Source organism: Diabrotica undecimpunctata, chromosome 6 (genome assembly GCF_040954645.1).
Source record: "Diabrotica undecimpunctata isolate CICGRU chromosome 6, icDiaUnde3, whole genome shotgun sequence".
Taxonomy (NCBI): Eukaryota; Metazoa; Arthropoda; class Insecta; order Coleoptera; family Chrysomelidae; genus Diabrotica; species Diabrotica undecimpunctata.
The window spans coordinates 157,661,939-157,722,886 of record NC_092808.1 but is presented as its reverse complement, the minus strand read 5'-3'; the positions used below and the strand labels follow the sequence as shown (position 1 = coordinate 157,722,886).

Genomic DNA, 60,948 nt, shown 5'->3' with positions numbered 1-60,948 from the left:
TGATATGCTCCCTGAGGAACTCTACATATGGTAGAAGTATGTAAAGTTCCTCATGACTCACCCTGTATAATGGTACTTTCCATTTAATAAATCATACCGAAAGTTGTATTTTCGGGACGGCTGCAAAAAAATTAATTTAAACTTCACTTGTGGCTTATTCTCATTAAAATAGTAATTAATATGACTGAGCGATTAAATCTTTAAATAATAATGACGACTATTATTCAACATTATTTTTTACTAATTTCTGTAAATTGTTTGTTGGATTGTTTGTTCAGGATTGGGAATTTTCAGTTCATCGTAAATTATCCCTTTAAATGCCAGTTAATGTTCTAGAAGCGTAAATCTACAATTTTTTACTCACTTGCAAATAGGGGTAGTTTTTTAACCTACCTATTATTTAAAAATAATGCATACATCCGTACATCTGCATCGCAACACCTGTTTACCTTTATTGATACTTTCATTTACAATTATAAAAAATGTACTGTTTAAACTAAAACTAAAATTGTTTTTGTGAAAATAATTTTATTTTAAATAAACACATTCGAATTTTTTGAAAACTTTATTTACAAAACGAACGACTTACAGAAACATTAATATTTTCACGCACATCCTAGGGATAATCCTCAGGATTCAGGTGGTGCAGAATCCCGTCGAGCGTTCCGCTTGTCTCTTTTCCCGATATTGATTGCTTCCTGGATTGTTTGTGGCAGCTTTGTGTTCAATGTTTCTGGAAATAACAATGCCAAAGTTCCAGAGATCGAGCCCATGATCGCGAATAATACTAACGGCAGCATTTCAGAGACTCTCGCCTAAGGACATAAATTAAATAATCAGATTAGAGAATTAACGACAGACTTTACTATTAGGTATGAAGAAAGAAATAAGATATAGAACACAGGAAAAATAGTTTAAAATAGACATAAAAAATTGTGTTTCTTGATAATTTTATTATAAGTTCTTGTGACCAATGTTTTGAGAAACAGTACATACGTTTTAAATAAAAAAAAAACAAAATTTCAGTAGACTACAGTGAGTGTGTGTGTGTGTAGTTTCATTTTATGACTACAGACATAATCTATTAGCCTATTATGTTTTGAGTCATTAATTAATTTTTTTTAAACAATTGTTATAGAGAGAACTTGTAACAACAATAAATCTTATCTTCTATTGACTTACATATAAGTACGTACCTACGTTAATTTTTTTTTAATATATTTTTTTTTTATTTTTATTTTATTTTATTTTTTTTTATTTTTTTTTATTTTTTTTTTATTTTTTTAGTTTTTTGTTACTGGAAGGAAAAGGAAAATATGGTTTTGCTGATTTATTACATACGCCTAGAGGTCTATCAAGGCGATTTGCACAACACAAAATAAGACCACGGATAGAAAGGTTAACAACTGGGTTAAAACAAAGGACTTATATAACTAACTTTTTATGTTTGAAATATATACACTGTTTCCATAATACATTTAGAAATTCAATTTCATTTCACGTATGTGGCGAAAAATTAATTTATATATATGCAAGTTATTGGTTTTTATTAAATCTGATAAATTAAAAGATATTTTAATACGAATTCTTTCCTTATTGATATACTCGTATATTTTTATTATAAATTGGTTTATATATCGTGTATTTAATGAGCAATTTAAAACAAAATGCTCAATTGAGCCTTCTTCGCCACATTCGCAAAATGGAGTTTCAGCTAAATTAATTCTAAATTTATGTAACGGAGACAGAGCATGGTTAAATCTTATTCTACATAGTATTCTAATCATATCTTTGTTAAAATTTGAGTTTTTGAACCACGTTGAGGACTGTATTTTTGGTTTTATATCTTTATAGTATAATCCTTTGTTGGATAAATTGTACATTGTTTGCCATGAATTTATCATTTTTTTCCTTAGATGAGAATTTAGATCTTCAATTACACATTTATATTCTGATTCTTTAGATGGTTCATTATATTTAGCAATTTTGTCTTGTGCGATGACTACTTGATCGTCGGCAAAACTTAAGGTGTATAGGTATTCGTCTCTTACTGGTATGCCCATTCCTTCGCACTTTCTCCTCCATGGTTTGAGTGTCTTTTCCAAGAATATTTTAAACAGAGTAGGGGACGTAACACAGCCTTGTAGAAGTCCTTTTGTCGTCTTAAATGGATTGTAGGCTTTATTTCCACATTTAATAGCTACTTTGTTTTCTTTGTATAGTGCTTTAACTGCTTTTATTAGTGTTTGTCGGATTCCGAGATCATTCATTGCTTCCCATAATTTGACTCTAGGTATTGAGTCATATGCTTTCTTTAGATTAACAAAGGCCAGATGGACCGGTCTACCTTTTGCCATTTTCTTCTCTATCAGTTGTTCTAATGTGTACGTATGATCTAGGCATGATTTTCCTACTGTGAACTTGGTGGGCTGGTCTTTTCCAATTTTTCCTATTATTTCAGTTTCTAGTTTTTCTTTAATAATTTTCCCGTAAAGTCTACCTACCGACGATATTATACTAATTCCTCTATAGTTTTCACATTTTTTCCTGTTTCCTTTCTTATGTATGGATGTGATGTATGCTTGTGTCCATTCCACAGGTATTTCTTCTCCATTTAGTCCTCTTTCGAACATTCTATGTAGCATGCGGAATAACTTTTCCGTTCCGTTTTTAATTAGTTCGTTTGGTATTCCTCCGGACCCTTTTAATATTTATTATTAAGGACTCAATACTTATTGTCCGTCTGTTTTTCTGCCTTTATGTGCTATAACTATAAAGGAAAAATCCTAAAAACTTGATACTTGATACATAGCTTGGTCCAAGGTCGAACTCTATTGAATTTCTTCTTCTTATTCTTATTCTTTATAAGCAATTCTGCTTGTTCATTAGCGAATTAATACATCTATGGAAGGTTGTCAATCCGTCTTTTGCCCCGCCGTGCGATACTTCTGGTGACTTACCTCTTGCTATTTTGACGACACGGGTCTCCCCCTTTCTGCTTATGGGGTCATTCCATTTAAATTTTTTCTATTTATTGTCTATTCGCTTATACACTGTATAATTTCACAGCATATTTTTTCCTAATGTCTTCGCTTTTCTTTCGATCTCTCAGCGTATGTCCTGTAACTTTTCTCAGTACTCTCACTCTCATCTCTGCCGTTTCCAGTAGCCTTTGTGTTGTGGCTGTATCAGGTCTTGTTTCTGAGGCATATGCCATTATTGGTCTTACAGTGACTTTATAAATTCTTGACTTCATCTCAGTGTTAATGTGTCTGTTTCGCCATATAGTGTTATTAATTCATCCTGTTAGTCTATTTGCTTTTTGTACTTGATTTCTCACTTCTTTGTCCAAGACTCCATAGCTGCACAATGTAGCTGCGTATTAGTAATAATGGTATTTTATTTCTATTACTTTTCATCAAAATATTGATTCAATCCTTCATTTACTATACTCCTATGACAGGTCAAATGTTGTTTATATACAGCAAACGATGCACCATATACCTATATACCTAATTCTGTTTCTCTTTCTGCTCTCTCTTACCTATAGCATTACATACGTAATGATTGTGCAGATTGACTCCCATATAAATTTGTAACCGCGTTTAGAAGTATAACTTCTACCGGCTGTCTTACTGGACTGCCACACCCGTTTTTTCTTTAATTTTTTTTTAACCTTTTATTCCAATGTTCAAGTTTGTCTTTACTTCATATAATAGCTAGAGAAAGGTAAACATACTAATAAAAACGTGTACACGCTATACGGCCTTTCCCACACTAAGTACCAATATAATAATAAATATAGCTGATTTCCATTCTTGAATGGATTAGAGAGATTATTCTATCAGGCCGAAATTCAACCTTTTGTTGCTACGTGAATTTAAAGACTGAAGTAACCTAATTTTCCGAAGAGTAACTGTGCCAAACTTATTTAATTATAACTTAGAAAAACCTTTTCTATTCTCCCACAAAAGCCTTTCTCGAATTCATCCCCAAAGTTCAAGTTCAACAAAAGATATCTTAATCGACTGAGGCCGACAAGGTTTTAATTGGTAAAGTGTCAAGTTTCAGTCATCAGATCAGATCCGAGAAGCGACTCGACATTGAAAAAGCCCCGAGGCTCTTCAGGTTGGAGAAAACTTTTTGACGCAACTTCGCATGTATAACAACAGGCCTGAAGTTCGGCTTTCAGTGCTTTTCAAAGGTGTGGAAGATGTTTCTCTTTATATGAATCTGTGAAGTTTCTTATATAGTTGAATTATTATCGTTTTCGAGGTAAGTTTTCGATTACGCGGTCTATTATGTTCAATTATTTAAACATAAGTAAGAAATCATTTTGGTCAGTTGCGTTCATCCTAAAATTAGTAAAAGGTACAAAATTTTTCTAATTTGTGTTTGTTCCTAAGTCCCTTTTTGTACCAAACTAAAGAATCCAAAATATTTGTTTTTACGTAAGATTTTGTAAATTAATTATTAATTAGAAAAAGTAATGAAATAATCATGAGATCCATAGTTTAGATCTTTTTTATATATACCTATAGGGTGAATTTTTGGTGAGATATTGGTCGATAATTTTACTATGGTATAGAATATCCAAAAAAAAGGAATTAAGAAAAAAGTTTTTTGAAAAGAATTATTTTTTTATAGTTATTTTTTCTGCGTCCAAGATCTTAAATCTGATAAGTTAAATGTGATTAATCATGTCATTGCATATAGAAAAAGACTATTTCTCGAAATATACCACCTAAGCAAAAACAAAAAATCAATCAATTATAAAACAGATATTAACATGATATTGTTAAAATGATAATAAACTTTTTGCTAGTTTTGATTCTCCCCGTATATTTAGGCAATACTTCGATTACAAAAACTCAGACACTATCGAACAATTAAACGGTTATTGATACAATTTTGTCAACTACAGAGTGTTGATTTATATAATGTTGTGAACAAAGAACCATAGAGAAATCAGTGTCTTTCGTTAAAATTGCAGATCACTTAGGTAAATAACGCCCACACGTAGCGTCAACTTGTAAAAAACAAATCGTTAACCAACCGCCTTTGTCAGTGAGACGAGTTTCATTGGCCAAACTATACAGACATGTGTCTGAGTTATGGGACAGAGTTCGCTACCTTGCCATACTTTCCATACTTTTGTTGTTGTCTAGTTCCCAGTACGCCATCGCTGATACTTTGGGGCTGCTGTATTTCGAAGAAGACCTCGTTTTCGATAGCTGGTTCTTCCAATTTTCATTATGGTAACATACAATCTATACTATTTGTTCTCAAAATTAAATTGCTGCTATATCAAGTACTGTTTACTGGTATACATATTTTGTACTAATTTATATTGTGCTGAAATACCTTTTTGATATAGTGTCATAATTTGAACTTTTAATACAACATTTTACGTTTATATAAAGATTCATTCTAACGTATTTACTGTATAGTATAAAATGTTTTTTTTATTTTACCATGAACTGATATTTGTAACTATGTACATTCTTTATTATATTTTTTGGTTTGTTTAACTTTATGTATATACAGGGTATTTAGTGACATATGAGCCATAGTTTATCCTAAGATTCCTGATGCTGTGAGTACGCATAGACGACATGATTGAGAGGTCAGGTGGTTTATCTCGGACACAATTTGGTTTTGGTAAAGGGAAAAGCACTACTGAAGTGATCATGAGTGTACTCGAAGCATTGCGCAACACAGGGAATAAACATCGCTGGGCGGCCCTGCTGTTGTTTGATGTTAAGAATGCATTCAATACGCTGTAGTGGAACGAGGTAATGAAGACAATGGATGCAAGAGAATGCCCTGGTTACCTGATGAATGTGGTGGCGGAGTATCTGTCTCAGAGAAGGATTATGGTGGAAAAGGGCACGATCGTGGACGTGACGGCCGGGGTACCCCAGGGATCTATCTTGGGTCCGACGCTATGGAACCTGGCATATGACGGGGTTACAGAGAGGGTACAACCCCCTTCGCATTCGCAGATGACCTCGATGAGGTCATCATTCTGAAGGGGACAGGGAACAGGCAATGTGTTGAATTGAAATGTGCTGGAGCGTGTCTAACACCCAAGAAACAAGTAAAGTACCTAGGAGTGAAATTGCACCAGAATGAAAAATGGGGAAAGCACGTGCTGGAGGTGGTCCGGAAGGCTGCGAATAGTGCGGCTGCGTTGGGGAGGGTGATGCTCAACATTGGGGGACCCAAATCCGAAAGGAGGAAGGTCTTACACGGTGTCGATCGTCCTCTACGCGGTACCAGTCTGGAGCGAGGCGTTAGAGATAACAGCTTATAGGGGGCTCATGACACAAGTGGATAGAACAAGTCTGTTGCGAGTGTATATCCGTGAAGTGATCAAGAAAAAGGAAGAGAAAGAAAGACAGCTGGACCAACGATAAGAGTAAGAGTGAAAGATGCTGAAAGTTGAATCTAGTGAAGTGGGTCACATTGTATGAGTTAGATAGGCGTGAGTCAAACTGTGGGGAAGAAGGAAATGCCCGTCTGGAAATAAAGCCGTACTAGGAGCGAGAAGGGTCTTCTACGCGCTACCTGGAACGAGACAAGGAGCCTCCTGGCTGATAATTGGAGTGTGGATGTGTATGAATGGAGAATGAATGAATAAAGGTAGTGCTTCGAAAGTTATGCCGGCCTTACAGCGGCCATTTCTGTCTTGGATCGCTGAATGACAGAGGAGGGTCTGGTTTAGCAGGTAGTCGTTTGGCATAGACTCGACGACGAAAGGGCATTTAAAAGTACCTCTGGAACTATCGCCGGGAGTACGAAGGACGAATCCTGCACTAAGGTCAGTCAGGCGGCGTCCTGAACTGAGATGTCTTTTGAAGATTCCAGACCATCCCCTCTATAAAGACGAAAAAAAAAGATTCCTGAGATTAAAATAGGTCGATTTAAGCTAAGTTACCTTAATACGAAAGTTGATTATAACCGAAATACAGAAAGTTCAACTTTTATTTATTTATTTTTAAATATTTCCTGACGGGCATGGGATAACAACACGAAATTTGGTAAATGGAGGTTTTTTTGGGACGAAAAACCTAAATTCTTTAATAAAAATTATGTGATGCCCAGAGGGTGCCACATAAGTCTTTCATTGCTCATTTAATACGTTTAATTTTTGTTATCCTTCACTCTACGTAATTTTGAGATCAAAACTTTTATTCTCGTATTAGTTTTACTTAAAAACTCTATACTACATTCATCTCGCTAAACTGAACTGTCTTTGAGTAAACGCATTTTAAATGTAGAGATAGTTCAAACACTCCTGACCACGGCGCAGTAGACGAAATTTGGTTTAGTCCCCATTTCCATGCGAAATTCACTGTACTATGCAGTGTATAATTCCACTTACAATAGAACCTTTCTGGTGTTACGTGAATTTTGACTCCGCCTTCGCGCAGCTCCATGGTCAGGAGTGTTTGCACTATCTTTACGACGCAAAATACAATTTTTGCATGTACATGTGCAATTTAAAGTAGTGAGTTGATCTTAAAAGCAACACTGACTAAAGTTAAAGGGTTAAATGGGTATATGAAGACAAAAAGTTTCCTGTGTGAAAAATATTTTACATTGCATCGAAATGCGAAATTTAAGGCAAGTTTTTCGTATAAAACAAGGCTCTTTAAGACTTTACACTGGTAAGTAATCGTTTTTATAGAGCGCACAAGTAAGAATAAGTAAGTCTAAGTAAGTTTGGTACGTCGTTACTTACCAAAAGAGGAATTTGCGGAGATATCAACGAACCCAATCGTCCCATCATACCACAAATTGATAACATCGAATGCCTGCAGGTCGTAGGAAACATCTCTGTTGTGTAAATGAATATAACAGTGTATGTTACTGTGGAGCTGCATTTTCCTATCAGGTACAGTGTCAACCTTAACCACTGGATATCTACAAATAAGTTTGGAAGTACATGTAAAAACAGAACAAAAACTTTACAATGAAAAAAAAACGCAATAAAACTTACTAGCTTGCTCAAATTAAATGATGAATTAATTAAATACAATAAATGACTTCAATAAAAATATTTCAGCTCGATTAAGATATGTGCCATGTGCCTGATTTAGTCGCGGGTATAGCGTATGCTTGTATGCCTATTTTTTCTAAGGAAAGAACGGAAAGGAAAAGGAGTCACTCATTATGTCGGATTAGGAGATTTTCTATGACATAAATGTAATTAGAATTTAGTAAATCAACTTTTTTACTGAAATAATTTCACATTAATATCACATTTCAACAAGATCATTCACGTTGATTAAGCCCACATTTTACAACTCACGCATAGTGAAATTATCATTTACAATCATATTTTGGAGCGATTTATGCAAAAAAAAAACTGCGATTATATGCTACAAACTTAACTCCAAACTAACCCCTTCCACTTTCTGACCTCAGATAGCCTACAAATTATTTTTCCTTTAGTTTTTGTTATATTTTCTTCCTTTTATAGTGGGTTAAATCCTGTTATTATTTTTTTTTTGGTGTCGTAAATTATCGGCCCTGTCCATAAGCATTTATTTACAAAAACTATTTTATATAAAATATAAAGATAAAATTTAAAACTACACACAAATATTTTAAAAATTGAAGTCCTAATATCTTGTCGCTCTTGGAAATTCACAGGTATTCATTCATATTCAATTACCCATCTGTTACCTAAATACACAAAAGTTTCACCCTCCACATTAAAATCTGTTAAATTTTTAAAACATCAAAGAAATAATTAATATTACTCATTAATATAATTCATATCGAGTCAGCCGACTGATTTCGATCTTAGAGCAGAGACAAAGAAAGAAGACCCTGAGAGCGGTTGAAACAAAAGGGCACATTTTGTTCTTGACTGGGGTTGAATGCATTATTTTAATAACCCATTGTTTCGGCTCCACATTTTGAATTCAAGAGGAAATAAATTTGGATGCTTTGTTCTTTTTTAAAAGACGACGACTATGAAGTGTGTTGGGATGTTAAAGAAGCACTAATTCATCGATTGTGTGGGTTTTTGGAGCGGAACGGGACGTATGGGAGGGGTTTAATGGTAAATATTTAGTAAAACTAAGTTTACTATTACATATTTAAACAAGCTATTCATTTGGCCACACAAGATACGTTTCTTTGTTACACATATTGATTTTTTACCGTAATTTTTTGACAATTAAAAAACACAATCATATGAATATTTATCATGATGCATTTTATCAGTTAACTTTTGTAAAAAACAGAGTGGGCAATTGATTATACAAGCAGTAAATAACAATAACTACTTTTTTTATAAACAAACATTAAGTTGACAAATCTATTCAATGGAATCTTTTGTCGCAACTAAGAAAGAGAAAGGATTGCCACTTTAGGATCTGATGCGGCGTTTCTCCATCAGATCTTTAACCATTTGTCTTTCAGCACTGCAATTGCAATTTAAAAAGGGATTTTTTTTCTACCTGAAAATTAAATCGAAGCACCTGCCACAGTTTGTATGTAGAGTATTTTGCAATAGGTTACATGGGTTCAGGTGTTGTCGATCTAAGGGTAGTCCCTAAGAACCCCAAGAGGTAGAGCATATTTTGCAGAATGATAGTTTGTCTTCTGAGTTTTGCAGTGGTCTTCGTAAGATGTTCTTTTAAGCTTTCAATTTTATTAAGTATCTCACCTTGGTATTTTGGATGCTTCGTGTTGCTGTGGAGTCTATATTCAAAGCAGATTTTTAACTGGTAGTTGGTCAGTATTTTGTTTAAATGTAAGCACCATACTTTTGTCTTGGCAACATTGGGCAACAAACGCCAGCAACAGAAATTTTTTCCGAAAGTAGCCAGATCGTTTGTTAAACTTTGGTTGGTAGTCTCCAATTCTTTCTGGTTCGTACAAGCACCCAGTCGTTTAAATGTCTGAAATTCTTTAATGTGGTTTCGAGTATGTCTACTATATAAGGACTAAAGAGTAGGGGGTCAGCACCAATTCTTCCGAAAGGCCATTATCCAGTTGCACTTGGGTACTGGTCTCATCGTCTGCCATGTCTGCCCGTGTCTACTCAATTGCTTCCCATAGTTCAATTCTATTCCGTGCCTAATATTTCTCTCTTTTAACTATGTCCATATATTTTCGTGAAGACTATGGAAGAACATTAACGTGTGTTTCTTCCAACCATTCTTTAACAATTTTACCACATGCCCCGGGCTATTGACATTATGGAAGATGAAGTTGTTATTGGACAATCTCTGGATCACTCATAGCAACATGTTTTCAAGAATATGTTTGTAATATAATCCTGTTAATTTTTCTTCTATATGAGCATGGACGCCCAGGCCTTCAGCAATTATCCATCCCCATAGGTTGACCGAGAATCCTCCAATATTTCCTAAATATTGGGTATCCCGTCTATCAAACCTATGATTTCTGGGCCTATAAACTCTTATTCGACCATTGCTATATGATTAAAATTCTTTTACATTGAAAAGTGCAAAGTTAGACCAAAAATTGTATTCACGATTTATGAAGTCATTACGAAATGCAACTAATCTTTTCTTTTAATCTCATTCAAAAAAGGTTTTCTGGCAGCTGGACAATTTATCAATTTACTTGCAATGCGAATGCTGCCCGAAAGCGCTGTCTCTCTGCTAGCTTTTCGAGCTGTGGCAAAAGGAACTAGGAACTTCTCTCAGATAATCTACTAACACCTCATACTGTTGCTTTGTGGAGCCTCCTTGAATCCAACAACCGTACTGTAGACTAAAACTGATCCCATATTTAAATCATCAAAGTAGAAATGAGAAGATTTCTAGTGACGAAACTAAAATTTATATATAAAGATTATATACAGATGCATTATACGCGAAATCAAATATTAACTGTCTTTTTCGTTTATTTCGGTTTACTCTTTACGAGTACTAGAAATCAATTCGCCAAGGATTTTTGCTTAGATGAGGAGATATGTTGTAGAATCCAATCTTTAAATTTTCCTTATCTCTCTTACACCTTAAGCATCGTTTGTTTTGCCCTGCAATTTATAGTAAGCAAAGATTAAAGCTAAAATTTCAATTTTGGTTTCGTCAGTGGAAATCTTTGCACTTTCACCTTGATGATTTATTCTCAGATACGGTCCATATTGAAGCCATTTCATTGTTGCTTCTTTTGACGCAAAAGATCTGATTCCACGTTTAGATGGTACCAGTTGCTCTGATGATTCCTGGATAGGATGAAAACGTATGAGCGAATATACAGAGGCACTATCAGAGGAAAATCTTAGCTGTTTTTGTCTTTTAACTGCCTTTTTTTATCCCTTATTTGTTTTGATTATCCATATGCACACAAAGCTCACGTTCAAATCTGCAGCAACATGTCCTAGTGATTAGCTTTCTTCGAGTTTGGCAATTGTTCTTGTTTTTTTGCGTGTGATTTAAATGCATTCTGGTCATATTGGATGCATTTAATAGCTTTATGTTTTGTTTTTCATTAAGCGCGAAATTTTTGACAAGCACTTTGACATTGAGGAAATCCGTAAGACACTGCAATTTTACAGTAGCTATTACAATATAAAAATAAAGGTGTAAACTACTCAGTGTTAGCAGCTGTATATGTATGTCTATACTTAGCAAACACGATTTTTCGCTATCTTAAATATGTCTGATGATGAACAAGAACCTTGAAATCAAGATAATAAGCAGGAATTTTCTAAATTACAAATGAATCATTTTTCTGTATTTTCAAAAAAGCATATAAACGTATAAAGGATATAAACTTTTGGCGATGATTGGCGATGAACAGAAACGACTGGTAAAATAGATGGGGGAAAGGTCAACTAGAGCTGGAGCACCACTCATGATGATGATAAAGAGAACAATCACGTGTAATTTTATATAAGTTCTTACTATAAAACTTACCTTGTGGTATGAAACCAACTGCTAGACATGCAAGTCCAGCCAATATAAAAGTTACCGATGTTAACAATCTTCTTCCAATTTTTTCATTAATCACGTAATATACGATGTATCCTGGAATCTCTACCAGACAGGAAACTATAAAACTCAAGTATATGTCATCTGTCAGGTCTACCGAATTCAAAGTCAACCCGTAGTATATAAAATTGACCGTAACCCAGATGAAACAGCAAATAAGGAAGCGAAGCAACAAAGATTTGTGTTTTATGGCATCGATGAATTTTTCTGAGGATACTTTAGTATTTTCTGAGCATAATTGGGTTTGTACTTCATAGTAGGTATTCAGGAGTTTGGTTAAGTTTGGATCTTCTTTATTTTTTAATCCTTTTACTTTAGAAACTATATTGTGAATTGAGCTTATTTTATTTTTTGACAACAGCCATCTAAAATAGAAAAAAATTTAGGTACCTATTGTTAAAATATAAGTGCACAAAATAACATAATGAGTCATAGCAAAAATTATACTTAAGACCACTCTAATTTGGCATTTTTGGATGGCTTTATACTAAAAACTTAAAATATTGTGTATATTTTTTTTACTTTAAACAATAATTTTTTATAACCTAATTTTTCTAAGATTGTTTGTAAACTAGATCCATCCTAGCTTTTTTTGACATGAAATGCCCACTTCTTTGTTGTGGCTGTACAGCACAGCACTGACTCTTCTTTTCACTAACTGCTCACGTCCTTGTTGTGACTACAGTGCAAAACACTAACTTAGCCTTGTAGAACTTCACACATTACACAATCTCGAACGGTTAAGTCCTTTTAAACCTTCGCATCTAGGATTGGTTAACAAGAGGCTAAGGTACTTCACGGTTGGGGTTCTTATAAAACTTCTTTACAAGAGCAACTTTCTTAATTTCATTGGAATAGTTTCTACTTTGGGTCTCGACAAAAATGGTATAAAATAAAAATAAAATAAAATAGCAAGGAGCACCTACAATATTCCTTGTATTTGATTCTGGAGCGTTTCTAAATTTTTATAATTACTTTTTTTGGTACAGACCCATAATTGTAGACCATAGGTTTACATCGGTTTCAATATTTGTTTGTAAATCAGTTCTTCGTCGTAGATGGAAAGTTAAGAGGATCTACCTATCAGCCAATACATATTTTTGTACTTTATCTTCAAATATTCAGTTAGTTTTTTGTTTCCTCCATTGGATTTTGACGTCCAGATTTAAACTCAGATATTTCGCTGTTGTCTTATTAGGAACAATGCTGTTGTTTAAGATAACTGGGAGATCATTGATTTTCTCGTTAGTAAAGTTAACGTGAACTGAATTCTTTTTAATAAACTTTATACGCAATTTTTTGGACCAGCGTTCTATGCCACTAATTGCAGTTTGTAGGTTAACCGTAGATTCTTCCATAGTTGCTCATATTGGCAGGACTATGTCATTAGCAAATGTGGCTAGGTAAATTCTCTCAGAAATGTGAGATTTATATAAAAATATAGTAATGGTCCCAGAACGCTATCTTGTGGAACCTCTGCGTTTATTGGTTTTAACTCAGAGTACACGTTGTCCATTTTAACTCTAAATGTTCGTTGGTGTAGATATGACTACAATATTTTAACGAGTTACGCAGAAAATATTTGCTTTAGCTTCATTAACAGGCTGTCGTGCCATACTTTGTCGAATTCTTCAACGATATCCAGGAATACTGCTAAACACATTTTGTTCCCTTTAAATGCTTTCTCTATTTCAATTATTATTCAAGGGTCGGTCTGATCAACTGTAAAGTGTTTATTACGAAATCCAAATTGGTGTGTCGGAGCAAAATTTTTTTTTGTTCAATTATATGATTCATTCTTCGTGGTAGCAATTTTTCAAACACTTTTGAGATTATGATACTAATTAGATTGACCTTGGCGCCGTCTCCTTTCGAAGGTTGGCGATCCAAATGGCAATTGTAGTTTTGAAAACTGCTGCGCGAAAGATCTCTGCGGATCAGCGGTCGAACCATCTCCTCAGGTCTTTCATCCACGAGCTCTGGCGTCTTCCTACTGATCTTTTGCCCTGTACTTTTCCTTCCAGTATATTCCAGTCGATTGGCCTGTACGATGTTAATTCAAATTGAGGCATATTGTGTATAGTACACAAAATTTGAGCATTGATACTACCATGTGATCTACTTTTCATCCCTCTTTCTCTGTCTCTCTCTCTCTCTCTCTTTCTCTCTCTCTTCCCTTTCACTATATATTATTCACTCTCTCTCTCGCTCGTTATAGGTTTCTTAATACAGGTCCAACGATTTTGGATACAAATTGCAACTTTTATTGGTTTCAAGGTACAGAAAAATATCCATTCTAAAAACTAGTGAAACAATGAACGAAGGACAGGTAAAAAACAATGACTACAATGCAAAGAGAATCGAAAGAATATACAGAAAGAAAAAATAGAGATGGAAAGCTAAAAAAGAATAAAGAAAAATCAAATAAAATGACTAAAATGGAAAAGGCAAAAGAACAGACATAATAAATAAAAATTCACGTGATGTTTGGTTCCATTATGTTATATTAGGAAACCGAATTTGTACAAGAAATGGGAATATAACATACAAGTAATAAATATTAGTAAAAGAAATATGGAAGATGAAAAGCAAAAATAACAGAAAGTTCAATTATGTATTACTTACACGTGGAAAAAAGTCATGGAGCGAAAGAAGAAGAATAAATAACAGTAAAAGAGTAGGTAGGTAAATAACAGAATATTGGAATTCAAATCTATATAATCGAAAATATTTTACTTTAAAATTAAAAAAATGGAACATTTTGATGGTCTTATCTATTTTCCATATTATGATAAACTTATTCTAATTTTTAAATCGCGAGTATTCCTTGAATACAACAATTAAAATTATATTAGGAAACTACAGAAACCAGACAGGCAGAATTATAAATTTAAATAAATTATTAACTGTTCAAAAAAAATCATTCCACCACAATTTATCATTTTCAACACAATGAATATCATGAAAATAGTTATTATAAGTTATTTTCTGATAACAAAATAATATGAACATATTTTACCGATGGCGCCATCTACACGAAGGAGCATAAAGGTCACTCTTGGATGGTATACAATGTAACTCGCTCTAGATGGCGCTACCAATAACATTTTCGTTATAATATCAAGTACAAAAAAAATTAAAAAAATAAAGAGTATAATAAATTTATGATAGCTTTTAATAAAAACTTTTTACATAAAATCCGTCCCTATAAAATTTATTATTAGATTTTTATATTCAGTTTATTTTCATTGACTTTCTTTGCATTTTGCAATCTTTATAATGTTTAGTTTACAATCGGAAACAACAACTGTTTTACACGGTTTTCAATAGTCCGAACTCATCTTAAGAAATTTCGGTAGATAGTATTAATTAATGTCTGGATTAAGTGCTGGGCAATCTCGTCTAGGACTGTGATTCTAAGCAGTGAAAACGTTCTCTCAGTAGAACTGTAGTTAGAGTAAAAAGTTCTCACAGAAAAATACAAAAAATGTATACAAAGCATAAGAAATACCCTGAGTAAGTATTTAAAAAAACATAGCTGTTTAATCGACGTGCTCATATACAACTTCCAAATATCGATAGCCTAATGCTGACAGATCGTAACCCACAAAAAATTGAAAATTCATATTTTTATGTCAAAGGCAACCAACCGTGAATCCCTATATGCTGTTAAATTTTCGTAACCTAAATAAAATAGTAAGGTGGCCATTCCCGCGATTTCTAACAAGTCCTAACCCGCTCGCGTTGTTTGTTTACTTCCAACTCATCTTATCTCACAGTGTAGCTTGAATGGCAAAGCGTATTGGTAGTAATTCGTTTGACGTTTTGGGATAAAAACAAGACACAACAGTCAAGAATGTTAGGAAGGGAATATACTGGTTATAGAAGGCTACAAAACATTGTGAAACATGATATTCTACGCCCTGAACGAAAAATGAAGCCAGCCTGTGTCTCGAAGTTTTGCGCTACCGCGCCGACTCGCTTTTGCTAAACAATATCAGAAAACTTAAGAAAAGAAATATTTTTAAAATTTTGGGAAATGTCCTGGGAACAAAAAAGGATTTTCTTTGCTCATACGGTTACATACAAGGAAAAAAAAAGATGGTATGTAGATGGACCTTCCAGGCGAAGTGGTACCTACGAATACTTTCTGACAGTAAAAGGCGATAAATTACAAGACTGCAAATTGATGTTTCTTAACACACTAGGAGTAGGAGAAAAGATGGTACCTACAAAACTGGGTAAGTGCGGAACGAAAAGATGGATTTCTAAAAAGTTGTGACACGATGCAAACAAGGATCAAAGAAAAAAGAGAGTCTACACCAAAAGCAAAACAGGACATTTTGCGAGTACAGAATTTACGAGAATTTCTGAACAGTCTGCCTAAAATATAGAGCCACTATTGCCGCAAGTCTACTGGAAAGTTATACCTGGAACATAATTTCAAATCGAAAACTGAAGTATATAATCTTTATAAAGAACAATGTAAAGACAGGGAGGTATCATTATCAAATTGTAAATTCTCTACAGAATTTGACGGAATGAATTTAGCCTTGTTTAAACCACGCAAGGACCAATGTGATATATGTTTATCTTACAAGATGAAACAGGTTACAGATGAACAATACGCATCCCACATTAGAGCAAAAGACCTAGCATGCGTCGAAAAAGAAACCGATAAAACCAGAGCCATCCATAAAGAAATTTACTGTTTTGTCGTTGATGTGCAGGCAGTCAAATTGTGTCCAGTGTTACAGGCTAGTTCTTTGTACTATAAAACAAAGCTACAAGTACATAACTTTACAGTATATAACTTGGAAAATTATCGCAGCATGAATTTCGTTTGGAATGAGACTGAGGCAGACCTTGATTCATCTGTATTCACTACGTGTTTAATATAACATCTAGAACAATATTTGACCTTTGAAAAGAAAAATATTCTCGGACGGCTGTGGTTATCAGAATAGGAATGTCGTCCTTGTGAATGGTTTATCGGTTTTAGCTTCCAAGTATGAAGTCGAGATTGAGCAAAAATTTCTAGAAAGAGGCCACACTCAGATGGAGTGTGACTCTACCCACAGTCTAATTGAACGAAGACTAAAAAACCGGCAAATATTCCTACCCTCAGACTATATTTCGGTAATATTAGAAGCCAGGAAGAATCCTGCACCTTTGGAAGTATCCTCTCTCACCCACACTTTTTTTCTAAACTACAATGACTCTAAAAACTTTCGCTACAGCTCAATTCGCCCAGTTAAATCAAAATGAGATTTGAAGGTAACAGATCTTAGAGCCTTAAAATACCTACCAAATGAAGATATATTATACAAAGTGGCCCATGATCAAAAATATGAACTCCTTCCTCAGAGAAAGAACACCGTCAATCACGATTTGGTTTACGAACAACTTTATTCAAATAGATTAAAAATAACCACAACAAAATGGAAGGACCTTCAAGATCTAAAGTCCGTATTACATGTAGATGTGCACTACTTCTATGATACGCTGCCTCACGAAGACTTAATCACCAAAGACAATAACAAAAATCAAAAAAAGAAAGCCAAGATTTAAACTTATTATTTAGTTATTTTATTTTAATTATTCCTAAAAATGTTAACTGTAACGTTGTTTAAATGGTATTCGCTTAGTTTGCTACATTTTATTTAAAGTAAACACACATTTGTATCTGTTTTTATTTGAAATTAATAAAAATAAAAAAATAAGGATTATGATTTAAAATGACGTGAACCACACTTTTATGAGAACACCTTGAGTTATAATAACTTACTACATTTTCTAAGAGTTCGATATACTCGTAAGCCGCCATGACGTTGGTTACAATATGTCGTATCCCTTAGTACCCTGATCAAAATTAAACAAATTTATATTTTTACAATAAACTCACTTAGTAGCCATTACATAATTATTTATTTAAGAAAACACTACACAAGCAATCTTTTATAATTATGCTATACAGTTTTTTGTGCCTCGTGTAAAATTTTCTAAAATTGGGTTACGACCTATTAGCATTAGGGTATCGATATGATATATAAAAAATAGAGGGGGAACTTTGAGACAGTAATCAAAAAATAATATACTGAATTATATACTGGAGACCCTTGAATTATAAACGACAAAAGGAAAAATCACAATTTAGACAATCAGAGATGATCATTTATTTTCTTATTATACAAAAAATTATGGTAAAGAAAAGTAAATTTCTTACTTAGGTTAGAATAAACAATAAGGTTTTTTTGTCGTCAGAAGGCTTAATTATTATAAATAAATTTAAGAGTCTATTATATTATTATGATTAGTTTATGCATCTATTTGCCAATAATATAAAATAAAAAGTTTAACACTCAGGTTCCTAGATCGGCGAATTAACAATGCAATACCTACAAACTTCTTACCTTATTGACTCCGGTACGGTCCAGAAAAATACAATACAGATAAATCTAGGAAAATAAAGTACTCGTAACATTGTCCTCCAATATGGAAACAGCCAAGCAATTATCCCCAGATAACATCCTCCAATTGCATATAAGGAACATATTACTATATTTACGAGGTTTCTGTTTCTCGGTGCCACAAACTCCATTGCTAAAATGATTTATATTGTGAGACATGTATTAAGTGTTAAAAAATAAAAAAGAAGAGATCGTGCAATAAATTTATGAAAAACAGTACTTTTTTTACCAGATTAACGCACTCCTACCTTTTCACAAAGAAAAATCCACCTATATGTGATCAGTGTAACGTCCGATTAACAGTCGAACACTTTTTAACAATTTGTAGTAAATATGACCAAGAAAGACAGCGCGCTACAATATCCCAAACGCTCTACCACAGGCTCTAGGTCTAAACTGTTCCTGGGACAATATAGTGAATTATCTCAGATCCATAAACATTTTGTACAATCTGTAGGTATTTAACTTTGTTATTTATATTTTGTTCCGTCGCTAATAACCTTTTGGTGGTTGCGACATCTTTTTTTAATAAAAAAAAGTATTTTTTTGAATAATTACTTATTGTATAATATGTTTCTTAATGGGTAACAGCGGCTAAAGGGTCGAAAAATGCTAGTCGGGTACATGATATGTACATAGTAAATCAAATTCCATGTCAGAAAATCAGATACTATAGTATATAAGTACATACATGATCTAAAATATTAGTTTATACGATCTAATAGTGTTACATGAAGTAGTAGGCTTATTAAATGAAGAGCAAGATCACCGATTTAAATCTCCTCGATTTCTTCATATGAAGTTATTCAAAAATACCATTCCAGCTTCATTTAAAGAACTAACGAAGACTGCATGAATGTAGTGTAGTAACCCCTAAAATGCTCCGAAATGTTCTTCGTTATTTCGTACAACGACTTTATAATTGTATGGACGTTGGTGGAAGATTCAGAATTTTAAAATATTTAATTTTATTTTATTAAGGAAAATTCGAGGAGGATACCATGAGGAGGAGGAGGACACCATGGCGGCCATGCCCAAGTTCGTTTGCCTAACAGAAAAATAGAATGTAAACACTAGGAACGCGTGATCAATTCATTCAAAATTTCTAGAAATGCTGAAGAGGTATCTATTTGTTACAAAATCAATTATACTTTAACTGATTATATAAAAAAGCGTATCAAGAGTAATAAGTAGAAACTCACAAGTAACGACAATCTACACCTCTAAACAAAGAAGCAAATTTGCAGTTTTAACAGATATGGATTCAGTAATCCTTACGAATCACATTTATGTGTGTTGAATTTAATTATATAAATATAATTTTTACTTTTAATAGCTCTATGAATGTGTGGGTATAATAATTATAGTGTTGGTTTATAATTATATTGTTATTTAAATAAACTTAGAACTTTTAAAAATTATTAAGGTGATAGCTGTTTTCTATCAACTTAAGTAAGTAAATTTATTATTATTTTGACTCTTTTATAATCATCATCATCATCAGTGGTGCTACAACTCTAGTTGAGCCTTGACCTTCCCCAGTCTATTTCGCCAGTCGTTTCTGTTCATCGCCAACCGTTGCCAATTTGCCGGGCCGATTTTCCTTGCGTCCTCGTCCACACCGTCCTTCCATCTCAGTCGTGGTCTGCCTCTACTCCTATTTCCCACTGGGACCGATAATAGAGTTCGTCTAGGTGGGTAATTTTCATTTGCTCTTGACACATGTCCAGCCCATCTAAGCCTACCTATTGTTATGAAGGATATTACATCTCTACCATTTACTATTTTTTTATACTTCTCGTACAATTCGAAATTATATCGCCTTCTTCAAATACCATTCTCACAGAATGCGCCCATTATTCTTCTTAGTATCTTCCTTTCGAAGACGAGCAGAAGATTTGCGTCTGTTTTGGAGATGGTCCATGTTTCTGACCCATATGTCAGCACTGGTAGGATGAGTGTTCTATATATTATTAGTTTGGTTTTCTGGCTTAAATTTCTGTTTTTTAGCTGCTTGCTTAGTCCAAAATAACATTTGTTTGCTAGCAGTACCCTCCGTTTTACTTCTTTAGATGTTTCATTATAATAATGTCATTATAATAAAACTCTTTTATAATAATTATCTATTATGATGATAAAAAGGCTGCAAGTGAGAGACCATAATTGAACAGATATATTAAAAAGTTTAATACTCACAATCTGATATTTACTTTCAGTGTTACAGAAGCGATCGGTTTCAAGGCTTACAATATTTGCCTCATTCTCAGGTTCAGCAAATAGTTTGTTTTGTTAAACAATAATATAGATATCGCCAATAAGAAGTTTTCCGCTAATAAAAAAACAGGCTTCAGTTTACTAAAAGGTGGTCCATCTCTCCTCTCCTTACTCTATATAGCTGACCTAACCAAAAATAACTACAGAAATGCAGAAGATCTCTTTAGGACAAACGACTCATCGAAATAGAATTTTAGATCGACAATGTCCCTAGCGCGGTTCAAGTTTTTGCTCAGACACTACCATTTTGATGATAAACGAACACGATTAGCGAGCATGAACAATTTTTTACGGGCCTCATCCGATCTTCTTTTGAATGAACATCATCTGACTATGATAGGCGCTAAGAGAAAAGACAAAAGAAAGCTTCAACTTACTGATCCTAAGAGACCAGAAAAAACAAGCACGTTTGCTTTTAGAGAAAAATGTACGACTGTGTCGCATGTACCCAGAAAAAAAAAACAGAAACGTTATTGCGTTCGAGCCACTCGCTGATGGCCTATGGTCATTTTTTATTCTACTATGAATGTAGCCGATATCAATTCATTTGTAATAACCAAATATAAATCTAATGAGAATGAAATGCCTAGAAGACATTTTCTAAAAGCTCTTGGTATGAAACTAGTAAACGATCATCTGCAACGTCGATTTTTGAATAAACGTATTCCTAGATCAATTAGGTCAAAAATTAAAGCAATATGCCGTATTGAAGAAGACATTGTTCCAGCCCCAATTTGTTAGAAATAGTTTTTTTGTATTGGTTTAATTTGGGTTTTTGTATTAATAGTACTCAAAATGTGAAAAAGATATCTCTATTAACTTTTATTTTCAAAACATAAGTTTAAATACAGGTTATAATATATTTGTGTGCAAATGTTTTTTTGTCTCTTTTAATTATATATTTAAAGATTCGATAAGTTCTTAGAACATTTTTCCGAAAATATTTATTTTTTTTGGACTTTTTCTAGATTTGCGGACTGCTGGTCCGACGATACATTTTGTATACCAATCGTGCTGTCATTCATTAAGAAATGTGGTATATGAGTTTTAAATAAACTGAGTAATACTACTCGCGTGATGATAACGTTATATTAGTTTAACAATTGCTTGAAAAATATACACTGATAAATAAAAAATTGCTTATAATAAGACAACATAGTACATCCAGGAAGTACATAGTGTCATCTAATATATTATATCACCTTGAAACAAAAATTTAAATTTATATTAATAAACAACTGTTTTTATTTACACAAATAAAACCTTTTATCAACTGCTGAGAGTCAATGGCGGAGGGACGTCTACAAACAGGAAGCTACAGTTTTAACAATTTGGTATACCATACAATTTAAAATTTATTATATTCGTCACTGTCTTCCAGAAACTTTCATAGAGTCAGTAAATTCGTACTAAGTGTCTTTTAATGTTGTTGCTACGCTTTGGAAAATGTGCAATAAATAAAATAGTTATACAGAGATGCTATAAAAAAACAAAGAAAACTCGCTTAACACATTGACTGCCATGTGATTTAAATGTATTTTACACTAATTTTGTTCGACAGAAAAAATCAGAAAATTTATTTCACAGAAAAAAAAATTTACACGAAATTTCTCTTATTATTGTCTATTCAAAATTCTGGTTATTTATTGACAAACTGGTATCTTTATGAAAGGTTGTTAATTTATCGATTGCGCGGTCTGCAAATACCTCTTTTATTGTGTGGTAATTTATTTTCTGCTTATAATTATTTTGTTAACTTCAATCTCTTATATTATGTGACTATTAAACTCTTTTTTTTTTTCAGCATCCAATATTTTATTTAATGTTATTCTTCACAATCTACAAAACAGTAATTAGACCAGTGGTCACATATGGACGTAAAACGTGGACCCTCTCAACCACTGATGAAAATCAACTGAGAATATTTGAGCGCAACATACTTGGTAAATGGTTCGTGGAGAATTAAAATGAACCACGAGCTGGATGAACATGAGCAGAGCGCAAATATTGTCAGATTTGTAAAGGCTTAACTGGCTTGGTCACCTAGAAAGAATGCCAGATAATCGAGATGTAACGTAGTCCAAAGATGGAAGCCTCAAGGAAACATAACAAGAGGAAGGCCCCGTAAGGGATGAATAGACGACGTAGATAGGGATCTTAAAACCATGAACATCAAGCAGCGGCGAAGGAAAGTGTCCGACAGGGCAGAATGGAAGAACATTATTAAGCAGGCCAAGACTCACAAAGGGTTGTAGCGCCATTAGAAGAAATTATTCTTCACAATATTTTTATCTACACCATTGTAACTAACCTTTATGTTTTGGCTGTATCGTGTCTTGTTTCTGATACTTACGTCAATATTGGCCTTCTCACTATTTTATAAATACTTTATTTTATATGTGTTAGCATAATGAATGCATGTACAGTCGATTTTGCGTATTATAGCTTTGCAAATAGCCCATACATTTTCAATGAGGTTGAGGTCTGGCAAATTACCAGGCCAATCTTAAACATTCTTCTTCTTTTTAAAAAATTACATCATTTGCTTCGACTTTTGATAGGGAGCAGATTGATGTTAAACAATCGCACCTTTTGGGACTGACATTTTTGGAGTTCTGTGTCCAAACGCTATCCCAACATGAATTTATATTTTTGGCTGTTCATCATGCCGTCGATTGGTATCAAATCCAACCGCCATGTATGAAAAACATCCGCAAAACATTTTTTTGACTGGATGTTTTACAGTTTGGATAACTTTTTTGTGGATGTCAACTATCCACAAAAAGGGCAGCAAGGATCAGTGTGAAAATTACAGAGGAATTGCGGTAAATAGCACAATAAGTAGGATGTATGGGAAACTTATTAACAACAAAATAGAAAATGACTGTAGAGATTACGAAGCAGAGGAACAAGCTAGTTTTAGAGCTGGGCGATCCACAGTAGACCACCTGTACTCTATTACGCAAGTTATTGAAAAAAAAAACAGCCGTCAATAAAGAAGTTCACCTGATGTACGTAGACTTACAAAAAGCATATGACAGTGTACCCCTAAGTAAACTATGGTCAACCCTACAGCAAACCAACATTAAGCATGGTCTTATCAAAGCAGTCCAAAGTCTGTATAATGCAACGACAGCAAAAATTAAAACTGGATCAAGGATATCTGAAGGATTTAAGGTCACGAAAGGACTAAAGCAGGGTTGCTGTATTTCGCCTACCCTTTTCAAAATTTATCTGGAACAAGCACTCAAGCTGTGGAAAAGAAAATGTAATGGCAAGGGAATTCGTCTCAATGACGAGACTACACTGTACACCTAATGTTTCGCTGATGACCAAATACTGATTGCTCAGGATCATGACGACTTGAGTTACATGACTCGGAAGCTAATAGAAGAATATAACAAATGGGGTCTCGAAGTCAACATTAAGAAAACTGAAGCCATGTGTATTGGAGGGACAAAACAGTCCATTATATTAGACGATGGGGTAGAAATTAGAAACTGTGATGAATACAAGTACCTGGGTATGAAGATAACTCAAGATGGAACACTCGATGCTGCTATAAAAGACAGAAACATACAGGGTAGAAAAGCCATATCCATGATGAACGGAATTCTGTGGGACCAAACAATATCTAAAGCGAACAAACAACTCATATACAACACCATACTTAAGAGTGTAATCACATATGGCAGCGAAGTTTGGCAAATAAAACAAAGAACAGAGAAACTGTTACTAGCAACAGAAATGGACTTCTGGAGAAGAGCAGCAGGAAAATCAAGAAGAGATCGGATACCAAATGAGAGAATACGTGAAATGATGGGAGTCAAGCATACAATAGTTGATGATATAAAAACAAAACAGTTAATATGGTATGGCCATGTACAGAGAATGCCAGATGACAGGATTTCAAAACAGATTTTGACGTGGACACCACAAGGGAGAAGGAAAAGAGGAAGGCCGAGAAAAAGCTGGAGAGAGGGAATTGAAAAAGAACTAGAGGAAAGAGAAATCCCTCCAGGCCTATGGCTGAATAGAGAAGAATGGCGGTTAGGAGTCGGAAGGCGTCGGAGAACGCTGTAAACCGATAGTAGTAGTATGTTTTACAGTTTGATCAGTATAAGATGGTATAAGATTTTACTGTCAGACTTCCTGACGAATTTTGACGGCACCCTGAACTGTAAAATAAGTTTTATCTGTAAATAGGACTTTTCTCCAGACGTCCACACGTCTCCACAGTCCAATTAGAGTATTTTTTGGCACACAATAGCTTTTGTTTCTTTCTTTTGCAACTCATAATTTTTGGAGTACTATGTTCGGGGTTAAAATAAATAATATCTTGGTGACTAGGTGTTTTGGGTAAAAATTGTCGATAAAAAGGTTAGAAAGGATTCTCAGGTTCTTCTGGCGGAAAGAAGGATCACTAATAACTGTAATTCTAGCTTGGATTTGCTTCAGCAAATTGATTTTTGTTGAATGACAATGATATGATTAACAGTTAAGAATACGCCCAGAACTATGAGGTTTTCAATGCCAGTCGATTATCAGGGAGTTGTTGTGGGTTCTGATAAACCGGGTATCAAGAAAGGAGACTGAGCATAGATCATCCTTATGTTCGATTGTTAATTGTAGAAAAGGGTCATAACTATTAAATACCTGTAGAATTTCTGTGGAACCATTACTAGGAATAGCAAAGATTAAGTCATATACATACTTTTTTACAAAAGGAATATAGAAGGACAAATCTGCGATCACCATATTCAGTAATTTTTTTTTTCATTTTCTTTATATTATATTATACATATATTATATTATACAGAAATTTTCCAAGAAGGTATTGTGTATGTAAATATTCCAATAATATTATTAATTGATTATACATCGTAAAGACATTTGCCGTTTCACTGTCACGAGCAAATCAATTATTTTTCTTCCCATTTAGTTTTTCTATTTAATGCTAATAAAGTAAAGAGTAATATAAAATATTCATTATTAAACAAAATCAATTACATAATTACGAATTATCAATTTAGTTGTAAGAAATCATGTTGAATTTTATTGTCGTTAATTCAAGCAGAGAATTTCTTGAAGTGTTTTTCCAGCTACCCACCTTAATTTTTTATTTCTGCGATTTACCGCTTTAAAAAAAAAACTTTTTTTCCATCCGTTTGTAAGGAAGGCTATTTGCTTGCCATTGATATTGAAAAGTTGGTATTTACTGAGGACGTTCAGTGTGAACGACATTCACTAAATACACACTTGGATTTTTATTATTAAATTAAGAGAAATCCAAGGCATATCAATTATTCGATACTAAAAAGCCGCATTAAATGCAATATATTACGGTCATTGACAATACAAGTCTTAAAAAGACAAGAATACAACGAGAAATTCTAAAATTTTTTTTTCTTTTTTCAGGTGATGATGGCAAGGTTTTGGATGTTTATGTATTTGTATATTGACTCATACAAATGCATATTTAGATTGGATCTGGTATTAAAATTAAATACATATCATTACTAAAGTATTTTACTTATTTTCTTCTTTTTTTTTCTTCTTTTGAAGCATATTTCTCATCTGCCCATATATTTATTTTGGTATGTTATCCACTGCTCTTTTTTGGTATGCTTCACGTGCTCCATTCTTTGAGCCTTCATAAATAGATCTTAATTTTTCGATCTCCACCTTACTCTGTTAGTCCAATCCTCCTCATTTATTTATTTATTCGTTGAAGCGAAGCTTCTGTACTGAGATGTATTACTTTTTTCTCTACAGTAAAATGCTAAGGCGAGCGTCACGGAACTAGCGCCACAAGTAGCGTCATAGAATAGTGGTTTTTGAAAGAAATTCTTCCTGTCTTCTTCAACTGGCATCTCCGCAGCGGAGGTCGGCAATCATCATAGCTTTTCGGACTTTTGAGACAGCTGCTTTGAAAAGTTCATTTGATGTACATCCGTACCACACTCTCAGGTTACGCAGCCATGACATTCTACGTCTCCCTATGCTTATCTTTCCTCGGATCTTTCCCTGCGTAATCAGTTGGAAAAAGGTGTATTTGTCTCCACGTGTAATATGCCCAACATATTCCAATTTTCTTGTTTCAACTGTATTTAAAATTTCTTTGTCTTTTTTCATCCTTCCCAGAACCTCTTTGTTTGTGACGTGTTCTGTCCACGATATTTTCAGAATTTTATACACCCACAGCTGAAATGATTCCAGTTTTGTCATTGATGTCGCATTCAAGGTCCAAGATTCCATTCCATAAAACAAAGTCGAAAAAACATAGCACCTCGCCAACCTAACTCTTAGTTCCTATTTTAAATTCCTTGTACACAGAACTATTCTGATTTTGTTGAAATTTGCTCTAGCATTTTCTATTCTGATTTTAATCTCCTTAATGTAATCATTTATGGAGTTAATCATTGTTCCCAGAATTGCATATTTGTACACTTATTCGACGTTGGTTCTGTTTATTAGAAGATTCTCGTCATTTCTTTCAGTTTTTGATATTCTCATAAATTTCGTCTTCTTGACGTTCATTGTTAGACCGTACTCTTTTGCATACTTCGGTATTCTGGTCACCAGTCTCTAAAGATCTTCTATATCTTTGGCTAAGATCACAGTGTCGTCCGCATTTCTAATGCTGTTAATGGGAACTCCATTTACCTTTATTCCAGCTGTTTCACCCTCAAGAGCTTTTTTCAGGATCTCTTCGGAGGACGCATTAAAAAGAATTGGCGACAATACGCATCCCTGTCTCACTCCACGTCTAATTTCAATTACTTCTGACAGCTGTTCGTTAACATGTACTTTTGCTCGATGTTTGCAATATAAATTTAATATGATCCTGAGGTCGTTGTAGTCAATCTTCTTTGATTCAGGACATTTATTAATTGTTCATGTCGTACTTTATTGAATGCTTTATTATAGTTAATAAAACATGCTTATGGATCTTGATTAACGTCTAGGCATCTTTGTATCAGTATATTAAGTAAACAAAGAGCTTCACGCGTTCCTAAACATTTGTGAAAACCAAATTTTGTATAATTAACGTCTATATCCAGTTTGTGATATATTCGGTTATGGAAGACTTTTAGTAGTAACTTTAACATACGAGACATCAAGCTAATGGTGCGGTAATCGCTGCATCCTCTTGCGATTTTCTTCTTGGGGAGACAAATAAAAATCGACGTTAACCACTCTTTGGGTAATACGCCTGAACTATAAATTTAATTCAAGAGTGTCACTATAACATCAATGTGCTTCTTATCTGGAATTTTTAACAAGCATGTCAAGTCCAGGGCTTTCCCCATTTTTCATTATTTTTAACACGTGTATAATTTTTTCCTTTGTAATATATAGACCTATTTCTTCTGACGTAAATTCTATGTGCTCCAGATCTCCCCTTTCATCATCGAAGAGTTGTTCGTCGATATATTCTGCCCATCTTTGTACTTTCTCGTCCGTCTGTGTTATAGTAGTTCCATGTTCATCCAGAAGTGCACCAGTGGGATTTTGTTTAATTAGTCCTGCCAGTTCTTTAGCTTTCTTATGTAGGTTAAACAGATCATATTTATTTTGAAGATTTTCGATCTCTTTGCATTTCTTTTCAAAGAATTTTTCTTTGGCCTTTTTTATCATCTTCCTCATCTCGTGGTTGATCTCTCTGTATTTATTGTTATCGTTGTTTTTAAAATGGCTTTGCTGTTTCATTATATTAAGTATCTCGTTATTTATTTATTCTTCTCTTCTCCTTGCGGAAGTCTTTAGTATTTCTTTACAGGGTTCCAGTAGACAATGTTTTAGTCGATCCCAGTACTCGCAATATGATTGGTGTTTGTGTTTAATTTACTGCAGTTCACATGCAGTTCATGTTGGAGGCATTCTTTTACGTTAGGTTCTTGAAGTTTTCTTGTGTATATTGTAGGGATTCTTTGATGTCTTTTAATATATTTAAGGGTAAGTGTAATCTTGGCGATAAGTGGATTAGTATCTGAGGCCACGTCTGATCCAGGATATGCTTTTACGGCTTTAACAGCATTGCGATATTTTTCACTGATCATAATGTAGTAGAAAGAAATTAAAATAAAATAATTATTTGGAAAAAAATAACAAAAATGTCACGTATACAACGTTACACTATGCTCTTCAATTTAATCATAATAAAAGTCACGAGGGTGTTAACAAAAGAAGAGAATACAGAATGGGGATCAAAAGAGTAAAATAGTAACAAATCAGATGTAAATTAAAACGCATTAGAATTGAACAGGAAATGACAGTAAAATAGTTTTGGACTGCAATATCCAGATCTAGGAACCTGGAAATGTAGTAAAAGATCAAGTATAAAAAGTAAATTGAGAGATTTTAATAACAATATTGTTTCGAGATGAGAGGAGATATAGAAACTGTCAGAAACTCGTAGAATTTATGGCAAAACGGGTAAAAGCAGTAATTGCAGCCAGAGGGGGACATATTTCTTACTAAATGATGTAAGTTTACCTTTGTAGTTTTGTCAAAATATATTTTTTTTCCAAATAAACTGTTTTGCATAATTTTTTTTTCTTATTTCAGACAGAGTTCGCTTTGATGAAGCCAATAATATCAAACCCAAACCGTCTATTTTTTGCTTTTAATGGTAATAACAATATGTATGTAATATATATAAAAAATCGCTGTTAGATTTTATATACTAACGGTGAGGACCAGCAAATTATTTAGAAAAATGACACAATTTTACACAAAAAGAATATAAAATGCTTTAAAATAAGAGTTTGTAAGTTGTTGCAACAACAAAGATTATTAGAATACTCCGAAAATATAATTGGTGATTATCAAAATGGATTCAGACCAAATAGAGCCACTACAGATAACATATTCATACTAAGAACGATACAAGAAAAAGCTTATGAATACGACATAGACCTATATAATATGTATATAGACTTTAAAAAAGCTTTTGATAGTGTGAAAAGAGACAAAATGCTGGAAGACCTTTGTAATCTAGGTATACCTAAGAAATACATCAGCCTCATAAAAATGACATTGCAGGGTTCAAAAGCCGCAGTCAGAGTAGATGGAGAACTGACTCCCTTGTTTAACATCAACATGGGAGTAAGACAGGGAGATGCCCTATCAACCATGCTATTCAACCTAGTTCTTGAGGCAGTCATCAGAAAAACCAATATAACCGGCCATATAAACACCAAATCAGTACAAATTACTGCATATGCAGACGATGTAGCCATCATTAGTAGGAATAAGCCACGACTAATGGAAGTGTTCAAACAAATTGATCCTGAAGCAAGAAAAAGAGGTCTCAAAATAAACGAAGCAAAAACGAAGTATATGACAGTCAAAAGAATAACTGACAATGAAAATAATATCACAATAGACAACTATACTATCGAACAAGTGGATGCCTTTACATATCTCGGCACAGAAATCAATCAGAATAACTCCGTAAGTAGCGAAATTAATGCACGTATTTCCAGCGGGAATCGTACATACTATGCTAATAAAAGATCGATGACATCGAAATTATTAGACAAAAGAACCAAAATGACTATCTACAAAACACTGATTAGACCCGTAGTAACCTATGGATGTGAAACTTGGGTCTTCTTCTTTCAGTGCCTATTCGTTCCGAATATTGGCAATCATTCTGGCTATAATTATTTTATTGACTGATGCTTTAAATAGATTCGTTGTTGTTGTGGAGAACCATTTCCTCAGGTTCTTCAACCATGATATTCTCCTTCTCCCAATTCCTCGCTTTCCGAATACTTTACCCTGTAGGATTACCTTTAGTAATCTGTATTTAGTGCTGTTTCTCATTATATGTCCTATATATATGAAACTTGGGTAATGACGAAAAAAGATAAAGCCCAACTCAGGACATTCGAGAGAAAAATACTGAGGAAAGTATATGGCCCGGTACAAGAGGAAGATGGCACATGGAGAATCAGGAGAAACGACGTGGTTAATGAGTTAAATGAAGGTTATGACATTGTAAGATTTGTGAAAAGTCAAAGACTGTCATGGCTGGGACATGTGCAGAGACAAAACGATGCAAAAACAACAAAGAAAATGTTACAATGGAAGCCCATAGGAAGGCCAAAAAAAGGAAGGCCCAGAACGAGATGGTTGGATGACGTGGAAGACGACCTGAAAACAATGAACATAAGACAATGGAGAAGAAAGGCACAAGAGAGATCTGAATGGAAGGACATAGCCAGACAGGCAAAGACTCATCCAGGGTTATGATGCCAAAAGAAGAAGAAGAAGTTGTTGCAACGTTATTTGTAAGTACAATGTCCTATGACCCTTAGAACCCAAGGTAGCCTTTTTCTATTTCTTATTTTTAATAATTAGCGAGAATTTAAGCTTTTAATTAATTTGAATTAAATAGGAAAAACCCATAACAGATTGTAACTATAGTAAAATATTATTTAAAATACACCAAAATACCCGAGATTTTTAATCGTATACTATCGAAAGCCGTAGTAAATTAGTGAAACCCATCTTTTATAAACCACATAATTTAAATAATAATAAAATATAATCAAATCTACCTACTCACATACATTATTCATCAACTAATATAAATACCTGAAAATTATTTCTTAGATTCCATAAAGACCGCTATAAACGCCAACACGTGTTACTAATGTTTTAATTTTTAATTAAAATTATAATTTAAATAAATAAACAACTTACCTAAGATGAAGGGACCGTAATATATGGCGCCTCCGAATACTGAGTCTAGAAATTCAAGAAAGACGTACATTTGGTACGAAATTGAGAATGATTTTATTACTCCTACGATAGTGCTCAGTATAGCGCATATAATTAATATAGTTTTTCTACCATATCTGTAAATGGAATTAAATATTTAAGTAAGTTTCCCTTTGTTAAAATTGGTAAATTTTTGTGATCTGAATTCAGTCGTTCGACTGTCAGAAAAATTTGTATAAATAAATTAATCCACACACAACAAATAAATCACCGCTCCAGGGATATGAGATTCCGGGAGTAATTTTATTCTTAACAGTGTTCTTATGTTTGAACATCGAAGAGTTCATGCCTCGTGGAAACCGTATCTCACAGGCCTTTTAGTTACTTCTGACCCCTCCTTAATCAAAGACATATTCATTGGGGAGACTAATGGCTTTTTATCTTGAATGTCCTGGGAAGTGCTGACTTTTTTTCTGTTGACTTCCCACCAGTCGTTTACTTATTTTTTTCTTAAGATCTTCCAGCAGTCTACTCTTAAAGATATGCTTTTACTTCCACCACTTTCTGGTGTCCTACTTGCTTTCATTTTCCACTCTCCTTCATTTCCGTACCCACTATCCCTGGTCTGTGTTGACTAGCTACATCTTCGTTTTTAAGTGCCGTCTCCCGATCGGAGGTTGGATATCATCATCACTATTTTTACTCTCTCTACTGCTGTTCTGAAGAGTTCTATAGAACTGCATTTAAACCAGTCCCTTAAATTCTTCAACTATGACACTTTCCTTCTTCCTATACTCCTTCCTCCTCTTATCTTTCCCTGTATTATCAGCCTTAGCAGTTCATACCGCTGTCTCCTCATTACGTGTCGCAGATATTGTAACTTTCCTATTTTAATTGTGTTTATTATTTCGCATTCTTTGCCCATTTCTCACAATACTTTCAAAGAGTTTTCTTCTGTGTCCATACTATTCTAAGCATCCTTCTCTAACACATTCCAAAGGACTGTAACTTATTTATGTGTTCTTGCTTTAATATTCAGCTTTCAAGTCCATATTGCAGTATTGAAAACACGTAGCATCTCAGTGCTCTTACTCTCAGTTCTAATATAAGGTCTTTTTTGCAAAGAATTATTTTCATTTTTACAAATGCATTTCTTACTACTTCTATCCTGGCTCTTATTTCGGTTGTTTGATCATTATTGTATAAAATCCAGGTTCCTAGGTATTTCTGTTCATCAACCCTTTCTATCGGTACATTTCCCACATGTATGTTTGTTGGTATATTTGTTTTCTTTGTTATTATCATGTATTTGGCCTTTTTTACATTCATTTTTAGTCCATATTTTTCACAGAAACTCTTTGTTTTGTGTAGCACTAATTGGAGTTTTACAGCAGAGCTTGCCTTAATCACGGTGTCATCTGCATATCTTATGTTATTAATAGATCTTCCGTTAATTATTATTCCTTCACTTTTAGATAGTAATGGTTCTTTGAAAATGGCTTCACTATATACATTAAATAGTAATGGGGTCATATAACATCCCTGCCTAACTACTCTCCTGATTTCAATTTCCGGACTGGGTTCGTTATCTATTACGATTTGTGTTTGTTATTATTCGTAAGTCCCTATGGTCTATGTTTTTTGTCTTTGGAATTTGGACCAATTTTTCATGTCTTACTTTGTCAAATGCTTTTTCAAAATCAACGTAAAAAACATGCACATCAACATTCATATCCATGCATCTTTGAGCTAAGACATTAAAAGCAAATAACGCTTCTCTGGTTCCTAGTCCGTTTCTGAACCCAAACTGACTATCGTCTATTCCTTCTTCCAGTTTTTTATTTATACGACCATGTATTATTTTCAGGAATAATTTGAGAATGTGACTTATTAGTGATATTGTTCTGTATGTACTGCAATATTTAGCATTTGTATTTTTAGGGATAGCACAAAAGGTGGATAGTAACCACTGTTTCAGTATATGTCCTGTTTTGTATACTGAGTTAAATAAGTCTACTATAATGTCTAAGGTTTCATCATTTATGCATTTTAAGGTTTCTATAGGGATTTGGTCTGGACCTACTGCTTTACAATTTTTTTGCTGTTTTTAATGCCATTTTAATTTCCTCTTTTAATATCTTTAAAATCATATCCTCTGCTACTTCTATCTCCATCTGTTCTGTTCTGTGTATTCAACACAAGTTTCCCATTTGCATCTTTCGGTATTCCCAGTTTTCTTGTTCTATTATTGTGAGTTAATTCTTTAATTTTTTTATGTGTGTTAAAACTATTATGTCTTTTCTGGTATTCTTCTCTTTCTGCGCATTGTTCTTATAACCATTGTTCTTTCGCTTTCTTAATTCTTTATTTCATTTGTTTATTCACTTTTTTGTATATAGCTACATACCCACCCTTTCTTACTTTACTGTTGCTAACTTCTTTTAGCTGACTCATTGTACACAGCACAAAACCTATCTGGTTTTTCCTTCCCCCGGTTTACTGAACGACCATGTCACTCACAAGTCAATCACAGTATTTTCTTCAGAATTTCTTATTCCCATCCCGAAACCCTTATGAACTCGTTTATTTCCGTTCTTTTTTCACCAATATGTCTATTTAAATTATCTCCAATAAATCACTTTTCGTCTACAGGAATCTCGAGCATTTTGCTATCAAAGTTCCTCCGATATTCTTCCGTTTCCTGTTCTTAACACCCTACCTGCGGATCGTAGGCACATATAACGTTTCTTCCATTCGTTGTTTTATGTAATAATAATTGTAAATAATACTTTATTTTTGCCGTAACTGTTCAAACTACTGTTTATTAACTTGCATCCATTTCCAAAATCTCTCGACATATTATTTTTCAACGAGTTTTCTACAAACAAAGGACACCAATTCTTCTTCTCTGCATGAAATCGACAAGCTCTCTTCCTTTACCTGTCATGCTTTCGACGTTGAGTGTTACAACTCTCTGTTTAGAGCATCAGTATCAAATGTAAAGAAAGCCGTAATGATAGGCAACCTTCTTAAAGAAGATTGCGCCCAATGAAGAAGCGTTTCAATGGTTTGCTTTGAAGATAAATTATGGAAAACTTTCAAAAAACAATAATACAGACGAAGAAATTGATCTGTGTAATCTCAGTAAAACAAAGACAATTAAAAACATAAAAAACACTGTCTTAATTTCAAAAACAGTTGTAATTTGTTTTAAATACTTACTTATCAGAAATAAAACCAGTGTATGCCAAACAAACTAGTTCGCCAATCATTGATATTGTACCAACCATTGTTAGTTTCCATGTGTTTTCGTCGCAATGCAAATTAAACTAAAAAATACTAAAATGCATCATTAGGAAATGCAACCAAGCCCTTTTAAAATATCAAGCAACAGGACTTATAACGGGCAATCCTCTAAGCCAATTGCTATCAGATATTTTTATGGAGCATCTAGAATCAAAGGTTTCAAAACATCCCATATTCAAACAGTTTTTGTATTGGTAGAGACATGTAGACGATGTACTGGTGTGTTTTACAGGAACTAACAAACAACTTGACCGATTGTTATCATATAGTAATTAACTACATAGTCATACTGAATTCACAATAGAAACAGAACAGAATCAATCCATAAATTTTCTAGATTTAAAAATTATCAGAGCTAAAAACAAAGATGGGTTCTCCGTATTTCATAAACCTAATCATACTGACACAACTATACACAATTCATGATCCCATCCTACACAACATAAATTGGCTGCTTACCATAGTATGTTACATAGATTAATAGAAATTCCCGTGCCAAAAAATAACTTCGAGATAGAACTTAATATCATTAAACAAATAGCAGTAAATAATAAGTACAACGAACACACAATAAATAAAATTTCAAATCAAAAACTACATAAGAAAGCCCTAAAATTAGTGTTTCCACCGCCAGACAAAAAACCCAGTACCTTCTGCTCGGTTACATGTACAGGCAAGATATCAACAAAAATAGCCAAATACATAAAACACTAAGAAATAACACCAACTTTTAGAACAAACAACAACTTAGGCAAATATATAAAGGACAAAAAGAGCCAAAAGAAAAAGCAATTACACAGCGGTATATACAAACTTAAATGTGGCGACTGCCCAAAAACTTACATCGGTCAAACTGGTAGAAATTCTATTAAACGTATAGCAGAACACAAAAGGGATTTCAATAATAGAAAAACAATAGACTCTACGTACGCACTTCACCTTCTAGACTATATTTATTCTTTTAATGCTAAATTTCAAATTCTTCTCATTCAAAATTAAGGCTTTAACCTATCTTTATTAGAATCTATGAAAATTAACAAATTTAAAAACACAGACACGATTCTGAATGACCAACTTGAGACAAACAGTTCTCCCTTCCACAACTTATTCAGTTAAATACTATAAAGTGTAAACACATACCAAAAATAGATCACTTGAGAAAGACAGTCTGGTCTAAATAGCTGTAGTGATAACAATTTAAAATAAATTTTGTAAAAACAAAAGTTTTCAGAGTTTTATCGTTCAATAATTTAATTTTTAAAGACTTTGGTCTAAAAAACATTGTAAATCAAGCGGCAAATACCTAAAATTACTAAAAATTTAGAAATGAATATCAAAACAAGATATTCCTATAATGCTATAGAATGAGATGTAAAACAAGACGAGAAAGAAATTCTTTTTAAAGCCAAAATAAGTTTAAAAATGATAAGATTTTCTCAAAATAGCATTTGGACAAGAATGAAAACCAATAAAGAGCTGTTTGTATTAATGAAGATGACAAAAACCTTAATCTTAAAACAAAAGAAAAATATGCAATTATTAAGGACAATAAGGAAAAGTAATAAGTTTGTTCTAGTTCTGATCTTATATAAGCAGTAGTTAAAGCCTTAAAAACCATCCATGGCCATATTATCTGAGGCCAAAACATCCTAAAGACTCCATGCCTATCATTAGGTATTGCAAATACGCCAGATACCATAGATAGAAACTTCTAAAAGCAATGCTTCGTTACTACTGCCAGCTAGTTAAATAGCTTAATTAGAGCTTTGCACAAGGACAAAGAGGGATCGGTTTTTTGCAATTTCCCACAAACGCTGCACAATTATACCTGGTTAAGGTAGATAATAGCCACAGCTGTCTCAACGCGTAATAGTAGAGATAGCTAAAAAGAATCATAAAAAATATAAACAAAATTCTGAAAAGAACCCCTCTTCAACCCCTTTCTTCTCCGGTCACTTGTCCACAGAATACCTGACCATCAATCATCATCACCACCGCCACTACCAATTTAATTCTATCCTAATACCCAATGAAGTCCAGTTCCGATACACGCTACAAAAACTACGTTCTAAAGAGTCACAACTAATGTACACCAAACAAACAAGCGACCAATCTGATAATTTGATACTTCTTGATAATTTTTTTTATATAAAACAACATAAAAAAATTTACACTAATTACACAAATATTTTTCTTACATCGTGTACCAAGGTAACGTCCTTAGTTTGATAAACAAATTTATCACATCTTAAAGTTTCGTTTCCCGACGTATCCTCTGTCGAGCAAGAATTGTTCCTCGGTGCATAACGGTGACAACTATCTGGAGAAGATCCCTTGTAAGGAACGAAACGCTTCAGCCATTTTGGTTCGTAGATTGTTTCGGTTGGGGATGGCTCGCACTCTTGTATAAGACATCTGGAAAATAAGGTACATGATTGTGTATTTACTTATAATTTTAATGAAATAAAATTTGCTATCTTATAATAACTTATACATCTATTAAATATTCCCGTGAAATGTTATCTGCTAGGGTTTTCGTCAATTTAGTATATTATAGTCCTTCTTTACAATGACTTTATACCTCTTTTGTGTATATTTCCTAGTCAATATATTGTTTCAATATATTCTATGATGTTGTTTTGCACATATCTCCTAATTCTGTCAACCAATTTTTGTCAGTGAAAAATTTGACTTCATAAAAAGATAATCAATAAAATTCTTAGGGTTTTTAAATATTAAAAGACCCATTTTTCTTTTAATCCTTTTCTTATAAAAAGTAGGCATACATGTATCCAGCAAGATAAACCGCTTTTACTGCGACTAAATCAGGCACATTTTTCAAACGAGCTAAAATGTTTTTATTAAAATCACTTAATGTATTTTGTTATTGAATTTGCTGTTATATATGATTATCTTGTATCGTTATATTGATATCAAGTTTAAGATCGATTTTTTTCTTTTGAATTACTACAAAGAAGAACACGTCACAAACAAGGACGTTCTGAGAAGGATGAATAAAGAAATAGAAATTTTAAATATAATTAAAACAAGAAAATTGGAATATGTCGGACATATTACACGTGGAGAGAAATACACCTTGATCCAACTGATTATGCAGGAAAAGGTCCAAGGAAGGAGAAGCATAGGAAGGCGTAGAATGGCATGGCTGCGCAACCTGAGAGAGTGGTACGGATGTACGTCAAATTAACTTTTCAGAGCAGCCATCTCAAAAGTCCGAATAGCTATGATGATTGCCGACCTCCGCCGCGGAGATGGCACTTGAAGAAGAAAGAAGAAAGTAGTATTTCACCACGGAGAAAGCAATGAGATTGGAAATTAAATATAAGATTGTCATAATTTATTTTTTTTCCTTCTTTTTATCTTATCTTCTAGAATTTTACGTTTCTCGAGTAATTAAACTGTAAATTTTTTATAAACAGTTTACATGATTTATAAAATTTCGAATTCGTTTTTTTTTTTTAAATTTAGTTTTGCATTTATATTTTAAATTCGATAGTGTAATGTATATTTTTTGTGCTTACTATCAAAAAGTAGATATTTCGACGAAAAAAATGCTCACAGACGTTTTTAAAAAAGCATATATTTTGAAGTAAGAATTTTCGATTCAAAGTTAGGTTGCTTTGAAAGTTTTTACCAAATGTTGTGAGAAGAATTTGGCTTTTTTTTGTGGAAGTTAAAAATAAAAAATAAAAAACCAAAAAACTCCTTTTTTGAATTTTTCGCAAGCACGGTTCCAGATATATTTGTTTTATTGCCAATTTCGGTCTCTCAGACCCGACGTGTTCAGTTTCGTAAAAAATTTTTTACTGATTTTGTTAGGGGTTCGTCCGTGGATTCGCATGTTTTATTATAAAGATAATAGCTATATGCAACATATATTTTTTTGTGTTGTAGAATGGCGAATTTATATGAAAAAAAAGTAAAATGATTAAAAAAAAACTTTATGAAGAAGTGTTAACCGATCAGCAACAATTTCGGACTCTGAAGATTTTACTGGAAATCCCCAAGGTGACGAGATAAGTGATCATTACTCCGATAGCAAACAAGAGGTAACAAAAGTTGACTTTTCAAATAATTACCTGATCAATCGCATGTTGGTGATAACAAGACGGTACAAAATGGAAAAAGCATTGTCCTAAGAAGAATTTGCAAACTCCCAAAGAAAACTTTTGTAGTGAAGCTTCCGGTAGAAATCGGTATTGCAAAATGTGCATCATCCGCTGTTGAATGTTGGCAGCTATTTTTAAATAGTGATGTTATACAACAAAACAGTAGACAGTATTCTTCTTGCAGTTCCTTCTCCTATCGGAGGTTGGCTATTATTACAGCTATCTTTACCTTATTGGCGGCTGTTTTGAAAAGATGTACTGAGCTGAAACTATACAATTCTCTTAGGGTTTTTAGTCAGGAAATTCTTCGTCTTCCTATGGATCTTATACCCTTGTTTTTATCTTGCATTATGAGTCTTAATTTCTCATATTTCTTACCTCTGGTAATGTGGCCTAAATATTCCAGCTTTCTTGTTTTGATGTTCTTTATGACCTCGCAATCCTTTTGTAGCCTTCTTAATACTTCTGCATTTGTAACTCATTGGGTCCATGGTATTTTTAAGATTCTTTTATAGCACCACATCTCAAATGATTCCAACTTCTTTCCAACTTCTAAGTAGACAGCACAAATATCTATATTCTATGTATTTATTATCGTTATGTAAATAAATCTACAGGGAACATACAGGGAAAATAAGGAATTTTTTGGTTTGCTGTACGTGACTGTATTATAACATGGACAGCATCAATTTTTGAATTTTGCTCTTCCGGTGACACAGGAATAACAATTTTTTCTGCAACAATGGCTCTAAGAAGATTTCGACTCTTATTGCTCTCTTTGCAATTTGATGATATACAAACAAGACAGGAGCCTAAACTTGAGGACCAACTAGCTCTAGTTAGGGAAATATTCCAAAGGTGATGAAATATTGCTGGCATTTTGTGAAATTTGTAGCTTTAGGATGTATAGTCCCAGCAAGTCTGCACGTTTTGAAACAAAGGTTTTATCTTTAGCTGATCCCGGTTCCATTTCTGTGGTTAATACTCCTTCAGAAGTAGCTAATAGACTTTGCAAGCCACTGTTCATGTCTAGGTGAAATAAAATGATAAACAATTGGATTATATCATCTGTTGAGATTGCTCTAACAATTTATTGAAAAATTATCGAGTGACAGTTGTTGGGACATTGCGGAAAAACAAGGGACAAACACCAAAAAATTTTTTTATAAAGAGGCTTGAAAAATCTAGCATGTCGAGCAAAATCGAGATGATATATAAAATTACTTAAAAAAAATACAAATAAGTACCTCACGAAGGATATTTTTAACCCTTAAGTACCATGGCGGGGTCAAAATTGACCCCCCGCGTTTTTAATGCCAAGTTTCGCTACCGAAACATAGATTGAGCATTGCGCGCTTTCTGCTAATCTTCGACCGGTAGGTGATTTATCGATCTACGAAAATTCCGTTAGTTTATCTGTTACTACTGCAGAGTTAGGCACGCATAGGGTCAATTTTGACCCGCTTATGGTATAAGTGTTTCTAGTGCAATTAACGGGTAATTTGAAATGGCGGGGTGTAGTCGCAATAAACGTCCTCTGACACAGAAAGAACTTGAAGAGGAGGGACAAAAAATTATGGACAATGGACTAGATAGCGACAGTGAGTTTTTAGACCAGGCTAGTGAACACAGTGATCACGAAACAGACAGTGAAGAGGAATGGGACGATGATGACGAAAAAAATTGGCAAATTATTAATTCCGAAACTGGTAGTGAATATTCGGGTGAAGAAAGTGATATAGCTGACTCAAGGGATGTGTTTTATGGCAAAAATAGGTACAAGTGGTCTAAAACTTCTCCCACCTTTTCTCGTACACGTAAGCATAATTTAATTAGTCATTTACCTGGTGTTATTGGAAAAGCTCGAGCTAGTATGCCAGAGAAACCAGTTGATGCTTGAGAATGTATTATTAGCCACGATATATTGCAAGAAATTCTTGAGAAAACCAATGAACGAATAACTAATATGGCTTCTAAATATAATTTATACAATTTATCGTGTCAATATACCAATCATCTTGACATAATTGAATTAAAGGCCTTCTTAGGCTTATTATATTAAGCTGCGGTATTTAAATCCAATAATTAAGATTTAAGGTCTTTATTTGCTACGAATGGTACTGGCCCTGATATATTTCGAGCAACCATGTCACTAAACCTATTTTTTGCTTGGAAGCCTTTGTTTTGACGACCCAGCTACTAGAAAAGAACATATTGCGCACTGAGATAAACTGGCAGCTATATCCAATATTTTTAATATATTTATAATTAATTGCCGGTCCAATTATAGCTGTCGTGAATATCTCACAATAGATGAAATGGTTATTGCATTTAGAGGAAGGTGCCAATTAAGGATGTATCTCAAAAATAAGCCAGATACATACGGTCTGAAAATGCAGTGTTTAGTAGACTCTAAGACACATTATTTGCTAAATGGTTTTATATATACTGAAAAAGATACAAGCAGAGCAAATCCAAAAAAGTTATCCATCCCCACTCTAGATGTTTTGACACTTATTCCACCAATTTCTGGTACAAATAGAAACATAACAGCAGATAATTGGTTTTCGTCCATTGAGCTCATAAAAGAACTGAGAAGCCATAAAATTTCATATGTTGGAACTCTGAAAAGAAATAAAAGAGATGTTTCTGCTGAATTTCAACCCCAAAAAAACAGGCCACCTAATTCTGCCTTATTTGGTTTTACAGGAAGCGAGAGCCTTGTATCTTTTGTTCCTAAGAAAAATCGTGCAGTGTTGTTAGTGTTAACTATGCATGGCAACTCGTAGATGGCCTCAAGTAATATGGTTTCGCATTTTGGACATTGCAGGATTAAATGCTAACGTAATTTTTAATGGAGTTCAGCAAAATCAAATAATGAAAAGAAGATTGTTTCTAACCACTTTAGGTCAAGAACTTAATAAGGCCCATTTAACTCGTAGAGCTCAGCACACTTGTTTACCGAGAGAAATTCGTAGTGCCATTTTTAAAGTTTCCGGACTTCAGGAACCAATGCCTGCCGCAAATCCAGAGCCACAACGACGAAAAAAGAGGGGAAGGTGTAAAATATGTCCATATTCCAAAAACCAAAAGAAAGAAAGCTCATCGTGCGATAAATGTCGAGATTTTATTTGCAAAAATTAAGGTAAAATCATGCTTGTCATTTTTGAGATACGAAATCTAAATCGATTTTTTTTATTTTAGTTAGGAGCTATGATACCTAGATTTCACCATTGGATATAAAAAACTGCACATTGTTATTATGTTTCTTATATTTCGAGAAAGTGCATAGCTATGTTAATTTGACTGAATACAAAAGTTTTTTTTAAATAAAGTTATATATATTATTATAAACCAAATTCGTTTATTTGTATATAAATGTAAAAGTAGCTGTAAACAAAATAATTTAAAATAAAACAAGTTAAAAAAAGAATATTTTTTGATACAAAAAACATTGGGGGGTCAAATTTGACCCTGCCATGGTACAAATGTTACTATTTTTGGCCATGGTAGTTAAGGGTTAATACAACTTGCCAACTAACTTCTAATGGAATATAAGAAAAAAAAGTACATTAATAATATTTGCCAAGAGAAATATGTCAGTTCGCAGTTAGAATAAGTGGCACTGAACTTGTAGAGAGCGTGGAAGTTGTTGAAAATAAACGTGGACGTTGTGCGTTCTGTAAAGATCGGATGATGCGTTTTTCGTGCCTTTTTTTCTAAACAATTTATATGCATGAAGAATATAGTACCTATGTGTCAAGTCAAATTAAAATTTGTTTAGAAAACAGTTTGTTTCTTATAGTCTATTAATTTTAAGATAAAATGTTTCAGGATGTTCTCTTTAGGTAAAGTTTATTTTGGTAGGTTTAAGTGAATGCTGTTATCTAAATGTTGAAAATAAAGACTGATTCCGAAAAATTATACATAATTTATCTGAGTCTCTCAGACACAAGGCGCCCATTCGTGTAAGTTAGTGTTACGCGTCTTCTGCTGGGTTAATTTTTCTTATATTGTCTTTCTTTTTCAATGGATTCCATCCTGTTAATAATTTTTTTTTACTTTTTATCGTTTTCGAAAGCTTCTTCCCTAGTCTAATAATAATTATTAAAAAAAATCTTACCTGTATTTGATATCCCTTGCAAGAAAAACATACGTAAAAACACAACCACTATAAGCCGCCAAAAATCCCAGCGATAAAAACATAAAAATTACATATCTACTACACATAGAAGCATCTTTAAAAATAAGATCCACCGGATCTTCCTCCTCTTTCATTTTAATTTAAATATAAGTACTATCACGACATGAACATACAGCTACGTCGAGTGCTCGAAATATCTGCAAGGGCTATTGCTGTCAGCGGATTCAAATCAAACACTGTACGAAAATAATTTTTTTATTGGCGGATAAGATTAAAGATGATTTTGCGGTCACTAAACCAGTCCCGTGTAATTTGCGGGTGATACTCACTGGCGTAGAACTGGGGTATAAAAAAAAGTTTATACGATAGTTAGTTCCGAGGATAAAAGTTGCATCTGTCATGTAAACAACGTGTAATAACATTAAAGTTAATAGCACCAATAAAACGTTTCTAGAATATATTGTTAGCAGAAGAAACTGTATGAAAAGAATACTTTAAGTACTGATGACAGCTTGACAATACAGTAAACAACTCGTTATCAACAAAGTCTGTTTGGAATAATTAAAAGTGATAAATATTTTTCTGTAATTGGAACTACGATAATGATTTTTATTTAAATAAAGTATTGTGTGAAACTGATAAAACAAACGATAAAATCAGAAAAGTACTTTAACGATAATAAAATTTCTATATTAACTTATTTTTAGTCAGTAGTCCTTTTGACCACGTTGGATGTGTTTCCGTCAAGTAATATTTATTTTGGCAGTATATTTTTTCCTTACAATTCTTTATTTTAACTGGTGACACCTCATTCTTCTAGAAGTAAGCACAGCATGTTCCCAATTAGATCAAATCTTTAATATTATGTGGTTTAATTTTTAGTTCATATCAAAAAAAAAACACCATGGTTTAGAGAAGAAGTGAAGACGAAATGTAAAAAGAAGAAAGCCTTTTGACACTACAGAACGCAACAAACACAATAGGCATAAAACCACTATAAACGAATTAGAAATGAAATAACCTACGAAAACAGATGAAACAACTACGGAACACAAAAAGAAATATGGAGAATGATCAAAGGACAAAGAAAAGAGATAAACAAACTAATAAAAACGAAACACATTCAGAAGTAAACATGGGTAGACTACATTCAATCCCTATTTGCTAAAGGTTACGATAAAGTACCACTAACCCCAGAGGTGACTGTAAATGAAGAAATGAATAGTGAACAGGAAGAGATCAAGGAAGCATTAGTGAAATTAAAAAATAGAAAATCGCCAGGAGAGGACAAAATACCGAACGAACTCATAAAGTATGGAGGACCAGATCTGACCAAACAACTATTAAAACTAATCCAAAAAATAATAGAACAAAACAGAATTCCTCAAGAATGGAGATCAAGCATTCTAATACCTCTCTCCAAAAAGGGAGACAAATCGGAAACGGAAAATTATAGAGGAATTAATTTAATAAACACAACACTAAAATTAACAACCAAAGTGATAACAAATAAACTGAATAAAATTATAACACTAGCAGAAGAACAACAAGGTTTTATGTCGGTAACATCATGCACCGACGCTATATTTATAATGAGGCAAGTGCAAAAGAAATCATTAGTATATAAGAAACAGGATATCTATGTTTCGTAAACGCAGATACCTCTAGGATTATTCAAAACGATCCAAAATATCTAGAAAAACAACACTGTACAAAAAGGGACTGTATTATATAGGGCTGGTTCAAATAAATTAGGATGTGTAGTAAAGGGTTATACAGATTATAGACAATCAAGTTTACAAAAAATCTCACCAATGTTTCTGCTGCACACACACTCGCGGTATTAACTGGCTTTCACTCGTGGTTGTTTTTCGTACAGGGAAACGTTCTTTAAACGTTTCTGAACACGTATTTTGCGGTACTAACACTGAGATCACGAGATAAAGCACATTTGCATCTGAAAGAGAGAGAATGTCTGTTGTTAGCGGCAGTCAACAGTAGAGTGAATACGTCTATTCCTAAAGATAGTCAACAGACAAGAAAGCGTACGTCTGTTGCTAACGATAGTCAACAGGGAAGAGAAGAGAGTATGTCTGCAGCTAACGAAACTCAGCAGACGAAAGAGAGCGACAGTTACTAGCGATAGGCAACAGGCAAGAGCGTCTTTCTTGTTTGCTATCTTACAACTGTATGTATTTCTAATGGAGTGGGGAGTATTACCATGGGTTGGACTTAAGTAAAAATTTTATAATTGAGGTGAAGAATGATAGGATGTAATACAGCGAAAAATGAAATAGTTTTTCGCATGTGAAAAATTGAACAAACACAATAAAAATAAAAGTGGAAGAAGAACTAACCAACCCTATTGAAGCTGGCAATCAGATAAAACAGGGAGATTTCCTAGGTCCTCTACTGTTTAACCTTATTATGGATAAAATAATATAAAAGTAAGAACTAAAAAAAAACAAATGGGAGAAAAACAACTTAAAATAGTCTGCTATGCAGACGACGCAGTACTACTATCTCAAAGTGAAGAGGATTTACAACCTATGTTGCACGAATTTAATATAACCACTAGAAAATTTAAAATGTTAATTTCCCCAAAAAATACAAAATGCATGGTTACAACAGCAAATTTTCTAAGATGTAAATTGGAGCAGGTAAAAGGTCAGATAATAGAACAAGTGATGGAGTTAAAATATCTAGGCATCACATTATCTAGCTACGGAAAGCTCGAAACTAGAGTGGAAGATCAAGTAAATAGAGCAAACAGAGCCGAAGGCTGCTGAGGAATTTACAAAACAGTCAACAGATCAATAATGCCATACACGACAGAAACTCGACCTAATACAGAGAGGACAAAAAGAATCTTAGAAACAGCAGAGAAAACAATTAGAATAATTGATGGCAATACACTATGAGACAGAGCTAGAAGTACAGATATACGACGTAGATGTAAAGTGGAGAACATCAAGAACTGTGTAAGAAATAGAAGAGTAGAATGTAACGATCATATAAGCCGAATGACAACAAATAGAGTGGTAAAGACTGCAAGAGGCCGTTCCCCAATAGAAAGACGATTAGTAGGAACACCACAAACACGATGGATCAACTTACTGTAGGCACATTGAAAAACTGTCATGTGTATATAAAAAGTAAAAGAAGAAGAAGAATTTTTACTTTAATTAGTATTTTGTATGTAAACTAAGCCGTTTTCTAAGTGGCTATTTGCAAGTTGTTAAGTAAGTAATACTACCAGATGTTTTAAGTAGCAGTCAAAATTTTACCATTTTGCATTTAATTAAAGTAGAATTACTCACTCATAGGTATAACTGATGATCGTCTAATCAGAGTAGAAATGATTTAAATAATTTTAAAATGTAGAATTATTTATAATGAAGTCAATATCCCAAGCACGCACAAATTAAAAACGGATATGTGTGTTTACTAACAAATACATAATATTTATGATTAATTTATAATATTTATCCAATAACACTCAGCTTTCGTATTATTTTTGCTATTTTACTATTACTAAATGACAAACAAGTTGTTAGTTGCTTATTTTACAGTTTTAGTTATCACGTTTATCTTTTTAATTGCAAAAGGTATTTATTTAAAGTTAAAAATACGTGTAATATACTGCAAATTAGAGTTTGGTTTTTTATTTCCCTTACGTTTTGTTAAAAAACGGAACACTTGCATTTTTAAAATAAAAACTTAAAATTTTCATTCTTTTTAAACTTTTATTATTATAATAACGTTAACAATATGGAGCTATCCCGGCTGAACTAACTTCCTTAATATGCTTTTTGCTTACACTTATGTGTCAAGTCTCTTAACGTCACTAAAAGGAAAGAAGACAGCATGAAATGACAGAATGAAAGCTTTATGTAAACAATTGTTGCATTCGGCAGTATTCCTTTCTTAAAGGATCAATAGGAGCACATTTGAGGAGCTCGCGTGCAAAACCGGATATATCCACTTTTTACACAAAATCATGTTTTGGTGGTTTCTGGGTCTAAGCCATGATATCTATAGGTCTACATATTGATGGGCAACCAAAACCGTATATATCCCTCCAAAATCGTTAATTAAAGTTCGACCTTTGGAGCAAAACTGGTTATATCCAAATTTTGCAGGCAAAAGCGGATATATCCAAATAACCAAGTCTGTGCGTATTCTGTTGCAATTTTTAGTTCGTTACTGACATTGGTTATGATCACACGTGCTTTCAATCGTGCTTAATAAAAGTAGTGTGTTTAAGTTTTACGTTAAAAATTGTATATTATGGAGGGGGATACTAGTGTAAGTAAAGGAAGTGATGAAAGCAGGAAAAGAAAAAGACGCGAGAAGATCGCTTGTCAAGAAGGGAAAATCAGAAAATATACGGCTAAGTAGGTTATCATTGAGTAATTCAATACCAGATAAGAAGAAAAAAAGTTTGAATCGTTTGATGAAAGAGCATTTTGGTGAAGATTGGCGAAACGGGGAAGACCTTTTGTGGTACAAAGATTTATTAGACAGTAACGGAGAAGAAACGGTAGATATTTCGGAAAATAATGAAACCCAAGAAGATGGAGCCTGCACGAAGAGACTGCAATACATTTAAATTTGTTTGTTCTATTTTTGCAAATATTACTTTAACTAACTTGTTTTGTTTATTTAATGAAAAATAAATAATGTTTTTCGCTTACAGTGTGTAATTTTGTGTGCAAAACCGGATATATCCAATGTTTTTTTGCTAATAACGCCGAGTTGTCTACTTTTTTTATAAAAAAAAAACGTCATTCAGTTAGTAAACCTCATTAAATTGAAACTGTTTTCTCAAATTAATATAATTTTTTTAAATAAATATCTATCGGGTTTTGCACGCGAGCTTCTCATTTATTTCTCATTCCAGCTGAAGTTTCGTTTTTCCCCTTCTTCTGTAAAGATATTTAATAGCCATTTTTACCCTTTCCTGCCAATGTTCTTTAACGTCCATTGGTCGTATATTATCGCTTCAACTTATTGTCCTTAATTTCGCCATCTATATTGCTTTTTAAAATTCGTCTTAACTAATTTATTTAATAGAATATTCTTCATTTTTCACGTGATCTTTATTTATATTTCCGCCACATTCCTCGTTTAGTCTGAATTTTTTCTCCAGAAGATTCATATCAAATTTTTAGTTTATCGCTTGGTCCTGTACGAAAGCTATTCAGCTTATCTTTGAGCGCTCGTGTTTGTTTTTCTTTTTCTTTCTTAGTGATTTAATCTTGTGTTAAAACATTCTGGTATTTTCCAGTTTACTGTTTAATTATATTACTCTCCAAATATTTTCCAACATTCCTTCTTGACCTTTCATGCCAGTTTTTTAACTTTGTCTTTAAATTCATGATATTTATTTTGCCTTGTTCGTTATTTCTGTTTCTATATTTCCCCATACCTCTTTTTCCTGTTTTGTTTTTTTATCTATGTTTTACCATCATTGTTATCTTTTTATTTTATTTTATAGTACTCATTCGGCATAATTACTTTGCCATTTCAAATAGTATTCTTTTGAATTTTGTATATTCAAATTCTAGATTGCCTTCTTTCCTACTATTCACTAAAAACTGTACCTGTAGTAACGAAAAAATGCTTTAATAAAATATCATTGTTTATATTTTTCTATATCAAAAATATGTCTAAAATCCTTCGGACTGCACTGCATACACATGCATTATTTATTACAAACCATGATCTACAATTGCTTCGGAAATCTTCATATCTTGGCGTAGCGTCTTCTTTGTCCTTTGAGATTAGCAAATAATATATCAAAATATGTTCCCCGATTTATATTACACGCTTAATAACAGAAGTGAAAACCTCAGACAAAAAAGATGTTAATCAGTTTTAAAAAGGTCTATCTGATAATCAATTGATTGTCATACGATGCTTAATTAAGACAATTTAGTACGTGCATTCCATTGCTATTCTAAACTTAATCCAAATAAGGAATCATGAGTATTTATAATTTAGTTTCTTAAATGCTATAATCAGTATTCTGATTTTGTTTTATAGTTGGGGATCTTCCAAAGTTTACTTCCGAAGTTGGTGGCAGCCATATTGGTGAAGATAAATCCATCAATTTCGTTACCATTTATTCAGTATGTTTTGCCAAATAACTATGGATGCATATAGGGATAAGGAGAGGATTATTCGTAGTATGGTGGATAAATTTGAATCCATTGGTGCAGTAAATAATAAACCAACGAATCGACGAAACGCAATATCTACCAAAAAATCGCCTCCCTATTTGAGATTCCAAGAAAACTTGGTTTTAACAGGTCGCAGCTATATGTGCCACACAGCTCATGCTACATTAGATATAATGCACAAGCCATTTGAGAGCATGTTTATCTAACGTGGTGATCATTTGACCACCAAGATAGCGCGATTTAACCCTGTTATACTTTTTCTTGTAAAATCTAGATAATAAGGCAAAATACATAAAGGGGAATTTCATAACTCCTTGATCAATGAGAAAATACAAGAATACAAAAAAAATAAAAAGAACATAATCATAATAGATCAAATTTACTGGGCAAAGAAATGTTAAATTATAAACCGAAAGAAAAACAAACATAGGTCACACCTTGTAGCGATGAAGCGATATTATAGCCAGAACATTTAACAATTATTTACACTCTGGAATAAATCAGTAAAAAAAGAAGATTAGGATTATTTCTGCACTGCTTACACTTTGGTTTAAAATTTAGTTGGTAATTGTAGAAATGTTTAAATTTATTATTAGCATTTTTTAATTAGATGTTTAATTTTTACTTAATCAAAATTATGTTGTATCATGTTTTTATCATTTCATTGTCCCAAAATAAATGATCTTAAATGAACTCTAAACAGACTTCTAATATTATTTATAATTGGTGTTCTAAATAAAGCAGTATTATATTTTTTCCTTATTTTACAGGTAATAGATGTATTTATTCTTATACGCAGATATTAAGGTCAATTTAAGACTTTCCCTGTAGGACTTATCCATAGATAAATGACTATTTTTTCTATTACAGTAGAAACTCACTAATTGGGCACTATTAAAAACCGGAAGATACAGTATTATTGACATTTTCAAACTACTGGATTTTTCTTCTTAGGATGCTTTCCGTTTCGAACGATGGCGATCATTCTGGCTATGATAACTTTGTTGGTTGCTATACGGAATAACTGTGTTGAGGTCTTTCTATACAATGCTCTCGAGTTAGCAAGCCAGAATATTCTTCTTCGTCCTGGAGCCCTTTTTTCTTTAATTTTATCTTGCAAAATGCAACTGGAGTAGCTCATATCTGTCTTTATTTCTCATTATATGTCTTAAGTACTGCAGCTTACGACTCTACATGATGTTGACCAAATCCACATTTGTGTTCATTATCCGTAGTACTTCTTTATTGATGACTTTGTCCATGGTATCTTCGGGATTCTTCTATATAACCATAGCTTAAAATCCTGAAGTTTTCCGCCTTCAATGTCCACGTTTCTACTCCGTACAGAAGCACTGAGTACACGTAACATTTAAGGAACCTTATTTTTGTTTTTAGGGTGAGGTCATGGCTCTTGAACACAGAGCTCATAGTCAAGAATGCACTTTTTGCCTTTTCGATGCGACATTTAATCTCTTGAGTATTGTGTCACGACTCATTGATTATAGTTTCCAAGTAGTTGTATTGTGAGACACTATAGCAATATTGCCATGTTTGTTTGTTTCTCTGTTAACCTCAGTGACTATTCTCCTTTCTTTCAAAGTCTATTATGCTAAAATCCGATCAATAGCTACAAAGATCCGATAGAGTACCGTTTTGACAATGGCTTTGTCTTTTATTTTTTATGATATCATATTCGATATCTCCTCCTCTTTCTATCGATACCTTGCATGTTGTTGTACGTTGAGCCGTTTAGACGTTACAAGCTTAGTGTCCTTTAGGTTATACGCTATCATGTTTTTTCTGTGTCTACTTATTCGTTGGCCCCTCCCCTTTTCATTGACACCTTGCACGTTGTTGTACGTTATGTCGTTTAGATGTTACAAACTTAGTGTCTCTTTAACAATGCCACCATCTTTGTTTTTATGTGCTAACGTATTCATTACTTCTCCCCTTTTCAACGATATCTCACACATCACGATCGGACGAGCCGTCGCGCATCTACAACGAAAAGATTAAAAAATGACCAGAATGGACCTTAGTGATTTCTTATGGGATGTAACATGGAGAATGCGCCAGTACCGGTGCTGCCCTTTTACTTATTCGTATTTGGTTTACATACAGATTTGCTTCAGTTATGTTTTCCTTGCTGATGATTATTAGATTGATTTTGCTGGTGTTTATATCCAGTCCATATGTTCTACTTGTTTCCGTTATTTTGTTCATTAAGTTTTGCAGCCCTTCTATGGTATTAGAAAACACTATTGTATCATCTGCATACTGCAGGGTATTGAGTTTGACTCCATTTATTGAGATGCCTTCATCAATATCTTTTAAGCCTCTTCAAAAATGTGCTCCGAGTATAGATTGAATGTAGTGCTAAAATTATGCACCCCTGTCTCATTTCCCTTAAGAGTTTGACCTGATCTGTATATATTCTCCATCTATTCGGAAAACCGCTGATTAATTTCAATACAGGTTAGCTATTATTTTTAGGTCTCTTCTGTCAATATCTGTCCTCTTCACCACTTCCATCATTTGTTCATGCCTGACTCTATTAAAAGCCTTTTTGTAGTCCATCAGGCATGCAAAAATATTACAGCTGACATCTCTACATTTTTAAAACAATACCAGCACGTTAAATAAAGCTTTTCTCGTACCAACTGCGTTCACAAATCCAAACTGATTGGGCGAAATTTGTTCCTCGCATTTCGGATAAATTCTTCTGTGGTTGACTTTTATAAAGAGCTTTAGCAGATGGCTTACTAGGCTTACGGTCCTATAGTCACATACTTTTACTCCTGTTTTTTGGGCAATGGTACGAACTCCGATTTGAGCCACTCCACTGGTATTTTTCCTGCCTTGTATATTTCATTAAATATTTCGGTTATTATTTTTATTTATTTTGCATCTAATAGCTTCAGCAGTTCTGCAAGAATTTCATCAAGTCCCTGTGCCTTTCCATCCTTCATTTTTTGATGGTTGCCGTTATTTCGTCTGCTAAGATTTCGAAACCTTAATTTTTAATGGTGGGTTCTTGTATTGTCCTAAGGTCGTTTCCTCAAGTATTCTTCCCATACATTCTTTTTATCTTCTTTGGTTATGGCAAGATTGCCTTCATCATTTGTTATTTTTTCGCTGTTGCGTTTTCGGAACTTTCCAGTAAATTTCCTTTACTTTTCGATGGATATTGAAGTTATCATATTGACTCTATTACTCCTCTATTTCTTGACATTGTTCTGGTTTTTGTTTCTCTTTGGCTTCTCTTTTATTTTCTCCGACGATAGTATGTATTCTCTTATATTCTTGGAGATTTTCTTTGTTTTTTTCTTCTGATCCATAAGTTCAAGTATTTCATCGGTCATCCACGATTTTCGTTTCTCTGTATCTAACTTCAGGTGTTGTTCTTTTATTTCTCTTACTGTTTCTTGTATAATGGTCAGACTTTCCTCTATAGTTCCTGCATTTCTGCATTTTAGCACCTTTGGATTGAGGTTTTTTTCCACCTTCAGTCTGACATTGGGATCTTTTAGTTTTCTAACATCATACTTTTTCATCGACTTACTTGTAACCTTATTCATTATGACTTTGAATCACTGAATTATATACAAAAATTGGTAATCAATAAAGTATTTCATAATTGTAATGAGTACAACGTGTGTATTTGTGTTATTGTTTAACACGTTTTATTATAACTGTAATATATCTCAAACATAGTTTAAAATATTCTTTAATTGATGTTTATTTTTGTGCAACTTGTAATCCTTGTTTAAAACTTTTTCTCGTATGTTTCAAAGAATTATAGTATCTTTAGCAGGTAGACCTTGCTTCAGCCAAGGTAATGCAAGTATTGAAACATCTAATGCATCTAATTATCTGGTTTCACTTTTACAATTTTAGTAGTTTATGGCTCCATAAGGCTTTACTAGGCTTTCTTCTACTTATTTTTGTACTGCTTCATATACGGATTCATTTGTCAGAATTCGCCCTATTTTTTTAGTCCCTTTAATTGAAGAATTTGAATCTTGAATCCACTTGTCTCGAATTCTCTTTTTGATAAATTTTGAAACCAATAGGCAAGAGGTAGGTTATTTTCAGGATTGCATTTTCCGTGTCTTTCTCTTGCTCATCATGAAACAGAGCTCCATGCGTGAGGGATAGAGAATACAACATATTAAATTTTTGGTGCTTTGCGTTTTGCCACTATAATGCAAACTAATACACTATAATGAGCAATTTATTTTTATAAAGGATTTTACTTTTTGGAGAATATTTTATTCGGCTACCTTTAAGATGTGTAGTTTGGTGGTAGAAGATGGTTTGGATATTTCCATTATTTGATCTGAGTTCCTATTTATTTGGGTTACCTAGAGTATTGCCAAATACCAGTAAAGCTTTATGGGCAAGTTAGATCTTCTAATAAACTTCTTCACTTCTGGTATAAAGAATTTCTGGAACCAGATTCAATAAATACCTCTTTCGTGACCAAATTTTAAAATTGTTCTTGTAGAAGACTGGCAAAAAAACGTTTTTGAAAGCTTCACCAATCACTAACAAATTCAATTTGTATGTTCCAGTATTATTTGAAAGCGCCGTAAATGTGATTTTATCTTAAGAGGATAGGAATATTTTGTTCGTCAACGATCTTCAAAACAGACTCTATCCTTAAAATGCTGAATAAAAGAGATAGAGCAAGGAGGGTACAAGGGGAGAATATGCCGAAATATTGGACTTGTCGGTTTATAGAAGTACCGGATTAGTGGGATTGTACTGTATGTATCTGACATATTTTCCACTAAATTAAGAAAATAACGATTTTGTTTTCACTGATTGTATCGAATTGAAACATTTTTTTTAATATTTAGATAACAAAATTATTTTCAATATTAAGTACTTTTAAATCTTATTTTATTTTTTCATAAAAAATTATTTAGTACTACCGTTGATTGAATAACCCAAACATATAACATTTATTTAACAATATAATAATATAACAATTTTATTTTTATTAGTCAACGCCCGCTCTCTATGCGATGATGTACAAAATATATTTTTCATTTTCTTGGACCTACTACGTGCAGGATTCTCGACAGCGGAAGTAATGGATTGATTTTCTTTTGCAAGTTTTGAAATACACCGGTAGATGACAGCGTATGTAGCAGATTTAGAATTAATAACATAAAATGATAAACAAAATTTTTTGCTGGAAAAATTAATATTTTTTGTTAAAGTGATTAACCAGAAGTGCCCGTTTATTGAAGTGTTAAATTAATGGAATTGTTCTGTGTATATGTCTGAATATATCATTCACTAAATTAAGAAAATAACTATTTTGTTTTTATTGGTTATATTGAATATAAAAATTTTTTAATATTTAGAAAAAAAAAAAAAAATTTCAATACTACGTATTAATTTTATTTTATACTTTCATAACAAAAGTATTTTTAGTATTGAATCATATTGACTATAACAATAATTTTGTTTTAATTCGTCAACATCCGCCCTCTATGCGAAAATGTTCAAAACATTTTATAAATCTAGTTACAATAATAATATAGGGTTATATCATTTATAATGGCCTAACTTAGTGCGGGAATCTTAACAGCGGTAAATAACATATTAATAATTTTATTTCGTCAAGTTTTGAAATGAACCGGTAGATGGCAGTGTATGTAGCAAATTTGGAATTAATAAAATAAAATGATAAACAAAATTTTTTGCAGGAAAAATAAATATTTTTTTTGTTAATTTTTGCTTCAAATTCGGAAAAACAAACAACAAATGTTACAGTTTGCAGCAGAGTTTTAACGTTAAGTATGATTCTTACAAAAAATATAAAATATTATCGCTTTGTTAAAAGAAATAGTTTATTTTTGCTAATTCTTATCTAGTCTTCTGGTAATGAGTAAGTTAGTTGTTCTTGTTAAAAAGAATCGTTAACTATGAATTAACCTTTCAGTAGACGCAGTTTAATTTTGTGTATCAGTAGTCGCACAGGGTCTACTACACCGGTCATACAAATAGTCCTCTAGATGCATTTCGTTTAAATTTTAATAAAATAATCTATTTATAATATAAATAGATTATTTTATTAAAATTATATTTTGGTTATTTAAAATGTTTGTTTACGTAGCATAAAAAAAATAGTAGACAATTTTTGTAATAGTTTGATTTATTCTCTTTTTAACTAAATAAATTACAATTAATTTAAAATTAAAACATAACATATGAGTCTTCAAGATCAAGAACTAGCTTAAACAAAAATAAAACATTATTTCAGTAAGACTTATCACAAAAAAATATAAAAGATGACAAAAAACATAATCAAATTAAGCCGGAATATTGTTACAGATATTGCTAATTGGATTTACAAAAGTATCTTTGTTTGGATATTCCAAACAAAGATACTTTTTACAAACAGAACAAAAATATTTCGTTTTTCAATTCTTTTTCCATCCACAGTCACCACATCTCCCAATTTCTCCCGGAGTTGTTTGAACTGGCACGACGTCTTCATCCAAATGACAGATCCCCTTTAGTCAAATCCTTATTATCTTGGGTATATAGACATTTTGGCTTCGATTCTTCTGGTGGTTGTACATAAGGCTAAATGCTAAATTCGTCAAAACTTCTCGTCGGGTCATCCACCAAACAACCACAGGCCATCTTCTACTACAACGTACCATCATCTTGTGCGCATAATTTACCTACTGTATCAACACCGCTTTTTTGTGTTATTATTATGCTAATATGATTTCCGGTTTTTCAGTTACAGAATCAACGTCATCTCCATGGTACATAGTGAAATATAATAGAATTTCAGAATATAACTAAATCGGCAGTCTGGTCAAGTGAAGGTCTATCTGAATGGTTTGACTGTAATGTAGAAGTGAGACAAAGTCCATTACTGTTTGCGCTTTTCTTGAATGACCTACATGAAGCATTGGGAGGCGGTTTGGAGATAAATGGTTTGATTATAAGACTCTTATTATATGCAGATGATTTGGTTTTGATGGCAATCAATCCGAAGGTGCTACAGCGGATGATTAATGAACTGGAAAAATACTGCACGATGTGGAATCTAAAAATAAATTTAGATAAATCCAAAATTCTTGTATTCAGAAGAGGAAGTCGTGTGATCAGGGAATCTTGGAAACTGAATGATCGAGTATTAGAGGTAGTGAATAACTATAATTATTTGGGAATGATACTAGCACCCAAATTGTCGTTTAAAGCTCATTTAAAAAAGCGCCAGAGTTTGGCAAAAGTGGCGATTCACACGGCTTGGAATATTTTAGTGTCTAAGGCTGACATAACCTTTTTGGCTAAACTAACAGTGTATAAGTCGGTGGTAAGATCAATTTTGACTTATGAGTCTCAGGTATGGGGTCTTTAAGTACGATGAGGTGGAGGTGGAGGTGGAAATAATCAGATTTTATATATAAAAAAAAGGTTTTTTTGACCAAGGTATTGTACTAACTTTATGTTAGATTTGGATACAGGTGGTATTGCTAAAGTCAGCCTATGTACGATGAATTTACATAAAAAATATATTTAAAAAAATAGTAGGATAGTTGAGTGATAGGTTGCCAAAATTTCTTTTAAAAGAAACGATGAGAGCAAGGTGTAGCTGGTGAAAAGATTGGATGAGCATGGGAGAAAAATTTGGTATTGAGGTAAGGTGTGAATGGGAATGGAGAGATAGCTGTCCTAGTATGATTGAGGATATGATATAGAAAAAAAGAATAGATGAGGAGATACAGCGTCAGGTTGAGAATAGGGCACAACTTTTTGTGGACACTACAAAGTACTGCGAAAAGAAGGAGTAAACATGCATTATCTACTGGAAATGGAAAATTTTGGGTACATTTGATGGCTGTTTAAATTAAGATGTGGAGTTCTATATTTGAATGATCGAACTGGCAGAAATGATAAAGAAGGCTTTGCTCAATGTGTAACACGAAGAAAAGGGAAGATATGATATAGTTTTTGGGAAAATGTTCGGTGTTGAGGCAGACTAGGTTAAAGTGGTTCTGTAGAAATGAACTTAGTAGAGTGGAAGTATTTACTATGATGAGATAGGGACAGGCTGAGTTAGCAGGTTATTGTAGGGAGGCAGGGCCGTATAGGTAAGAGTTAGTGAGTCTATTTAATTACTAAATCTATAAGCATGGTGTTAGTTCAATAGGATGAAAATATTACAATTAGCATTATTAATTTGTTTGCGAATAGCTATTATCTTTTTTTCTGTCTTGTCTATCTTGACTATCTTGTTATTATTGTTATTATTATTACATAGACAGCTTTCACTACCTCTAAGGGACAAATTCAATCATTTTAAATGCAAGCTATACCTTACTGTTATACATTGTTATTATTGTTTAGTCTAGTGCGAAGTGTTACTCAGTAGGATATACACATTTAGTTTATTACTATAAAATTGATATGAATATTTACTTAATTTATTTTTTGGTAATTTTATGACCTTGTTAGATATAATGAGCTTTAGTGTAATTTTTTGTATATTAGAGAATATTGTTTGCCAACCCTCCTGATTGCATGGGCCAAGGAGAACAAATGTCACTAAAAGAGAATATTATATTGTATTTTTTTTAATAATTAATAAAAAGACAATATTGATTGATTGATTGATTGATTGAATATAACAGAACGTTTTTGTTATTTTCTTTGGTTTATACGACTCTAGTGTTCCTCTTGAACAAACTCAAATGTATTAGAACCAATAGGTCGTCTTTGATTGTTGGAGAAATGCGCAGGAATTTCTTTTCTATTTACTTTTATTGTTCCCAAGAGAGTTAAACAATTTTCTTTTAAGCTTATACCAAGATTAACGCTGGTGTACCAATTGTCCGTGAAAACATTTCTCTTAGATCCGCAGATATGTTGACAGGCCCGTTCCGCTTCATCAACAGTTATTTGCAACATATCAGTATTAAATAGATTGTTCCAGATATCTAAAATATCGGTTTTCTGTCTGACACATTGTTTTGAAGCCGGAAGCTGCAGAACAATATTTTCACTTCTGAGTTCTGACATTCTTAGGAGCAATATGCTTAGCCCATTTTGTTATGGACCAATGGCAAAATCATCATCTAATTCCTCATTTTTTTGTCCCATATCGCTTCCCTCCAAGTTTTCTTTTAGATGATCTTCTTCTTCCGATCTCTCTTTCTAGAGTAGAAAAATTCTATTTCTACTCTAGACGCACACGGTCCACTGTACCTTTGATCCAATGTCGATGATCATACACCTATATTATCTGGTGTCGTAAATTTTTTTATTGGTGTAATAAGTGGCAATTGATGCAATAATATTTATATAAATAATTACAAAATACACCATAATCATTATTTCTTTATGTGAAACGTCCTGTTTATTTTAAACATCTTCCATCTTATTCGAAACCAAAAAAAGTTTAATCGTTTTTTTATTTAATAAACTGTATCGTTTCTCCCAAAAACCGCCCACTGCGTTTCTATCTAAGAAAATACCTGACAATAACAAGGCCAAGAAAATGGTGTCTTTTGGAATTTTCCTCGTTAAAAATTAATAAAGAAAACTTTTTGTGCGAGTCTCTTTCCTCTAACTTTCCGTTGATTTTCCACTCCATTAGGTTTGTTTCGGTCCCCGCAACTCGGAGCTGTGTACAACATTGTTAAGGAGTTCCGAAATACTACCCCCTTCAAAAATTAACTGATGTCTGTCTTTTGAATTTCGAAAGCAAAGGGTGCAAAGAGTGAGTGCTATTGTAAAGAAGGATCCCTGAGAACGTTTCTTTTATGACACAAGAGTTTTTTAAAGTTTATTTTACTTAAACTTGTGGTTTGGATAAAACAATTTGAAAGTGATTCTATATGCTCGGACAAATCATTTTTTAGTTTAACAGATTAAGATAATCACATATTATATAAAAATATATAAAGTTTTTTTCAGGAATAGGTACTTCTATAGTTTATTTTTATGAACGAGAGAGTAATTAGGATAATTTTAACTGGTACCTCCGACCACTCCATGGGCGTGCTCAAGATTAATTGAAAAATTACTTTGAATAATTGTAAAAAATAAATGAATTATTTCAGTGTTATAAAGTGTTATGTGTATGTAAACAAAAGTGACCTCTTTTATCACACACTATATTAGAACTGACTGGCCTACATTAAAAAGGGTTTTAAAAAATTCACATTTTTTTTAATTTTTAAAAATTACAAAAGAGAAAAAGAGTTTTTAAAACCGTCTAAGGTATGTTAAATAGATGAATAAAAATATTAATATAAAACTTACAGCTACTTGTTACAAATCCAAATCAGATTCAGAAGATGAACTTTCAGAACCAAGATTTATAATAACTGGCTCGATCATTTTATCAGTAATATTGTCCAGCTTCCACATTTTTTCCTCTTCTTTAATAGTGTGATTTACTGCCTTTTCCCAGTTTTCAGGTTTTACATTATTTACGGCCTCCAAAAACAACTGTTTAACATCATGAATTTTAAAAGTGGTATTTTTTCTTGAAACTTCACTCTTTATCTGTGCGCATACCAGTTCAATCGGGTTTAATTCACAATGATATGGTGGGGATCTAAGTACTGTCATTCCAATAACTGTTCCTTTCTTATAGATCCGGGATGGTACGTAATATTTTTTGAACTCAGTCAATTCTGCAAGTCTTTTTTTAACCACTTGGTTGTGGACAGTCCTTCTATAAGTCTGGAGTGATAACTTGCATTATCCATTACTATTACACAGTTCTTAGGAAGAAGATCTATCATTTGTTCGAACCATTCTTGAAAGACATCAGCGTTCATGTCTTCATGGTAGTCACCGGTACGAGTTGATTCAAAAGTTAATAAACCACCTTCATTAAAACCGTCTGAACTGCCAATGTGTACTATTATCAGCCTGCGTCCCTTTCCTGATGGTGGGTTTAAACCAGTAGATAAGTTATTTACAAAAGCGTGCCTTTGACTTGTAACAGTTTCATCCTGCCAAAATTTATTTGGTGTATGACCCTCGTTGATCCATGTTTCATCAAGATAAAATATTTTTCTTTTTTGGTTTCTCATTTCCTTTATGGTTCTTAGAAAATGTCTTCTCCATATGACAATATCGCTTCTTTCTAATAAAATAGACTTTCTGGGATTCTTTTTCCAGCGGAAGCCTATTTCTTTTCAAAGTTTCCATAACGTACTTCGACTCATTTCTGGGTAATCCTTATCATCTCGAACTGAGACAAGAACTTTATCCAATGTTGGAAATTCTTGTCTAAAGAAGAATTCATACACTTTCCGTCGAAGTCCTTCTTTAAAATGATATTCTATTTGAAATTTTGGTTTCCCTGGAGCATTACGTGGCATTTGAAAACTACCACATTTCTGTTCTTTAATAACTCTGTAAATCGTAGATTTCCCAACACCAAGTGTACTGCTAACTAACTCAACGGTTTCATCAACACTTTCACATAAACGTTTGTCTGTAATTGATTTAAAACAATTAAATATTAATGTTTTTTCATTAACTGTTAAAGGACCAATTTTTCGGCGTTTACACAGCACTTCCAAATTTTCCATAACACTAGTATACACAATAAACTGCACCTTGCAACTGAAGTACCTACTTTTAGTAAACTGTTAAGAATTTTGAATACGCCACTTGGACCTTCCTACAAAATGGAAAAACCCACTATCACATTTTCTGTGGAAT

At 33.1% G+C, this 60,948-nt stretch overlaps 1 protein-coding gene across 1 annotated transcript; it reads right to left on the bottom strand.

Annotated features, from left to right (window-relative positions):
- Nucleotides 1-550: 550 nt before the first annotated feature.
- On the bottom strand, nt 551-43,510 carry LOC140444197 (solute carrier family 22 member 3-like). Its single transcript, XM_072535925.1, has 8 exons — nt 43,025-43,510; nt 36,970-37,186; nt 34,688-34,794; nt 31,448-31,602; nt 18,401-18,590; nt 11,913-12,352; nt 7,748-7,929; nt 551-815 (listed from the first exon to the last, which is right to left on the bottom strand). Exons 1-8 carry the CDS (start codon nt 43,177-43,179, stop codon nt 630-632), a joined length of 1,632 nt encoding a protein of 543 aa, XP_072392026.1. The 5' UTR covers nt 43,180-43,510; the 3' UTR covers nt 551-629.
- Nucleotides 43,511-60,948: the final 17,438 nt, after the last annotated feature.

Excerpts from the sequence above, each read along its gene's own strand:
- LOC140444197 (XM_072535925.1), bottom strand. The coding sequence starts at position 43,179 with ATGAAAGAGGAGGAAGATCCGGTGGATCTTATTTTTAAAGATGCTTCT. Across the intron at positions 34,795-36,969 it reads ACGTTACCTTGGTACACGAT|TTTAATTTGCATTGCGACGA; the intron begins GTAAGAAAAATA and ends AGTATTTTTTAG. Across the intron at positions 31,603-34,687 it reads ACTGGTTTTATTTCTGATAA|ATATGGTAGAAAAACTATAT; the intron begins GTAAGTATTTAA and ends TTCCATTTACAG.